Raw genomic sequence first — 71,349 nt, 5'->3', positions numbered from 1 at the left:
CGTTTGTCCGACAATTTCATGACTGCTATAGTTGCTATTGTGGGGTGTTGTTATATATGTATACTGACATTTGATGTATAGATCTCATTTACCTGTTATAAACAAAAGTACGCAAACAATTATTTTTTCTGTACTTTTTATGTTAGAAACGAAAACAATATACTTGTTAATTTTAAATCTGAATTGATTTTCATATCTCATTAATTAAAAATTGAAAATATTAATAAATTACTATAGTTGTAACATACCGATAAAGATTAAAATCTAAGGAACATATGCATTTAAAATTAATTGAGAAGTTAAATATTTCAAGTTTGATGTAAGAATTCCTCAATTGTAGAAAGTTTCGCAAATTCTAGTCTCTTAATGATAATATAGCGCTTGAATTGACGAAGAATTTTGTCCAAACTTTCAGCAACAGGGAATTCAATAGCTTTCCTTTCGAAGGTTGTCTAAGAGCTTAACAGTTATCTCTTCTATCTCACCCCACGTAGCACTAGGTTGAGGCTCTTCATCAACACTATCATTGTTGCGGAGGAAATACGTGATTTTGAAAATTTTCAAGATTAAATCAAATTACTATGAGAAATATCCGTACTTAAAATTTACTATATGCATGACATTAATGATGATTACTATAAATATTTTAATATTTTATTTTTATACATAATATATTTCTTACAAAATATTATTACACAAATATTTGAGTATCTCGTTATAGAGAGGTAATTTTACAAAGAAAGTGTTATAATGAATGTCGTTGTTATAACTACAATGTTGTTATAGAGAAGTAAACTATAACATAAAAAATCGGTTCCGGAGAAAATCAGTCCGCTATAGTGAAATGTTGTTATAACGAATGACAATTATAGAGAGGTTTGACTGTAGAATAATTAGTCATCCACTAATTAATCTGGTTGTTAACAAGAATTGCAAAAAGAAAGGAAAAAAAAAAGGGAATTGTTATAAAATAATAAAGCAGAAGAAATATTGTAGAGAAAGAGAGATGAGAACATTTCTATTTATAGTAGAAAACTGACTTGATCCAAAATTATTAATCCTAATTTCTCTCTTAAAGATAGACATCCATAATAAATGATATTTATCTATAACATGATAGACATCCATAATAAAATAATATTTATCTATAACACTCCCCCTTGGATGTCTATTTGATAGATAATGTGCATCATTAAAAACTTATTAGAAAAAACCCAGTGGGAAAGATTTTAGTGAAGGAAAAAGAGTACACATTTCTAATAATACGCATTTTGGCTACCTCATTAAAACCTTACCAGGAAAATCCAATTGGGACAAAACCTTGGTTAAAGGAAAAAGAGTACAACGCGTATTAACTTCCACTGATGAGAACATCAATCCAATACTTGAATCTTCGCATTCCAATCTTGTGTACCATCTTCTCAAAAGTTGCAGTTGGTAGAGACATGGTGAACAAATCAATCATATTATCACCTGAACTAATCTGTTGGAGATCGTGTGTGAAGAACAACTTTGGTTAAACATGCCTTGTCCTAATGTCCTTTTATGAATCCTTTCTTTAGTTGGGCTATGTATCGATCTTGCATCTTGCCTTTTTGATGAGTCGTACTCAAGATGTAATATTGTTGAAATCACTCCAAGTGCATTTCTGACTTGCTTCATAAACAAATGTTATCTTTATATGATTTGATTGTCATGTAGAACAACATCGTATGACTGTAATCCCTCATAGTCATAGCAAAATATATAAATGCATCAATTAGGTAAAGATATGGCACTTCGTTAGACCAAAGAATTCTGTAAGTTTCTCATTTCAACTTCTTTCAGCAAGTAATCTATTGCTTGTGGAAACTCTTCAAGAGTTCGAATAATATTCAAGTAATCATTTTACACTCATAAAGACATAAGAATGGTAGAGTCATGTGTACCCTTAGTCAATGAATACTCATTATGATAAAATCACATTCACCTTGCTTGATTTAATTCATATAAGAATTATGAAAGATTTTTAGAACTCGTATATGCTTTAGGCATTTAAAATTCTTCAAGAGTTTTCACATAAATTTTGTCAAGTGACAATATCCATTAATATTTAAATGCGTGACATTTTCTGTTGTCTGGATTGCATGTCCAATAAGCTTGAAGCTTATCAAAATGCGTCATTTCACTTGGTAATAATGTCTATGTTAGCATGCTTTATAGATATAGAATTCAGCTCCTCACAATCTTTTACAATATTGTGCTATATTGTACCAAAGATATCGTCAACGATATATCATTTGTAGTTCACAATGTGACATAACTTATTGAGATCTCATCACTTTCATTATTTTAGGTGCCTAAACCTCTCATGAGGTTTCATAAAGTGTTATGTCGTACGTTATTCAAGAGCTCATTGCCTCCTCATTATGACCATTTTGTTCATTTTCTCCTCTCCCTTTCAATGATTATTTCATTTGGAACCGATTGATCTACCATGCTTCATGCATGTTGTATAATTTGTCCTTCAAGGACATTAATATTAATAGGAGCATTTTGGAGCTGAAATATGAAACTAGTTTTGGGTCAGCAAATGCTTCTAGCATTTAACTTGAATTACTTTTAGAATGAGGATCATAAATGATAATTCACACATATTTCCTAGCTACTTATTCTCTCCCCCTTATGTTAGAAAAACTAACATATATCGCATCTTCTTTGGGGGAATTCATCGTTGTGCATCTATATATATTGCACATCAAAAGCTATTAGATGGAAAATATTTGGTTTCTGACCCTAAACCAATTGTTAGGGAAGAATTTATCATAATTTATTGATCTGATGCATACAAGTGATGTTGTATGCAATATATCGTATCTCAGATCAGCACATGAAGCTTTGTTCTCATAAGCAATGGTTTAGCTATTTATTGGAGGCATTCAACGCCAACCCAGCTTGGATATAAACCAGCATATCAAGATGGATTGTCTTGATTACATAATCTGGAAATTGTGTTCTTAACTCAACTATTTTGAGCAAGTTATTTTGTAAATGTTAAATTGCAGGTTGACAATAAGCACACATGTGATCATCTCATTAATGCATCTATTTAAGATATCATATAACAGGTGAACGGGCCCGTATTGACCTTTTATATTTTTCCAAAATTTTGGAAATTCAATCACAACATTAGCTAGTATAATCAACTTATCATGAGAACAAGCAACACAAATAAACTGTTGAAGAATCTTCTAGTTCTTCCATATATGTCGAATACTCAATCTGCACATTTATTTGAATCGAGATGACAAAATTGCTCATGCCAACTGATAAAACTATTTATACAAGTAAACTTCAAGTTTACATGACATGTGCTATTTGATTTAGTAAACTTCTGATTTACTATGACATAAGTTTCTTTTTGTATGAATAAACTTCTGGTTTACTGTGGCATGTGATTCATCATGCTATATTTGTGTAGTACAATTTGGAGAATAAGGCGGGTGATCTTTCAAATATATATTTCTTACCCACTATGATTTTGAAGATATTTAATCCTCCAACCATTTATAGCTTCAATATGATAGCCATTTACTTTAGTAAACTTAGGGTTTACTACAACTTGTGTTTCGATCATAACACCTTCGTATATTACAATCTAGAACGAATGACATAATACTATATAAGCTCTTCAGGAGCCTTTAGTTTATTTTATGTAATCACATATTGTTTGGACACTACTAGGGCCATGATCTTCTAGAGAGATAGTTAGCTCTTCTGGAGCCTTTAATTGATTTTGTACTATCAAATATTACCCTGACGTCGCTAGTGTCATGACAAAAAAAATATATTGCAGCCAAATGAATATTATAAAGACATTCTTAAATTAATAAATGACAAAAAGTAAGCATTAAGCTATATAGTCTTTGATACTTCTATCAACTTTTATGGTAAATATCTCCTTCAGGGGAATACCCATTAATATCCGAATAGTTTGTATCAAAGCCGCAACCACATAATTATTTCTTTCTTCAGGAAATTTTTGTATGAATTGTTATTTCCTTCTGGAAAATCAGCAAGTAAACATAATATATTAATGTGGTTATAGTAGAAAGTATTCTACAAAATTTGTATCCTTTTGTCTTAGAATGATACATAATAAAAATATCCAATATGATTAGACCTACGGCAGGTACGTGCAACAATGACCTTTATACCACAAAATAACATTTATATCCTTTGTTATTTATCTCTTTAGGAACTTGTGGAACGAAACTTGAAGCTTTATACATAATTTTCAATAGCTCATTATTTCTCTTAACTACAAGAAAACACCGTTTTAATATATTCCTCAAACCTTTTTTTGCTTGTCAAAAGTCATACCAATACTTCTAAACAACCAAAATACTTATAGAACCATTCCTTAGTAGTAAGTTACGTAACACCAAGGCATGCTAGTAATTTGCTAATGAAGTTGCTGACAACTTTAAAATCTCGAGTTAACTAATTATATCCACCAACAAACTGCTAACAACTTACTTCCCCTAAACATGCATATAATACCAAATTAATGATCAACAGGAATAAGTTCACATCATATGATTCCTACAAAATCAAACTAGCAAAGGGAAGGGACAAAAGCATATTTCCACTTAATATAGTGAAAGAAGGCAATTTATGAGTTCCAGTGCAAACAAAAATAAGGCTAATCAGATGCCTTTTCCTTTTAACAAATACAGATATTATATCAGTCTCAAAAAATTACACATAAAACCTATAGCCAGTTCCAAATTTAGCATAAATAACGGAAAACATAATTTATACCTTGAATATGAGCATTGGAGAATTACCAATTCAAACTTTCTCCTAAAACGATTTCATCAGACATTGATCTTACCTTTAGCTTTGGATATAACTTTAAAGTTCGTCGAACAATCAATAGCTTTAAGCTTTCAAGTTAATGGCCCAAACAGTTCACAGTAGCAAAACCCATAACTAATATTTAGATCAACTTTACTTCAACACACTAATCTGTTTATTAGAATAATGTAATAGTGTATTTACCAACAAAGTACAAAAATCAACAGTTGCCTATTTTCTTATTAGAAGCTTACAGTGAGAGCCATAAAGTCAATCAATATATGAAGAAAATTGAAAAAGAGTTAAATTAAGATAATCTCGATTTCTATGAAAACAGAAAATCTAATTTCTAATTAAATAATTCTACTTTAATCCAAAACCAACTAGAAATATGTAGTTGAAAATAAATTGATTCAGTTGGTATAATATGTTTTCTGCTACTATAAGACATAGCATTGCCAAGTAGTTGCTAAATAACAGGAAAGAAAACAACTTGAACCACAACACATAAATCCATAATAAACTAACGAAAGCACCGACCAAGTGACTTTGGGAGTAAATTTCAGATTTACGATTTTGGGAGTAAATTTTAAATGTTTTAATGCTTTAGGAGTAATGCACAGAATATTTATAATATTTTTTTCGAATTGGTCTACCTCTTCTAGAGGCGCGTCGTGATAGCTTCACAACCAAGTGCACATTAGTATTTAAAAACTTTACTAAGCATTGTCACATTTACTTCAGGGAATAGATATATATTTGTTACGTCTAGTAAAACTTCTCATTCTTCAGGAATGAAACATAATCATCTGAACGTGTCTTAAGCATACCAAATTATGATAGCTTAAAGCTCGTTTAAGATATTGCTACTTCAGGAGCAAATCGAGGCATATATATAATATAGAGATTTTTTTTTCACTAACATATTTTCCATAATCATAAAAAGCCAGTAAAAATATTATCACTTTTAGTGATTAACAAAGACATGAAATATGTTACCACTTCTGGTGGTTGTACATTTTTTTTTATGAACTCTGCCGAAGTTCAAACCAAAGTAGCGTTAATATCATAATATTTCTCGATGTCTCATCACGTATTGCTCTTCAGGAGCAGTTTTGATGCTTTTGAAATTCTTGTCAGCATGAACCCCAGCGACCAAAATATTGATTACAGTCAGCCAAAATCCCTAAACGAATATAAAATAGATTAGGCTAATATAAATAAGCTTTTTTCCGTAAATTGCATCAAGAAAAATAATAGCATCGTACACATATTAAAATCTGCACTTGTACATAGCTATAAGATTCTTTTTCCTTATAAATTATAAAAAATAGAAATAATTTGTAGTTTGTAGAGCCATATAATAACAAACTTCACTAGCTCTATATAATTTTATCTTATGGAGTTATCTTGTGGTAGATTTTCAAAAACCTCAGCAAAATGGCTTGCTTCCCCCACAATACTTTAAGAATCAAGATAAGAAATTAATAATACAAATCATATATATACCTTTGGAACGAGTAAGTGGAAAATATTCGGCGGCTTTATATTATTGCTCAATTCCTCAATTGGTTAGAGTTTCGTCTTTGATAGCGTTTTTTCTAAAATAATAAAGTAGAAGAAATATTGTAGAGAAAGAAAGAAGAGAGTTCTTATTTCTTTTTGAGGGGTCAAAATACAATGAAGGGAACATCTCTATTTATAGTAGAAAACTGACTTGGTCCAAAGTTACTAATCCTAATTTCTCTCTTAAAGATAGACATCCATAATAAATGATAATTATCTATAACATGATAGACATTCATAATAAATAATATTTGTCTATAACAGGAATCTAATACAACCTTGATTTTACAACCAACTTTATTCTTATTATCCAAAGATCATTCGTGTCATCCTTTAGTTACGTTGTTTTTAATTGGAATTTTTTTTAAAAAAAAATAGCTGGCGCATAACAACCTTCTTTCCATCATATCATATTAATAAAGTTTTCTTTGTTACATGTTTAAGAGTCTCAGTAAGACAGTAACCATTAAAATAGTTGGATATCATACCATTATATTTTTCAGACGTCCACAAGTCCAATTATTAAATCTTCTACGGTTGCTTGCACTTGAGATTTTAAAAGCTAAGTAACTCCACTTTTAGTATCTTGTGTAATTAGTCGCAATTTTTTTAAAAAGTGTTCACTTTTTGAGGTTTCCTACTTCTCCCAACATCTTAATGAATCCTGAGGCTCGGGCTGGGATAGATATAGTGTGATGCCATGATCAAAGGCGGACCGATGAGGACGGCCCAACTTTATTCTTATTATCAAAGATCATTCGTGTCATCCTTTAGAAGAATTGTTTTTAATTGGCTTTTAGGATAAGCAACCTTCTTTCCATCATATTAATAAGTTTTCTTTTTACATATTTTACGAAGAAAGATAACCATTGGATATCATAATATTTACAGACGTTCCACGAGTACGAATAAACAGTTGTTTGCAGGATTTAAGCTAAGCTTTTATAAAGTCGCAAATTTTTTAAAAAAGTATTCACTTTTTGATACAACATCTTAATTTACAGGTACCACACTTTTGATTGGACGAAAAAAATATGTGCCATTTTTTTTGGCTTTGGATTGTAACGCTTTAAACATTTAAATCCTTAGTTATTTCCACCCTGTCTAAATACATTCGAACCATCAAACTAATTACTTGAGATTTGTATTGCACGAAAATATCATCAAGCTACAAGTTTTACCGTAAGAATAAACCGATTATTTTTTCGATGCTTTAATTTGCAAGTTCGCAATTTCTTCTTAATATAGCTAATATAACCATGACGTGGCCAGGCAAGTGTTTTCTTTTTCTTTATTAAGACTAATTATTATGCAGATATTAATATTTCTTGTCAAACTCATGAACTGTTCATTTCATATTTTTTTCTTTTATTTATATTTCTCTCTCTTCAAATTTCTTCTTTATTTTTGCCGTTATCTGATTCTTTAGTATTAGGCTGTTCCAAATCTGCAATAATAAAGAAATCAGCGCATGTTGTAAACAGTTGACTTTTAAGATATAGGTAGGTTTAAAATCAAGAACTGGATGAATAAAATGTGTTATCTTAGCTAAGCTGTTGATTAGATCTGCGCAAATATCGGAAAATTAAATATTTTAAACTTGCCTTAAAAAAAGACTTGAGCAAAGAATAGAGGTGAACACAGAAATAAAGGTCACTATTAATTAATAACAAGTCGTTGTTTGTAATTCATTAGCAAAAACGGTCCATTACAACACGTAAACGATGACACACATAAAAGACACGGTTTGAAGCATGGTTTATTTCTTTTTGTGCTACTTATTCAGTGTTCAAAATTTATTATAGCTTGATTAATTTGAATTTATGTTGTATAAAATTCATTAAAGGTAAAAGCATTGCCGCTAGGAATAACCGTTTCTTCATTCATAGAGCTTGAACCTGCGACCTTTCATTAAGAATGGAGGAATTATATTTATCTAGGGCGGATTTAAAAGAATCTTTATTAAGAATGGAATTATATTTATCTCAGCCGTCACCATATCCTCGGCGGTGTTTAAATCATGATTCACCTTTGATCTTTAGTCTATTTCACCTTTTTTAAATCTTCTACTCTAAGTAATGTATCGTCGGGAATACTGTTGATCCTCTTTTGAATATGGTGAAGAAAATAATATACCATATAAATATCATCTAAAATTTTATATATCTAATTGTTATAGGTTAATTAGAAGTGTAATATAATCATACTGCTATTTTAGTTCTCTAGTTTTTTGTATATTTGACTTCTCATCACATCAGAAGTCTGTTATGTTAATCAAAGGGCAAAACTAATGTGAACCAAACTTCATGATTGAAGATTCGCTAGGATCCCTATGACTTGCCATAATAATTAAATAGTACATAGGGAATGTTTCTTTTCTCTAGGTTGTGCATTATTTGGATTAAATAGAAAAAATAAATTGTATCAAAAGAAATTATTATTTAATTCGGTTTTTTGGTTTAATTTGGATGAAAAATTTAAGAAAAAGATTATTTAGTGGTTTGGTTTGAAATTTTAGATAAACATCGAAAAAACAAATTATTTAACATATCAAATATATGTACATATTCTCTTTCTATAAACCATATTTGATGTTTAGCATATGGTCAGTAAGGGATCTACTACGATTAGTTAACTGCCTACATTTTATTTTGTGTACAAGTATATTCTTGTTCGCTTGCTGCATTTTTTATTTTATAGGAGATTAGGGATGTTTTATTGCTTAACTAAATATGTATTACTATCTTATAGTTATCACTTATCAGCATTGTTCATTAGTTCAGTCATGTGCATTGAATGTAGAAAAAAAAAAAAAGAATTTAAGAAATTTGATATTGCTACTTCTTATCCTTTATAATAATAGTGACTATTTTTTCGTCATCCAAACATAACCATTTGATTATAATGGTCCAATATATATTATCTTTGTATGATACGATATAGTAATCGAAAATCTTAATCGAGCGGCAAAGAGAAAAATTGAACTAAAGTAAAAGCATTTTAATGCAAATTGGATGATTTTTTATTTTTAATTGAAATCTTAAAAATCGAAACCAAATAACGTAGAACCAATCCGAAAAACCAAATCCACATCCCCCGCTTTTCTCTGTAAAATAAATCTTGATTAGCTGGAGCACGCCAGGTAGGTTGGGCTGTCTTTAATTAATTTATTTAAGCCACCAATGATCAGACCAAAAACCTTAATTATCTGTTATAACAACCTTATACATTCAACTGTTGTTCCCGGCAAAGAAAGAGACAAACTATTAACATGACTTTTTAAGTACAAGATCTATAATGTAATTAAGCTATTAATAAGCAAATAATGCATAAGGGATTTCTATCTATTGTAGAGACGAGTAGTCGAGTACACTGATAGAGATTTTTCAAAAGCTAGAACAAAATACCAACAAAAATTAGTAGAGCTCTACAAAATGACCAGCAACGTATTTCATACCTTTCTAATTGCGTCACAGCGTCAGTAAGAACTTATTTGAATATTCACTTGAATTTACAACTTTCAAAATTCAAATTCATTTGAATATTCAAATTTAAGTGTTATACCTTTCTATCAAACAAACATTTCAATGGCAACTTAAATTCTCTTCTGCAATTACTAACATAATAAAAAAATTTAAATTAAATTATGCGTCCAACAAACAATATCATCATATAAAGTGAAACCAATAGTTCTGGCTAATAGAATTTTTCTCTAATCAAACTTTGGCCTCGAGTTCAAAAGAGGTATTATAGGTGAAATAAGCATTTTCACATTATTTCACGTGCTTATTTATCTCGTAATACCTATTTTAAAACTTATAATTTACCATTATTTTTACTAATGATAACTATTTTATAATTTTATCAATCTCTCTCTCATGGTACTCATTTTAACTCCATGAAGAATCACTAGAGTTTGAACCTTTATAAGTTCAAAATCCATGAATCATTTCTGAAGTTTCAAGCTCTACGGACTTTTCAACTCCAACATATTGTAATGGAGTTTCATTTGTCATGGTTTCCAACTCCAACATCGTGCGTTAGAGTTTAAATTGAGTTTATTTTTGCTCAAATATTATTTCTCATTAAAATGGTGGTGCTTTCTAATTACAATTAAAACGATGGCTAACTTTAACTGCCAGCTCAAAAACTGGTAATTCCACATATGTAATTCTGTCAGTATGTAAGAATAAGGTGAAAAAATAATGCTAGTAAAGAATAAGGTGAAAAAATAATGCTAGTAAAGAATAAGGTGAAAAAATAATGCTAGTACTTTTCATTACCCAACTTAGAGTAGGTTAGTCCTACTAAGCTTATATATGTCTTATCGGGAACTTTTCAAATTGATTCGTACATCTTAGATGCATCCGCCCGCTGAATGATTTCATGTTTTTCATGTGTCTACATGAGCTCTATGTTTAGACAGACAAGTGTATTCAGAATCTATCTATCAAATTTATGTATACTTTTAGTTGGGGAAAAAAAAAAAACAATAAGGATACGCGACTCTGTGTAATTATTTTGTTAATATATATAACCCAAAAAAAATTATTCAAAAAGAAAAAGAAGATAGAACCGTAACATACACAAACTTTTTTGGAAGTACATTTGCCGTATGATTTGGGATGGACAAAATATTCCAATATCCCAACTTAATTTAACTTCTCACCCCCACAAAAAGTCCAGGCACAAACCAATAGCAGAGCCAAGGCCATTTTGCTGATGCCATTTGCCCATTTATTTTAGAATTTAAACTTTGAGCACTACTAGTAGTATATATATTTGATAAATAATCTGAAAAATATAATAATAACATGCTATAATATGTATAAATGTTCTTTACAATATCGGTACACTACTCAAAGCATATCTAAAGTGTTGTCTACTAAAAGATAAGTACTTGACTGTAAATTGAAGTATTACATATTAATTTGCAATCGTTATTAAAACCTATTAATTTGAAATTGTTATTAAAACCCATAAACTTAAAGTTTGAATCCACCTCAGACATCACGAAAACCTTTTGTTTTACACATTTCGTAGAATTTTAGTAAAGTAATGATAAGACAAAATATCAATGGCCAAGTTGGATAAATGAATAAACAGATGTAGACGGGGCCTCAACTGTATTTAAAGATAAGGGACCCCTTAGCAAAAGATAAATAATTAATCTACATAAGAACATGTCACCTTGTGTCACATTATCATGTTTAATTGCTTGCACGTCCTTAATAAATTATATTTTTGCCAATCTGTCATTATATGACTCCCCCATATTAAAACCCAAACAAATAACTTCATAAATTTCACTACCTTCCCCCACTTCATACCAACTCTCTCCGGCAACCCCATTTACAAACTTTTCTTTCTTCTCACATTGAATATATATCTCTCTTTTTTATTTCTATATGATAAAATTCTAGTTAGCTCAAAAAGGGGTTTTCTTTTTTCCAAGTTATAAGTTCTTTTTTGGTCATGGAAGATAGGTTATGCAAAAGTCCGTTTTTTCTTAAGCAAGAAGATTCTGGCGGAACTCCACCGGATAATGCTGCTGATTCTTCTTTTTCCGGTGATGAAGCGGCTGAAGTTAGCATGCCATCACCTAGAAAAAGGTTTGTATTTTTTTTAGTAACTGTGGTGTCTGGACCAGTTTGTGCGCACCTCAACGTTGAGGTTTTCTTCTTTAGTTAACTAAATTTTGATTGTGGGGGTGTTGAAGTTTTTAAGAAATGAATTGAAGCTTAAAATAAATCTCAAGAATGATAGTTGTATGTCTTTTTTCTTCTTTATTTTTCGAAATTTGATCACAAATGAAAATTTGGATACTTTTCCTAGTTTTGGTTTAATTGTAAATTTCTAGTAGGAGAGGAGCAAAGAAGAAAGTAATTTCTGGGATGGTGCTTTTTTGAAGAAATCAAACTTAAATTATCAAGAATGATAAGTTTATCTTCTTCTTAGAAATTTGATAAATAATCTAAAATTTTGATGTATTTTCTTATATTTGTTTGGTTTAGATTGTAAATTTCTAGTAGGAGAGGAGCAAATATGAAATCAATTTGTGGGGTAGTGATTTTTTTTGAAGACATGAAGTTTAAAATATCAAGAATGACAATAGTTTTATCTCTTTTTTTTTTCTCTCTCGAAATTTGATCATTTTGGATATTTTTCTTATATACTAATTGTGGTTTAATTGTGTTTATAGTAGGAGAGGAGCAAAAAAGAAAGTAATTTCAGTGCCAATAATTGAAGCTGATGGATCAAGGAGTAAAGGGGAAGTTTATCCTCCACCAGATTCTTGGTCTTGGAGGAAATATGGGCAGAAGCCAATTAAAGGATCACCTTATCCCAGGTAATTAAATTAAATTAAATCTATCTTCACTTCTTTTTAGATTTTTCACAAAGATGAAACTCATATAGTTAATAGTAGTAAAAAATTGTTTATGATGAACTTGGGATATATTAATTAAATTAAAGAGTTGTTTAGTAAGTAATGACAGAAAATTATTCTGGACCACCTTTGTAGTTGCCGCCGGGGGTAGTTGGTAAAGGTTTTGATTCTTATCCGATAGGCTTAGGATTAACTTATTATAGACCAAAACTTTGCATTGATTAATTAATGTAGTAGTTTGAATTCTGCATTTGATAGTAGTACTTCACTCGCCTAATTAAACCTTGCTAATCACGCTCCTTTTCTGGTAATTAGCCACTTTGACAATCAAAGCGCTAGATGTAGAAGTTTTTAACTTAAGTTATACTCCATCCGTCTCAAATTATTTGTTGTTTTTTGTTTTACACGCCCCTTAAGAAATGCTATTAATTAGGAGGGGTAATTGACTAACTTTAAGCTTATTTATGTCTAAAGTATAATTTCTTTCCATTAGATGTGTACTTTATTTATGTGTCATATTGATTAATGACAAAAATTCTACTTGGTAAAATGGAGAAAAAAAATTAATTGTACCTTGAACTTAAAAATGACAAATAATTTGAGGTAACTAATTTTATTAACCACACCAATAATTTGAGACGGAGAAAGTATAAATATTAATCAATTTTCTTTGTCTGTGCTTCGTACCAATTACTATAAAAAGAATGCTGTAAATACAGTTGTAAATTGTATTTACGTGACTCAGAATGTTGAATTCTCGACTAATTACGCCTTTAGCGTATTAGACATTTTAAGGGGCAAATTAAACATAAAAGGATGATCTGTTGTACTTGCTTCTTCTTGTAGAAATAGAGTTTATGCCATTAAGAAAGTGTTCAATTCTACAACATTACTGTGGTTGTCCCTTGGAGCTCAACGTTTTCAACTTTCAAGACATCGTTCCATAATTTAATTTAGCAGACGTTTGGACAAAAATTGGTTAATATTTGAAAAACAATATTATCAATTTTTAAAGTTAAGTTGAAAAAGGGTATTTAAAGTTTGAAGTTATTTTTGACATGAAAACATAGGTGAAATTTGAAAGATCATGAGAACTCTTAAAAACTTCTTTTCAAACTTTAAATTTCATATTTCAAGTTTGAAGTTGAAATAGATTGAAAAATAAAAACTTATTTGAAATAATTTTCACATATTATTTTAAATTTTTTAAAACATATATATGAACAAACCATTGCATTTATTGCTTTATCATATTATGGCCAGACTGATACATTACACATCCGCACCGCGGGAAAGTATACACTAGGGAAAATTAGGGCATAGTGGCCTTTAAGATTTTTATTTTTTAATAACTTTAAATGAACTTCTACACCTTGATCTAACCTCGGGTTCTACAATGTCCAACCATAAATAATGGTGAATGCAAAAGCACTCATGGTTTTAGGTACTTTTATAAATGTAGTTAAACATGTGTTTGCAATTCTATAATACTTGTGTCAAGTTATATACTTTACCTCTTATATTTCACATGACACTTCTTTTTTTTTTTTCTTCATTCCAAAAAGAGTGACGTGTTTTCTTAAGTGAGGGAACCAGAAATTCATACAGAGTAGAATGTCACTCTTAAGATTTGGACGTGTGACGTAAAGCAATTTTAGACCCGCTTTACTACCTAGAATCTTTCCTTGTGTCAGGAGATCCAACAATTCATATACGATCAAGAAAAAAATTCCGAGAGGGAGATTGAATTGAGCCCTCTTACCTCTTTTAAGCTCCACCCCTCTACTACATCTAAAATTACTCATTTCACCGCAAATGATATTATGGCTTGTTCAATAACGCATTCTGAAAAAGAAACTGAATATCTTATTTCATATTCAATCAAATACCGATGGATAAAATGAAACGGAGAAAGTCCCTTTTAATTGGTGCTAAAATACTACTTCCTCCGTTTCAATTTATGTGAGGGTGTTTGATTGGACACGAAGTTTAAGAAAGAAAATAAGATTTTGAATCTTGTGATCTAATACAAGTCAAAGAATTTTTTGTGGCTAGAAATCATTATGGATAAAATGAAAATTTTAAAGTTAAATCGTTATTAAGTATAAAAAGGTGACCGCTTAAAAGAAAAGAATGTCATATAAATTGAGACGAAAAAAATACTGTGTATTCACTTACTCAAGTTACACTTTGTGAAAAGAGCAACTTTTTATGGGTTCCTCAAGTTTTTACAACTACTTTATGTTTGGTGGGCTATTAATAGAACAGTAAGTATTTATTTCAAATTTATTAAAATGCAACATGTGTTTCATGCACACAGGGGATATTATCGATGCAGTAGCTCCAAAGGTTGTCCTGCAAGAAAACAAGTAGAGCGTAGCCGCCTTGACCCCACCACACTCCTCATTACCTATTGCTCTGAACATAACCACCAAATTCCCTCTGCCACCGCCACCAAACACCACCACCACAACAACCACCCCACCACCACCACCACTCCAACCACCAGTTCACCAACCACCTCTACCGCGACCGCCACAGACGCCACATTGCTAGATAATTCGACTACGGAAGAACCTGATGTGTTTGCTTATCAACATGATAATGGATTCTCCGAACTTGCAGGTGAGCAGTTACACTGTTAGCTAGGTCAAAATTTAATTTTATGTATATACACTATATGTTGGACTCTGTTTTTTTTTTTTTTCTCTCTCTCTTCCTCTACGTATTTTTGATATCTTGTAATAAAATTTTTGGCTTCGCCACTGCAGGTGAGTTAGGTTGGTTCTCCCATATGGGAACTACTTCTACTACAATGATGGAGAGCACGTCCACGTCAATGGTGGGGTCCACGTGGAATGATAGTGACGTGGCTTTAATGTTGCCTATACGAGAGGAGGACCAGTCTTTGTTTGGTGATCTTGGTGAATTGCCGGAATGTTCCGTTGTTTTCCGGCGGTATAATGTGGAGACTCCCTGTTGCGGTGGTACAGGATAAGAATCCACGTGTCAAATTTTTACTGAAGTATGTAGATGGATTTGAGGTTGCGATACGACATACAGAAAGTTCTTTTTCTTTTTCATGATTTTTTTTTTTTGGGTTCCACGTTCTTCATGCCCTTTTTTTTTTTTTTTTTTTTTTAAATGTAAAGATCTGGTAGATTCCACAACAACAACCAAAAAAAAAAAAAAAAAAAAAAAAAAAAAAGAAGAAATATACTTTGATTTGATTTTACTTGAAGCATTGAGCTCCTTTTAAGTTCACAATACATGGACGGAGCAAAAATCTAAAATTTATGTGTTTGAGATTCTAATTTTCTAATATGTTATGAGCAAACAAAGTTTTACTAGGGCCTTGGCCTAAAGCGAAAATCCTAATTCGGATAATTTCACATCAAAATTATATGTGGACTGATTTAGCCGAACAATTGGTATAAGAGTTCAGTTCATCGGGATGAGTATGATGAACGCAAATGATGGTGTGAAGCTCCGTTTACTTCCTCTTATGAGCTTAGAGATGCACTAACACAAAAAGAAGCTAGTTATGAGCTTCGGTTGGCATAAATATTCAGACGATCACTACAACATAAAGCATCTATAGCTACAAAATACGTTGTAGCTAAATATGAAATTTTTTTTGTTAAACACTTTAACCACAATTTTTTTTTCCGTAGCATCCGTAGCAAAATGTAGCGTAGCTAAAGGTTAGCTACAAACTTTTGGTGATCCGTGGCTAAGGAGTAATACTTATTGCTACGAATTATTTTGCGTGTAGATCTTTTGAGGAAATGTCTTATACGAAAAATATATTTATAGCAAATAATTTTATTCTTTTGCCACGAGGTTTTTAAATAAAACTTATAGCAATCTTTATATTGTAGCTACAGTGTGTTCTTTGTCAACAGTTTAAGCTATTTGCCATGAAAATACAAATTTGGTGGCTATTTTTATAGTTTAGTCTCGTGGAAATAATAATGTATTTAGCAATGAGTTCAAGTATTTGCCACAAATATATTTGTATGAAACTAAAGAATCCATTATTTTTGTCATGAAATATATAAAATTATAGATAATTTTTTTCTACATTTGCTACGAAAAGTAAGAATGCGTTGTTTTTGGCAATTATATGTATAGTTAGCTACGAATTCAAAATTTTCATCGCTACATATTGAAGAATACGCCACAAGCATTGTTAATTTTGTATTCCATAATAGGTTTCAAGTTACACATAGTTACATATCTAAAATTTCAAACATTCATAATACATCATTTGTCTATGACACAATTACAATAGTAATATCTTTTATACTTGTGATTACACTCGGGATGTTGTTGTTGTTGTTGTCATCTTGCTTGAGACTCAAAAAATATAGACGATCTTTTTCATTTCTCTCCTCCCACGTAAAATAATACCCTCCAACCGCATCTTAGTTTGATCAATATCCGTCTCTCTAATTTGTCACCGTTGTCTTTTTAATAATTCCATGTGCACTCGTTAATTTTGATAAAGTAAATTAACATCAGAAGCATAAACAAATGATTATATAAGTATATTGAATCATATATTATGAGAAATACATTGATTAACTTCTCATGAAAAATCTTCATAGGATAGCAAAGCTCCAAAATTTTCATAATAGATTTGAATCTTTACACCAAAAGTTTCTTCTAACAAATCTCTATTAAGAAACAAACATAATTCTAGATCAATAACGGTGACGCATACAAATATTAACATGAACAACAAAATGCCTAATAAATAACAAGAGAGGTCATTCGACTCAATAAACTGCGAATATGAAATAGAAAAGTCAATACCATCTCCGGAATCACATTTCAAAAGCGATTAATGGCGTCAAAAGCTCTTGTTGATATAGATCTAATAAAAGAGGACATCACTTTTGCCCCTCCATTGTGTGATAAAAAGAATCAATTAGCCATTTATCCAACTGCATTGCATAAAAAACAAAGAACCCCTTATAAACTTTTGATGGAGTAATAAATATTTGTGTTGGTGAAATTGAAAAAGAGTACAGGAAACCGTGGATTGGTGTGGCGGCTAGAGGGAAAAGATGAGGACTGGGTTTTAGATTAGACAAAGGGAACAGGGACCGTGCTTGCTTAGATTCTTGATAACTAGGTCTAGAAGTATCAAGTTATTAAAATAGCATTAAGCCAATAATTGATAACTTTTATTTATTTAAATTGGATATAATAGTAATCAATAAATAAATACAAGAACATAGTTATTTAAATCTAACATAGTTAAATATTCAAATTTAATAAATATTATTAGATATTTCTTTAAATGTATTTAAAAATTAATTCTTCGTTTAATACGAGTTATGATATACTAGTTAGTACATAAATCATATATATATTTTTAAAATTTTAAAATATAATTCTTAATAATTTAGGTATTATAAAATGTCTAAATATAGTCACAAAAGAGAAGAGATCCTACACTATATACGAATCATACTAAGTAAGCGTTTGGTCATAGATTTCAAATGAAGTTGTGTTTGGTCATACTTTTTGCAAAGAATATTTGAAATAATGTTCATGATTGAATGTACTTAAATACAACTTCAAAAGTGAAAAGTGGGTTGGAAAACATGCTATAAGCTGTATTCCAAATTCATAATACAACTTCAAGTTGGATTTTAATTTTTATGGCCAAACATTGATTTTAAATGAAGTAAAAAAATATTACTCCGGAAAAAAGTGAAACGGGTTTGTCATAACTCATATGCTCATATTTTAATGACATCAAATTATTTATTATATTTATAATAATTATTAAGTTTTTTTATGACAAGAAAACCCGCAGCCACTATCCTTCGGGTCCGCATTAGTTATTTAATATTGCAATAAGATCATAAAATCAATAATGCATATTATTTAAACTTAATATAATTAGTGATCAATGTAGTTAGATACAATCATACAAGCACATAGATATTTAAATGTGATATAATTAGATATTCAAAATTAATTAATAAAATTACATAATTATTCATTATATTGAATCTTACAAGTAATACTTTATTAATTATAAATTATTATATAATAGTTTGTTTTGATGTACAATCGTACGTATATCAACAATATTCTTAATTTATTGAAAATAAAATTTAATAGTATGAATAACCAAATTGTTAAAAATATAATACTAGTTTACTACAAATTTATTAAGTTGGATTTTAATATGAATTATGATATACTAGTTAGTATTGTTATGCACTTCTATATCAATCATATATATATCATTGAAATTTTAAAATATAATTCTTAATTATTTAGGTATTATAAAATGTCCAAATATAGTCATAAAAGAGACAAGATGACGTATTGTATGTGAATCATATTAAATTTTTAGTGTACGATAATCAATAAGTTATTAACATAGTACAAGACTATATATCATAACACTTTTATTGTTTAGATTAAATAAATATAATATGTTATACCGCTATTGATACAAGATTATGTTAAATTCTATATATTTAGTTATTCATTCATTAATTAGATAAAACTAATTTTTTAATTATAATCTTGATTTTATCAGTACTGATGTTAACTCAGCTGATGATAATATTGTAGATATAGAATCAGAACCTAAAACCGATGATTATAGCTATTAAGTCAAGTATTGCCACGACTTTTTAGTACTCGAAGCAAAAGTATTTATTTAGATATAATATGTTACTTTGAATATTTTTTTGTGGCTAAAAGATTACTATTGCCAGAACGAGTTTTAACTCGCGGCAAAAAATAACAATTAGCTACAAAGTTTTGTTATAACAAAAAGTTTGTGGCTATATCATTTAACTATTGCCACAATTTTTTATAACTTGAAGAAAAAAATACTCATTTAGCTATATACATGTTGTTTCAAATAATTTATCGTGGCTAAAAGGTGAACTATTGCTGGTAAGTAAGTTTCAACTCGTGGCAAAACTTAATAATTAGCTATGAAATTTCCCGTAGCAAAAAGGTTGTAGCTATTTAGGTAATTATTGCCACGATTCTTAGCAATTATAGCTAAAATGAGGAATTAGCTTTGCCAATATGATTTTCGTGGCTAATAAATCTTACGAATTTGTAGATAGCTACTAATTCAAATTTTTGGGGCTATTACCGGGTACTACCCATGACTTTTAAATTCATAGCTAAGAGTTCGTAGCTATAAATGCCTTATGTTGTAGTGGATGTGGATGACACACACACAAATATCGAAATTGACACGGGTGCTGTGGTAATGAGCCACGTAGAACTTGGTTAAAGGGAAATACGTACCCGTTGATCGTAGTGATGCGCGTACGTACATATGAAAGAATTAGGGTCTACATTACAAGTTTGCTCTCCACATTGATACGTGTGAAAAGATTTCTTTATATATAAGATCTCTTAATCTTTTAGATCTTTTGAGGAAAAATGTGTATGGCCACATCATCAATATTTTTGATTGATTTAGCTTAACAATATTTAAGGTTTTTAAATTAATAATTTATATATACTTAAATGTTTTAATATAAATATACAATTTGAATTAAAATTATTGAATTCAACTGAGAGCCTAGCTTCACCACTAATTCACATTTTGGATTTAACGTGAGGGTTATGAGCCTACCTCTGCTTTACAAATGTGGACAGGTATTTGGGTTTAGGCGGCTTTACAAGAAGATTGTCCTTTTGCTACATTTGTTTCTTTTTCTGACGGGACTTGATTGGACTATTTCTTTTTTCTCTGTGATAAAAAGATCCAAATAATAATTGAACATGTGGTAAACAATGTTATAATGGTAACACACATTTTCTTTGGTTCTAATATCGTGATTAGAGGAAAACAGATCATTAATCACTTATGCCTCTACTACTACAACAACAACAAGTGAAATTCGACAACGCGGGTCTGGAGAAGGTAAAGTATATGGCTATACGCAGAGGCGGACCCACATGTTAATGAGGGAGCGCATGTGCACTCGGTAACTTCGGATTTTTTTTGTATATATATGTGGTATACATTGAAAATTAAGATAGATAGATATAACTGTGCACTCCTATAACCATAAGAGCGTTTTTTGATGCACTAGCTGAAGCCTTTAGTTCCCACAGCACATACCCAAGATTGATTCCTAGGTAGTGCTTTCCATTAGATTTTTTTTGTTAAACAGCATCTTTTGCACTGGATATTGTGCTTTACCCCAAAAAAAATAGTAAGCACAAATGAGATACCTAGGATCGATCCTGCAACGATTCATACGCAGACCTTACCCCTGCCTTGGAAGGTAGAGAGGTTATTACCAGTAGACTCTCGGCACAAGGACAAACAATACAAAGCAGTACGAAAACCGAAATAATGGAAATAAATAAGCCATAGCAAAACACTATAAAAAGCATGATAGAACAGTCTGAAAGAATGTCTCCGTTTATGCCTCTTTTCCACTTTATTTAGTACTATTATTTTCTTATTAATGAAAAGGTTTTAAGCATACAAATGTTAAAAAATGCTTAATAATCACACACACACACACACACAGATATATATATATATATATATATATATATATATATATATATATATATATATATATATTTTATTTTTTTTTAATAATGATGGTGTTTAGACCACTTTGTTCCCTCTTCGACTATTCCACAAGGTGCTATCGGATAACTATACCCACCAAACTTTAGCCAAATCGGGAAAAAAATGTCATATTTTTCGACTGGAATTTAAACTTGAGTGTGGTTCTCAAATTACTTCTTTAACCACTAAGTATAACTCTGTGTCCTATTTTCTTTTTTAAGCTTCGTATGGAGTCAAATTAATTATGTCAAATAAACTGAAATGGGTGAAATAGTGGTTGGTTACTTGGAGACAAAGAAGACAATGATAGAGTACACTTCTGTCTGTTATTGTAAGGGAAAGCTGTTAAATAAGATTCACACATGCTATACCTGCAGATTATCAATTTTTCATCTTGGCTAACACCAACAATTGCAACTCAGTAAATAGACTTTTAACGAAAATAAAAGAAAAACTAAATTCAGACGTTCATTCGACACACAAGAATATATTAGTAACATGTTATAAGATCTTGAAAGTGTCTCCATATTTCAAAGCCATTAATAGAGCTTATATCCCATTACGAAACGATTTAATTCCACAACATTAATGTAGTTGTCTCTTAGAGCTCAACGTTTTCAAGACATCGTTCCATAATTTAGTAGATGTTTGAACACAATATTGATAATTTCATATTTAAAAAAAGGATGAAAAAATTAGTATTTAAAGATAAATTAAAAGAACGTTCCTCTTGACCTTTTTAGGGTGAAAATCATTTTTACCCCCTAACTTTGCTTTAAAAATCAAACTCCCCCCTCAACTATGAACAATAATCATTCTCCACCCTTTATTCTATGCAATGTCTATTCTACCCTTAACATATTCAATCCTCTACCCTTAACATATTCAATCCTCCATCTATGTACTACCTTTTTATATTATATTTTATATATATATATATATATATTTTTTTTTTAACCTAGGTATGTATAGATTTTTATTTAAATTCATATAAATAGAATAATCCTTTTATGAATTTATCACAAAATTTAATGTTACTTTTTATGCTTGATATTTTAATATTACATGGATTAAGTATATATTATGTATGTATATGCATGTGTGTGCGCGTGCGCATTACCTACTATTTTTACATATATATGTGTATGTATATTTAAGTTTCACTTCTCTCTTATTCTCGAATTGTCAATATATAAACGTGTTTTGGTTGTCACTAATGAAATATTCTAAATTATAATTTAAAACTCATTTATTATATAAATAGATAATGTTTTAGGAATTTGTTATAGATATACTTCTATTTTTATTAATTATTTTGTATAACCTGCATTGAAATATATTTATAAAGTTATTATTACCTGTTATTTTTACTTGTATAAATAGTTATTAGAATTTTAATTATTATTAATAAATAAAATTCTTATTCTTCTTGTTAATTTAATTATAGAAAGACATTATGTATACTTGTTGTCTCTCTCTCTCGAAAATAATATTTAATTTTTTAAAGGAAATGTGTTACATAGATTAAAGAGATAAAAAAATCATGGTTTTAAAGAAGAAAAAAAAAAGACAAGTTGATAATGTAAGGGTAGAATAGGAATTGAAAAAAGTCAATTAGGATAAAGGGGGGGGGGGAATGACTATTGTCCAAAGTTGAGGGAGCGTTTGATTTTTAAAGCAAAGTTAGGAAAGAAAAATGATTTTCGCCTGACTTTTTATGTAAAGATCAGGTAGATTAAAACAAATTAAAAAATACTTTGATTTGATTTTATTTGAAGCTATGAGCCTACGTCTGCTTTACAAATGTGGACAGGTATTTGCGTCTACACGGCTAGTTGGCGGCTTTACAAAAAGATTGTCCTTTACTATTTTTAGCCTTTTCTGACGGGACTGATTGGACTATATATAGTTTGTTTCTGTCTAAGATAAAAAGATTCAAAAAAAACAATTGAACGTGTGGTAAATAATTGAAACATAATGGTAACATATATATATTTTTTATTCCTATGTCATGATTAGAGGAAGCTAGAAATTTCAATCATTTACATCGTGTGTTTCATCTAGTCTCATAATCCTAATTTATTTGGCATCATTTAACTTAGCTTAAAATTTAAAAAAGAAGAGAAGAAGTTTTTAAATTTGTCGGTATAAATAAATTTTAGATATTTATGTGTTGAGGCAGATCTACTAAGTGGATAAGGAGTGTCACACCACCCGCACATTTCGATCGAAACTTTGTGTATATATAGGAAATTGTATAAGTACATGAATTGGCACCCAGATAAGCAACTGGTTGTCTGGTGCCACCGGCAAACACACGACTTTTCCATTCACAGTGCATCGAATTGAACCCGGCGTACTACATTTTCTGTAAAAATTACTCTGTTTTCTACAATTGAAAATTACACGATGTTTGCTCTCCTTTTTTTCCTTTTCTCTTTCTATTTTACGTCTTTTCTTTCTTTTCCTTGTTTCTTCGTTTCTTTCTCTTTCTTTTACTTTTTCTTTATTTGATGACTCTTTTTTTGTTTTTTTGAGACTTTTTAAATTTAATTAATTCTTCTTCTATTCTTATAGTTCATGGTGTTTACTAAGTTTCTATTTTGAGTATTTAAATATGCATCTAAAATGAATTCTAGCTCTAGTTTTCATTATCTATTCTTGATTGAGTTAGACGATAGCTCAAATTTATATGACATTCTTTCATTTTTAGTGAGTATCAAAAAGTATGACATCTTTTTATATTTAAGCCAAATGTTAACTCTAAAATTCACAAAGCTCTTTAATGAAATGCTTTCTAGCCACAAAAAAAAAAAAAAAAAAATTGGTTTGTTTTAGACCAGAAGATTCAAAAGTCTTTCTTCCTATCTTAAACATCATGTCTAGTCAAACACCCTCATATAAGTTGCGACAGAGGGAGTAAATTATTTCATTTAGTCGGCTTATCTATATAGATCGAAAATACGAATAACCCGAGCCGAAGCTTAAAAAAAATCAAGTCAAAGCACAAAATGGTGTGGTAATCGGTTTGTTTATATATACCGAAAACATGAATAACCCGAATCAAAGCTCAAACTAGATCAATTCGAAGTCTAAAATAGAGTACTTTCTTGGCAGTTCTTAACATGTGTCAAAATGCTTTGGAATTGGTGTCTGAGTTAGGCTTAGCAGTGCTTTTTACACCCTTGTGTATCTAATAAATCATTTATTAATAGTTAAAGAAATTTTTTAAAGTTAAATCATTCTTAATTATAGAATGGAACTCTCTTTTTGTGATAGACTAAGAAGTATACATGCATGATCCAAAACAATCTGATTTAGAGGTGCTCTGAGAGGAGTAAGGTACATCAAAGCAGCCCCAAGATTGGGACTGTTCGTGCCAGCTTCAGGAGAAAACAAACTTGTACCGTATTGTGACTCAGACTGGGGTGCCCGTATAGAGTCCAAAACATCAGTTACAGGTTATGTTGTGAGGTTGGGTGATGCCTTGATCATTTGGAAATCAAAGAAACAAGGCACTGTTTCTAGAAGTTCTGTTGAAGCAGAATTTAGAAGTATGGTATCCACAGTAGCAAAAACTACATGGTTAGTTGGGTTATTCAAAGAACTTGGTGTTGAGTTAGAGAAAAATATTCAAGGACACATTACAACACATCATATTGGAACAAAGGAGCAACTTGCAGATCTGCTAACAAAGGGGTTGTGCAGGCCTCAACATGTCTACTTGGTTAGCAAGCTTGGAAGAAAAACCTATTTTCTTCCATCAGCTTGAGGGGGAGTGATGATGTGGGACCCAAAGACAGTTAGAAGGTGGTTAGCTTAACTATAATTAGTTAGGTGATTAGTGACTAAGTATGATTAGTTAGCTTAGGTCGGTGGAACGCATTGTATAAATAGTTAGTGGTACTAAGATATTTTCATATCATTGTATACACATTTCTGTATTTTTTCTCTCTCTACATATTAATGAAGTTTTAATCTTCTTCTTCAAGTCTTAGTTTTCTCCATTAATCCCTGATCAATTGCCATGGCTGAGTCATTCAACACTACCACACAACTCTGCCTACCAAAGTTTGGGCATATAGAGGGAAATCATCTAAATTTTTTTTTTGCCCTTCACTAAAATTTGAACATAAAGTGTCATAGTTCTTTCCCCACTTCATTGATCATTACGCAGATCCTAATATATATTTTTGTCTTTTTAAATTTCATGAGGAATCAGACTATGCTGAAACAATGAAAATAGTGGTTAGTTCGACAAGACAAAGAAAGCAATGATGGAGTATCCTTCTGTCTGTCATGGCAAGGAAGTGCTGTTAAATGAGATTCACATGCCGACAGAGTACCCATCAATTATTCCTTCGAAAGAGAACGCGACCCACCCAAAATTAGACATAAGAAAGAAATCATAATAGTTTTGCCTGTGTGCGCTTTGTTGACCACTTGGCACACCCCAATATGTTCTTTTAACTTTAATTTCGTGTCAAACTACACCAAATAAATTGAAATTGATAGGAATTTTGGTGACTTTCTTAAGACAGAGAAAGCAATGATCTGTCTGTAAATGCAAGGAAGGGCTGTAAATGAGATTCACACATGCTGTACCTGCAGACTATCAAATTTTGATCTTGCCCAAGTTATGAACACCAACAATTGCTACTCAGTAAATAGACTTTTAAAGGAAAAAACTAAATTCAGACGTTCATTCGATACAAAAGAAGATATCGATAATATGGTATTGGAAAGATCTTGATAGTGTCTCAATATTTCAAAGCCATCATCTAGAACACCATAAAACTAAGACCTTGTTTGAACATTCAGTAATTAGAAATTAGAAACTAACAGCACCTGCTCCTCCTTTGGAGTTCTGCATGAGAACGTTGCTTCATGTATTCTCATGGCTAGTATAAATCTTATATCCCACAAGCGAGATAACCAGCAAAAAGAAAAAGGGAGGAAATCATTGATTTAATGACAACTTACAACTGATAAAGCTTGAGCTATTGTCTTTGCATAGTTTCCTGCGACCCTAGGTTGAACAGCATCCGAACTTTTTCCAAGTAGATCCTTCATCTTTGATGTTAATTGTCTGTCCTTTAGGTGGAGCAGATGTAGTAGCACCTTCATCGCCTGTCTCGACTGCCTTTTTACTAACTATACCGTATATCTGCGTGAGAACTTCAGTAAATGCATTGTCGACATTAGTTGCTTCTAATGCAGAAGTCTCCATGAAGTATAATGCCTCCCTTTCTGCCAAGGATTTAGCCTCATCAGTTGAAACAGCCACAAGATGTCGGAGATCTGATTTGTTGCCAAGGAGCATGACTACAATGTTAGGGTCAGTATGGTCTCTCAACTCCTTCAACCACCTTGTAACGTTCTCAAAGGTAACATGTCGAGTAACATCATATACGAGCAAAGCACCGACAGCTCCCCGATAGTAAGCACTGGTAATGGCACGATACCTGGTATGGCAGAAGAAAAACTGAAGCACTAGTACAACAACTTAAGATGATCGCATCCAATTGACAAAAGTTCTAAAAGGAACAAGGATACATCCAATTGTTCCCTTTCTATGAAACAGTAGCAACAACACATTCATCATTAGCAAAGAATGTCAATAGTGGGGGGAAAAGGGACACCAAGAGAGAGGGAAGAAGAAAAACGAAAAAAGAAAAAATCTGCAAGTGAGCTTGAATATAATGAATTTGCTAATCAAGAAAAATAATGTTGTAGTTTACCATAAGAGACCCATTTTATTACTAATAAAACTTGAAATTCACAAAGTCAACTTTATGTCAAAGATACAACTAATTCAGCTGTTCTCAAGACAAACAATAAAGCGGAACCAGGATGTAACTTAAATGGGTTCAAAAGACTAACCTAAATACTTCATTCCATTAGTATTTCTCAACATTTCTCCCTAAACATAGAAATAAATCCACAACTCACGGAACAAGATATGATCTAACATGATCTACACAAAATTGGAAAAAACAATACGAGAAGAAACCATAAGATAGAAAATAAAGATCCAGAAGGATGAGGTCTACTCCATCTTTCTTCTGCTACTATCTTTTAGGGCTAAGTTGGAAACTGAGGTTAAAAATATCAGATTAAAAATAGCACCTTACGCGGAATAGTTAGAAAAGAAAATAAATTCTTTTTTCCTCACAAGAGATGAAATTGTGCAGAGATTACCTCTCATGTGGCTATGTTCTCAGGAAAATGGTTTTGCATGCAAACACCAATAGGGAATATAGCAAAACATGGCCATTCAAGCAGGGATAACTGTACTTTATCTTCCTCTTAATCCACTTCTCATGTTTTATCATGCCAGCTACATAACATACTCCAATCACACATCATTTAAACTGCACCATGTTTGCACCCAAATATTATTATTTTCTGTAAGAAACATGAGCATAGAACGTTTGGAAGGATGACAATGATGTAATACCATTGCTAATGGCATGCGAAACACACTTATGATTCATAAGCCCGGTAGCCAATAATGTCAACCACATCCTAAGGTATTTTAGTTCCCCAAAGTTTCTCCCTAAGCTGGAATGTTTTGTTTCCCCAAATTTCTTTTCTTTCATCACGTTCGTCGTTCGCTACCTTTGGGAGAAATGACTTATGCGGGATTTCCTTTTTTTTTTTTTTTTTTCGCTCACACCAAATATCTACTACAATCCTTCTCCTTGAATAACATAATACAATAGAAGTTACGAACACCAAGTGTGATCTAACAGTCAATGAAGTGGATGAAGACAATGGAATTTCTGGGATCAAATCCTAGCAAAGACAAAAAAAATTAGGTGAGTTCTACAATCTGCCCAAGCTTTGGTAGATACTTCCCGGGTAACTATACCAGTGGAGTTAGCACGCAACTGACCATAAAGGGCCCCGGTTTAGTTTCTAGCCATGTTAGAAGTGTTTGCAAAAATTACAACCAAACAAAAAACTGTCTTATTCTGCAAAGAGTAATGGTATCACTCGAAATGGAGTATATTTTACATTGCTCAGTTTAGTAAAGCTATTTCATATTCAGAGTAAGCATTTGTTGGCAAAAAGTATTGCATTCTAGTCTATACATCATTCCAAGCCTGTAATAGATTCAATTCCCTTATCAGGTATAAGGCTAAATTCTCTTCTTCTTTTTCCTTCTTTCTATAATTGGCAAAAGAAAAGATAAGAAATTTCCGTAAAAATCTAACATCAAGGATTTGGTGGAGTGGATGGGATCTCCCGCTGTTAACCAGAGGTCATAGGTTCGAGTCCCGGAGGGGGAACCCCTTGGTAGGGAGCGCTTCCCCATTTACGAATGACAGTGGCGGACCTAGGATTTTAAGTTCGTGGGTGCTCGCCTTTTAACGACGAACTATGATTGTCTAAAAATGTAATGCGACGGGAAAAGAGAAATTATTGTTTCCAGGTAATTAGGACACTGAAGAAAAGGTTGTAAACATTAATGCAAGTGATACTTTTTTTCTCCTTTTTACCACAGTTAAGCAAACTAATTAAAAAGGGGAAATTAGAAGTCCAGAAAAGCAAATAAGCAGTGAGAAAGGAAAAGAAAAACCAGCTGGTAAAACTAAAAGGAAGAATCTGGCCAAAAATTTGAGAAGCAAACGCTCTAAGCAAGGATTGGTCTCGAATCTCACGCAAACAACAACTTTGATTTTCCCTTTTAAATCAAAGCACCCAGCAGCAGCTTTATGCAATGGGTGCTTAAGCATTTTATATATCCGTTTTGTTGATTTTTATATATAAATACGTAAAGCTTGGGATGCAGTCAATGGGTGCTGGAGCACCACTTTGCACTACGTGGGTCCGCCCCTGACGAATATAAACTACCCGGGCTAGTGAGTATCGGATATCATATGGTTACACCCACAAGGAAAAATGCTAAGAAACCAGCCAACCAATAAAATGGTCAAGGATTTCAAATATTATGAGGAAATCGAGAGTTGCTTTGGTCATTGATTTTTCATATTAGAAAATATACCCTCCCAATGTAAGTAGTATGGACTGAATAAGTTAAAATAATCTTATGACAACAAATTTGGAAACTAAAATTTCTAAAACTAGCTTTTAGATTGACACCACAATAGCATCTAAACAATAAGGTATATGTATACACGCTCTGCACAAGTGTTGAATGTATGATCTTCATCAAAAAAAAAGTTTTGAATGTGTGATCATCTCGTCTAAAGGTCTATTAGAGATGACACAATTTTATAAACTTAATTATGTCTTCAAAACTGCCCTCACGATCAACTCTTATATTTTTCATAAACCAAGCACGTAAAAGTTTTATTTTTATAATTGGTGTCAGTAAGACTTCCATGTCCCTCAAATTTCAAATAGGAACACACAACCCCTTAGACAAGAAATCCCCTTCAAGCAACAATACCACATGGTGTACATCTAGAAACTCTTAGACAATACCAATAAACACAACAACATTCAAGAATTCTACAAATAAGAAGATCAAAACAACTAAACCTCAAGCAATTTTGATTCCACTAAAGCAAGACACACTTCAAAACAAGCACTTACTAGTTACTACTACTCTTGAACCCCACAACTTAAATTTTTTGCAGACTTAACTCAATTCTCAAACCATAAATCATAAACAAGAAAGCCCCAGATACAGAAACACAAAAAGGAACACATACATAATATTCATATCAAGAATTTTTCCAAAAAAGATATAAACTTTACCTTTCTTGACCAGCAGTATCCCAAATCTGAGCTTTAATAACTTTACCTTCAATTTTAAGACTTTTTGTTGCAAACTCAACACCAATAGTAGACTTAGATTCCAAATTGAATTCATTCTTGGTAAACCTGGAAAGCAGATTGGATTTGCCTACACCTGAATCACCTATCAACACCAACTTGAATAGGTAATCATACTCTTCTTCACCTCTATAAGCTGCCATAACTATCTTTTTTGCTCTGTAATTTTACTTCTCTTTTTGATTGAGCAAAATAGTAACTCACAAAAAAGCTTCAATTTTTGAAGAAATAAAAAAGTCTTGAAGGCAGAGAAATGGGGTTGCGACTCTTGTCTGAGGTGGGCTATATTCTAGGAACAGCTTGAAATAGCAAGTTTATATGATGAAATGACATAATTACCCTTTCAGGTATTTTATGATTTTTTTGTCCTACTATATCTTATTTGGATAAAAATGAAAAAAATGACGAAAAAAAAAATGGTAAAGATTGAGGTGTTTGACCATGGATATTTTTTACGGAGTTGAATTATGAAAATCATATTTGGCCGTAAGATTTCGGAATAAAACTTGAAACTTCGAGTTGAATTTTGAAATTTGAAAAACATCAAAAAGTTGTTTTCACTTTAAATGCTCACAAAAATTTAAAAACAACACCAATTTATATTTATGGTCAAATACAATTGTAATTTTCAAATATACTATTTTTCACTTTGAGAGCAAAAGATATTTTTTTCAAATACTCATAATTTACACGACCAAACGTGCCCTTAGATAATAGTACATCGATTTTCCAAGGAATTGAAATATGTATATAAGGAAATAGCAGAATTACAGGCAACTTTGGAAAGTTAATTAAAGATTGAAATATTAATGGTCATTCATGGTAACATAATTAGTGATAATATATTGTCATTTAAGAAGAACAATTTTCTATATATTCTTTTTGTTTTTTCTCCCTCTCTTCTTCTTCTTTCCTTCTTTCTGTACAAGTTCAAGTACATATATTTGTATTCAGATTTTAGACAGTACGTTTATCCACTTACTATATAGCTATTATATTCTTACAACATATTTACAACACACCAAATGTCAGTTACAAAATACAATCTCAAAAGGGAAAGGATAAATTAGGAAGAACAATGATTTGATTAATAAATTGTTTAGGCGTATAATTAGAACCACACATATCAATATGTGGGATGTTGCGTTAGGCATGTGGGTTGGGTGGGTCATTGTCCAAGAGCATAACGGATCTTATAATTGTTTATAAATTCTCGTTGTCTAATAATTGGTAGATAAGTGTATTCTAATCGAAAGAGGTACAATTGTACATGTACTCAAGGAAAGTCAGTGGTACAACACGAAACATCAGTGACAAATAGATCATAATGACAGGTTTCGTAGGGTCATCTAGATAATTTTGTTACTACTAGTATTTAATTATTTATCATGTCAACTAGATAATCTTTTTTCAAGAGTAACAAACTCAAGCGAAAATATATATTAAGTGATAAAAGTTTTCATACAAGATATCATTCATTTTGATGTAAACCTTATGTTTGTTTAGTTTCCGGTCAATTGGTTTCCTAATAAGAAAATGGATCATGAGTCTAACTTAACCTCGTGAAATGAGGATTGCACCATGCAGAGAGATCTTTCAATTTTTAAAGAGCCGATGCGGGAATACAACACATTTGCACGCCCAACCAAGCATAGATAATAATACAATATGAGGGGCCAACATCGAATAAACTAAAAATTGGGATTAGTCTGACTCCGATATCATATTAAAAAGATAGACTTCCAGTCTAACTTAATCCCTAAAGCTAATTCATAAAGGGAAAATTGTCCAATAGAACGATACCATATAGAAAGACCATCTAATTCTTTAAGGCGCCAACCTGGGAACTCAATACATCCTAACCACATCAATATTCAATGGTATATCTACACATTCTTTGCGATTTAATATTGAGAAAATATAGAAGGATCCATGATTGAATTTGGCCAGTTGTAAGTTTTCCTATTATTGACACTTAAATTAACTGTAACCCACTTGTTTTTGTTTTGAAAAATGAAAATTGAAAATTGCCATAGCCATTTCATATGAACCAGAATCTTTTTAGGCAATGATGAAACCATTAATGGTCATACTCATACATGATGCGTTATACCCATAATCATAGTAACGTCTATCGAAAGTTTAACTAGCAGATAAGAATACCATATTATAGACATCATCTTTTAGAAACAAGATTACAAACTAAGGAGCCGTTTTGACATTTAAAAAATTCCTTTAAGAAAACAAAATATTATTTGGTTGTAGAATGGTTTAATCTTTTGGTTAGTGTTTGAAGATGAGTTTTCCAAATTTTCAAATGAATTTTTTTGCTCTCCGCTTACAAAACTTCAACTTCAACTTTTCCAAATGATCAAATGCATGAACAACAACAACAACATACCCAGCATAATCCCACCAGGTGAGTTTGGGGAGGGTAGAGGGTACGCAGACCTTACCCTTACCTTTTAATGGGTAGAGAGGTTGTTTCCGATAGACCCTCAGCTCAAGGAGAGATGAGAAAGCATCAGTAATAATATACAGTAATAGCAACAAGATAATAGGACGACGAAGTAAAAAAAATAATCAGATAGTGCTAGAGATAAGAACAAGCAATCCAAAGCTAAAATAAAAATAAGAAATATGCGAATGCTAAAATAAAAATACAAGAAAATGACGAAAATAATACTGGTCAAGCAAGAAAGGAAGGTACTACTAATCCTACGACTAGCCTTCTACCCTAATCCTCAACCTCCACACCTTCCTATCTAGGGTCATGTCCTCGGTAAGCTGAAGACTAGTCATATCCTGCCTGATCACCTCTCTCCAATACTTCTTCGGCCTTCCTCTACCTCTCTTCCAGCCCTCCCTCGCTCGCCAGCCTCTCACACCTCCTCACTGGCGCATATGTGCCTCTCCTCTGGACATGTCCGAACCATCTTAGTCTCACCTCCCGCATCTTGTCTACTACGAAGGCCACCCCTACCTTGTCTTGAATCTTTTCATTTCTGTCTTGAATCTTTTCATTTCTGATCATATCTCTCCTAGTCAGCCCACACATCCATCTCAACATTCTCATTTTCGCAACTTTCATCTTCTGAACATGAGAGTTCTTGACTGGCCAACACTCCGTCTCACATAGCATCATCAATCTCATTACTAAATTAAACAAAAGATATTGTCTTTTCGAATTCTTGCTGCAGATTTTTCCATTTGCTTGGCTTTTCTCTTTAGTTTGGTTGCGTGGTTAAATTTTGTCAATCAATCACATCCTCTTTATTACCCAAAAAAGGTTAAAATTATTGACTACTTTTCATTCATGACAAAGAGGAAAAAGTACTTCTATCCTATCATATTTTTCGTCTGCATGCGACTTTCGCATAAAGAACTAAAGCCAAAAACAAGAATTACACAATACAAAAATGCCAAAGAGGATTTAGGCCAGCTTTAAGGATCAATCAACCAAATTATATGACATTATCTTTTTAATCTGTTTCAAACAAAAACTGATGCTTTTTTAATATTTGAAGCTTTTAATTTTATTTTTATATTACGCATATTTAATTTATTTATGAATATGTTTTTTCTTTTAAATCAAGTATCATATCAGAAAATTAGGATTCACATGCTTCCACAACCAGCCACTAGCAAGTGCCATGTGTTGGGCTCTGAGCTGGCAAGCTAACAAGCACCCACATAAGCACTCACCATAAAATATCCCGTCATAGTCCCACATACTATCATAATATCATTAACAAGTTAAAATAAAAAAAAATTCACATAGTTATATGTAATAAGTTGATAGAAATATTGGGTCCTGATTTTTATATGCGTCTGGAATTTTTGTGTTGTGCCGTACTCAATTAATACTAATTGTATGAGTTTTTTTTTGCCTTATAAGTTAGTGAATCAATAATTTGTGGATTCAAAAATATAAGATTCAGATCCATTAACTTGTGAGAAGAAAATCACATTCAGTTAATTTTAATTATGTGAGACGCATAATAAAGTTTTTTGTGATAGGGTGAAAAAATTTACAAGTATATATCATTTTCGCATACGTAACGTGCTTCGCACGTGGTCCTCCAATGCCCACTTGCACTTGACTCAAGTCAGCTTGATATCCCCTTCTCTTTTTCCGAATCCTTTTTCTTGCAATTAATATTCCTCATATTCTTTGACTAAATGTTTGATAGACCATTTCAATTCTATTATAAAAAAGAACATTTTTTCTTAACTTAATGGTTTCCTATATACTCATCTATTCTTTGTGTTTTAGTTTTCTTTTAAAAATAAGGAAATTTTTGTGTGTACTTCTTTTGTGAGTCTTTGTTGTTTTGTTGATGAAATTTGGAATCATGTTAGTATTCTTTTCTAGCTTCTCATCTGGGGTTCGATATTCGTATTGAAGCTACAATTAATTTGAATTAACGTCGCATAAGGTTCAGTAAAAGGGGAAGCACTCCCTGACAAAACCTTTTATATTTAGGGCTCGAATCTGAAAATTCTGACTAAAGATAAAGGGATCCTATATATCTACTAAAATCTATGATGGTTATATTGTCGGATCTGTAAGATTTATAGTAACAGTTTCGATGCAATTTCTATACTAAAATAAAATGCAAAAAATCTTATTCTTAAATTTCAGTATTTCATTAGAAATACGACGAAAGAAACAAAACATAGTAAAGTTTGAAGTGTTCCAAATAAATAATACTTCTATCACCAAGTGCACGTTGAGACTTATAGTAACATCAAGTGACATCAGTAAAATCCAATTATTAGATGTTACGGCATATCTTTGCTGAAATGGTTGTCAATTACCATTTACTAGTACTTTGTTAAATTTCTTTAGTTTGAACAACTTTTTTCTTTATTCTCAATTTAAATTAAAGTTTAACTCCTTATCTATAATTTATCTTCACCTTTTCACTTTTACGATAAACATAAATTTAACCTTGTGCATTTTGACAACATCAATCACATTCAACAAAGATTTCGTTGCCCCCATTATCTCGTAAACAATTTTGGGTGAGCTGTCAATTTTTAACATTTATAGACATAGCATATATTTATTATTTTTAGGTTTTATCCACAAATGTATGGCCCTCAATATTTAAGTTGTTCAACTAAACATTTTTATTTGGCCAGAAAACATAGATATGATATCTAAGGGCTGGACCAAATGGTCAAATATAGTGGGAAGAGAACTATGAGATTTCAACGGAAGAAAAAATAATAAAGGGCCGTTTGGTTATATGGATTAGGCGGTTATTTCAATATAAAATCCGAAATTTTGATTTGTTCAGCATTTAATTGTGAGTATTAACTACAATCAGGATAAAATTAATATTTGTGTGTATTAACTAAAATTAGGATAAAAATTATATCAAAATCATGAAATTATTGGTCTCGTATAAAAAGTGAGATTATTTATACTGGTTATAATTGCAAGACTATAATCCTTGGATAACCTCGTGTTCGGCCAAATGATCCTTAAATGATTTCTTTTCATTTTTTAAGTCTCGATGAGCAGAACTTTCTATGCTTGTATTGGTGAGAAGTAACTATTTCAAATTGGCTCGAACACCACCATTAATAAAAATAATTGATTCAAGTTGATTCGGACACCATCGTCATTAAAAAAGGGGAAAAGGCTCAAATATGCCATCGAACTATTGAAAATGGCTTATTTATTTATTTCGTCGATAGTTTGAGCTCATTTATGCCATCCCGTTACTAAATGGCTCATCCAATTTTTTATTTTTCATTAACTGCCGGTTTTACAATACTAGATATGACACGTGGCCTCCAATTAGAGGTCTACGTCATTTGATTAAACCAGCACAAATTAAATCCTAAATTATACTAAAACCCGATCCATTAATTTAAGATTTAATTTGTGCTGGTTTAATAAACGACGTGAACCTCTAGTTGGAGGTCACGTATCATATCTGGTATTGTAAAACCGAAGTTAATAAAAAATGGCATGAATGAGCCATTTGGTAACGGCGATAGCATAAATGAACCAAACTATTAACGAGTGGTATAATTGAACTATTTTCGATTGTTCGATAATATATTTTAGCCTTTTCCTTTAATTAAAAAAAAAAAAACCCACATAAATATGTCAATGTATTCAATTATTTTTGTACCTTTATGCAAGACTTTTTCTTTTATCCTTATCCCTTCCCTTTTAGCCTCTTTCGGTGGCCTTAGCTTACAGAAAATAGACATCCTCATTTGGTGATTTTAAACACACACTTTCACGTATGCATTGCACGTTTATATTTTTTTATAATATATCTAGGTCATAGTCAAGGAAAGAATCTTAATTTTTCCCTTGAAGATCAGATACAACTACTCAATTTTAATGTAAAAAAACAAAAAAAAAAAGATTTATTTCTCTGAATATTCATATCCAAGACTTCCTTTGTACCCATTTTGGAAATCACCTTTTTTCACATTCACATAGAAAATAAATCACAACCCTTCTTGTTTATCCCTAACAAACCCTAAAAACTGAATCTTTCACTTAAAAAGATCCAAGATTTGAGGCTTTTTGAATCTTTAAGGTAAAATCTTGGTTACCCATTTAATTTTTTTTGTTTGTTTACTTTATATTAATTCTTGATTTCACTTTGTATGTTTATTTTCATCTGGGTGTGTATAAGATCATATATTTATGTAGTTACTTACATGGGTTTCCCATTTTATTTTGTTTCTGTACTTTGTATGATGTATAATGTGTTTTTGTTATGAAACTAAACTTTTTAAATGCTTGATTCACTTTGTTTGAATTATTTTCATGTGGGTATGATTAAAGATCATATCTTTATCTAGTTACTTACATGGGTTTCAGTTTGATTTATTCTAATCAGCATTTTTTTTGCACTTTTGCTCTGTGATTTGGTTTTAGGTTACCAATTTTGATATTATTGAGCTAGGGTGTGTTTGTTTTGGCTATAACTATGGTTAAACTTGAATTGTATGGTATAATTGCAGAAATTTGAAAATCCCCAATTAGAGGAAAGCAAGAATCTTTGTCAAGATGATGTCGAGATCGTATACGAATCTTTTGGATTTGGCATCTGGGAATTTCCCAGTAATGGGAAGGGAAAGGGATCGGAGACGGATGTCGCGAGTAATGACAGTGCCTGGGAGTATATGTGAGCTGGATGATGACCAGGCTGTTAGTGTGTCTTCTGATAATCAATCTTCACTTGCTGGTGATCGAATGATTGTTGTGGCGAATCTGTTGCCATTGAAAGCGAAAAGGAGACCGGATAATAAAGGTTGGAGCTTTAGTTGGAATGAGGACTCATTGCTTTTGAGACTTAAGGATGGTTTACCTGAAGATATGGAAGTATTATTTGTAGGGTCTTTATCTGTTGACGTTGATCCGATTGAACAGGATGATGTTTCTAGCTATCTGTTAGATAAGTTTAGATGTGTGCCGACGTTTCTTCCACCTAATATTCTGGAAAAGTATTATGAGGGTTTCTGCAAGAGGCATTTGTGGCCACTTTTTCACTACATGTTGCCATTTTCACCCGACCACGGAGGCCGCTTTGATCGTTCTATGTGGGAAGCATATGTTGCTGCCAACAAGATGTTTTCACAGAAAGTGGTTGAGGTGCTTAATCCCGAGGATGATTTTGTTTGGATTCATGATTATCATTTGATGGTGTTGCCGACTTTCTTGAGAAGGCGGTTCAATCGATTGAGAATTGGGTTTTTCCTTCACAGTCCGTTCCCTTCATCTGAGATTTACAGGACTCTTCCTGTTAGAGAGGAAATACTAAAGGCTCTGCTATGTTCCGACCTTGTTGGATTCCACACTTTCGACTATGCTCGACATTTCCTTTCGTGTTGCAGTCGAATGTTGGGGTTAGAGTATCAGTCTAAAAGAGGTTATATAGGACTGGAATACTATGGAAGGACAGTAGGTATCAAGATTATGCCCGTAGGGATACATATGGGTCACATTGAGTCCATGAAGAAAATTGCAGATAAAGAGTTAAAGTTTAAGGAGCTAAAACAACAATTCGAAGGAAAAACTGTTCTGCTTGGAGTTGATGACCTGGATATTTTCAAAGGTATCAACTTGAAGCTTCTAGCAATGGAGCACATGCTCAAACAGCATCCCAAGTGGCAAGGGCAGGCTGTGCTTGTTCAGATTGCTAATCCTATGAGGGGTAAAGGAATAGATTTAGAAGAAATACAGGCTGAGATACAGGAAAGTTGCAAGAGAATTAATAAGCAATTTGGCAAGCCTGGGTATGAACCTATAGTTTATATCGATAAGCCTGTGTCAAGTAGCGAACGGATGGCTTATTATAGTGTTGCTGAATGTGTTGTTGTCACAGCTGTTAGGGATGGGATGAACCTGACTCCTTATGAATACATCGTCTGTCGACATGGTGTATCGGGTGCAGAAACAGATTCAGGTGTAGTGGGTGGGCCCGACAAGAGCATGCTCGTTGTGTCGGAATTCATAGGGTGTTCACCTTCCTTAAGTGGGGCCATCCGTATTAACCCATGGAATGTCGAAGCAACTGCCGAGGCAATGAATGAGGCTGTATCAATGAATGAGGCTGAGAAACAGCTACGACATGAGAAGCATTACCGTTACATAAGCACCCACGATGTTGCTTATTGGTCGAGAAGTTTCTTGCAAGATATGGAGAGAACTTGTGCTGATCACTTTAGGAAAAGATGCTATGGCATTGGTTTGGGCTTTGGGTTTAGAGTTGTTTCCCTAGATCCCAACTTCAGGAAGCTCTCAATTGATGATATTGTGAACGCTTATATTAAGTCTAAGAGCAGGGCCATATTCCTGGACTACGATGGAACTGTGATGCCGCAGAATTCTATCATTAAGTCTCCAAGTGCTGAAGTTATCTCCATCCTGAATAAAATTTCTGGTGATCCAAACAACGCAACCTTCATTGTTAGTGGAAGGGGGAGGGAAAGCCTAACCAAGTGGTTTTCTCCTTGTAAAAAGTTGGGACTTGCAGCAGAACATGGCTACTTTTTGAGGTCTGTTTCTTCTATTTCCCTGTACAATGTATCTACTTTTTGTATGGTCTAAATAAATAGTCTAGTCACTAGTGTGCTGGTAAAAGGTGTAACATAGACTGAGAATTCTTGCAAATGAAGTAAAAGTGATATTGGCCATTTATCTCATCATTTTAGGATGCTCCTAACATTCAATATAGTTGTTAGAACTTAGAAGTATGGTATAGTATTCTACTGAATTCTATGCAGATTTCACATCTTTCAATACTTCCAATTCATTTATTAATTCAATCTTCCCAGTGCCTTCCAAATCTCTTCCAAATCTCTGTTGATACTATTTAGTCACATTTTCTATTATCGTTAATATAGTTTTGTAGTCAACTTAACTCATTTAACTTCATGCCGTGGCAATTGTGCCTTATTGAATGTTGAGATTATGTGCATGAATTAGGGTTTGCTGTTTGCCAGGTCATTCTTTTTCTCTTTTACGTTTGCTAACTTCTAATCTTCTGACAATGCAGATGGGAAGGAGAGCAGGAATGGGAAGTATGCAGTCAGAGCTCTGATTTTGGTTGGATGCATCTTGCTGAACCTGTGATGCAATCCTATACAGACGCAACAGATGGTTCTTGCATAGAAAGAAAAGAAAGTGCTATAGTGTGGCAGTATCGTGATGCGGATTCTGGATTTGGGTTTTCTCAGGCAAAGGAGATGCTTGATCATCTGGAGAGTGTTTTAGCAAATGAACCGGTTGCCGTGAAAAGTGGTCAGCACATTGTGGAAGTGAAGCCTCAGGCACGTATTACTTATCCCAGTTTCCAATATGTTTTCATTCTTATTTGTTGCTTATATTCCAAGAATTACATTTAACAAATGGTACTTAGCTTCCCTTAGTAAATGACCCCTTTTCGTATTGATGACAGTCTCCTCACCCAAAAACAGTACACTGGGATGTGTTTGGTTTCCCGTAAATGATCTCTGGATAATATTTTCTTTTTGTTGCTATGGGGCTTTCTGATGAGAAATATGAATATTCCTGTTGACCATACATGATACAACTTATGCATCATTTTGGTTTTCTGTATACGATAATTGTGCTGATCTCCACATTATGTCTGGCAGTTGCTTTCTGGGTTGCTAGTTGGTTATATTGCTTGTACGGATGGTGTATATTCTTTATATTTTATTTTAAATTAAGTAATAAAATTACATTAATGAGTGGGCAAAAACCCATGTACAAGAGGTATACCAAAAAGAAGAAGCCTACGAAAAGAGATGGTGATATTGCTTAGATGGATGGTGTATATTCTTTTTTCTAGTAAGTGCGGATGGTATGTGTTCAAGCTTATTCACATTTCACTTGATGCTCAGAGGCGAATTGAAAGTTGAAGCAGTGGGAATTCTAAAGATTCCCCAGGGGAAAATAGAGATGTCTATAGAGATGTCTGGATTCCCCGTCTTATTATTATTCAGATAAGAATCCTCATAATCACAAATTGGACTATTACTAGTATTAATATTTTTATAGCCTGTCTCTATAAGTTGAGAGTGGAATTTATCCTTTATTTTGTCCTTTCCATTCACTCGGATTTCTTCCGTTTCATCAATTTTGTCCGGATCCCACCCTTCTTCCGAAAAAAGCGCAGGAGAAGGATAAGGATCTTCTTCAGTGGATCCCTCTTGTTTCTGGGAAGCAGTTGCTATTTCTACATCTCTTTCTTCCTCACTTTTCACCCTTTCTTCTGTTTTTGAGGCTTCTTTCAGTTTCTCAGTAAGAACGGGTGAGGGTATTCTGCCTAAATATTAGACACAGGTGTATATTCTTTTTTCTAGTAAGTGTGGATGGTATGCATTCAAGCTTGCATCGATCTCCATTAGCTATCCCTATTCTGTAATTCGCTATTATCATTCTCCATATTAAATGCATGCCTTTATTTTTATCCATGCGCCATTAATCCATGCGTAGCTTATCTACAAACCAAAGAGCCTTTAGTATTTACTAACATTCATGTAAGTAATTGGTTGAATGCTGCAATTTCCTTGCAACTGACAAGTGACACCCCTGGCATATATTTCCTGTCTAGAAAAAATATTGTTAAAAGTAATAATTTTAACAACAATGTTTCTCTTTTCTGCTTTTCTGATGGCTGTTGTCAAATTCTTGAGTATCTTGAACTTATCTTTTTCTTTAACAATTTTTGACGTGTATTATAAGCATTGGTTGCAGTCAGTAATGTGTCGATCCTAGCATGTGTTCTGAATAACCTTAATTTTCTCTTTTGATTCTAGGGGGTCACCAAAGGTTTAGTTGCAGAAAAAGTCTTTAAATCTTTAGCGGCGAAAGGAAAACAGGCGGATTTTGTGCTTTGCATTGGTGATGATAGATCTGACGAAGATATGTTTGAAATCATTGGCGATGCTTTGTCCAGAAATATTATTTCGTATGATACCAAGGTATTTGCTTGCACAGTTGGACAAAAACCTAGCAAAGCGAAGTATTATTTGGATGACACATCTGAGGTGGTGCTAATGCTAGACTCCCTTGCTGAAGCCACTGATACTCCAGTGACTTCCGATGATGAACCCGAGAACTCCGACTGAATTTAGCTACCAGATGCTTGGTTTGCTTTGGTTACCTTCTCTACTGAATGTATATTCCAGGTCCGAAGATGACACATTGTCCATTTGAGTAGGTTTCGAGGTTTAAGAAAATGGAATCTCAATATCTTGTCCTATCATTCTTTCCTTTCTGGTTGTTCTATTCTTTTTATCACTAGCCTGGATGTAATATAGTTATGAGAAGGGGAGAAGCACAGAAGAGTGCTTCTTGAAAATAAATTGTCTAGTGCTGGAGGGCATTGAGCATTCATGCAGAATCAGAGAACTGCAAGGAGGGTGGAACTGAGCTGAAGATGTTAGACGTGATTTCTGTAAGACCGAATGGGGCAGAGAATTTATTAGGACAGACGAAAGATTTGATCATTCCCGGACTATGCCGGAACTAAATGACGCTGTTCAGGCTGTTTATGTTAATTGTGGTGGCAAAGCTTTAACTGAAGACTGCTTTGTGGCTGCTTGATACTTGAATTGGTAGTATATTGAAGTTGTCTTTTTTAAAGTTGGTCACATGTGGACCTAATTTAGATTAGCAGTGTCAGTGGATATGGCTGTGGCTGGCAATAAGCATCAAACTATGTCGAATGAGTCGATGTTTTGGTAGTCTTCTTGTTGTACAGTATAAGATTAATGATGTGAATTGAGAAGATTTCTCTCCTCTTTTCTGATCCTATCAAAAACATTGTGTGGATACAAGTTAATGCAAGAATATTTCGTTTTACAGAATTAAGATTTTTGTTATCGTGAAGGTCTCTTTGCCATCTATCATAGCAGTAGACCAAGTTTGTCACGATCTAAATTAAGGCTCCGTGACGGGCAATTGGCTACCACTACGTCTGGGCGCACCCTTAACTATCCATAACTATTTTCATCATATCTTTTTTTCTTTTTCTTCTACGTATATGTTTATTCATCTGCCCCTAAATATTTCTTAACTCGTTATGTTGGGAGAATATGTAGGATCATCTGATGAGTTCTTGTGATACCATGCCACTTTTATAGCAATATTCTTTGCATTTCTTCATGGTTTTGTTTTCTGAATCCAAAATCATAATCTGTCTAAATGCAATGCCATAAAATAAATTGTTGTGGTGTTATTCTCAATATGCTTATCCAAGAACGTATTAGTTCCCGTAAACTCACCAATAGACGATTCTTTATGTCACATGTGAAAGAAAATCATCTTATATCCTTGGCTTCCGAGTTTGCTTGCGTGAAAAGAAGCAAGAAGGAAAAAGAAAAAAAAGTAAAAATCTCCAAGCTTGTAGTCAAATCTCTATTTTGCCAAAGTTAGGGCCTAGGGGTTACATACAATGCCACAAAATTTAACAGAGGAAGTTTGAATAAAGTGTATGTAAGTACATTTAGACACATTGTGCTCTGAGATATACTCACTTTTCAATATGAATGAAAAAAACTAAAAGATCTAATCATGAACTAAGTTTGTGAATCTCTTTCAATTTTTTTTAATATTGTTACAACTAATGGAGGAAATAATGGTTCATGAACACTCTCACAGTGAGAAAGGAAATGACTATTACCTACAGCCGGATTACCAAATGCAATCTCACCAATAATCTCCACAAGAACAACTACCATCTTTGAAGTGATGAAACCTACTGGCATCGCGTACAATAATTTCTCGATTCTTCACCTTGGATATGTACTTAATAGCCATATGGCAATCACCACAAATTCGTAAGTTCTTCATTATCCTAATTGGAAAACCCTCCGGGGTGTTCATTAGCGCAAAAGCAATAGCTAATTTTTCACTGTGATGAACCAAATTGTACTCTTGTTCCTCTAATTCCATATCATGCAAAACGGATCCTGTGTCAGGAACATAGCCCTCTAACTTCAGCTCCGCGATCAATTCCTTTAAGTACACATCAACGTCTTCCGACTGTGGATGAGACTTATCACCTATAACGAAATGGTGAACTTGGTTCTTCAACTCCAGCCAACTTATTCCTGGTTCTTTCTTTACTCCCCTTTCCTTCATTGATTTCCTCAGTTCAGAGACATAATTCCATCTTTTAGCAGATGCTTGAATATTAGCAAGGAGCACATATGAAGCTGAATCATCAGGATCAATCCTCAAAACTTCTTCAGCTATACTTCTAGCCATATCTGCATTTTTATGAATTTTACAGGCCGATAGCAACGTCTTCCATATGACACCATCTGGCTTCACAGGCATAGATCTAATAAGATCTTCAGCCTCCTGTAATCGGCCTGCTCTTCCTAGGAGGTCAACCACACATGTATAGTGAACCAGTTGAGGCTCCACATTGTACTTTTCCACCATCATGTTGAAAAATTCAAGCCCTTCATCCTTCATCCCACTATGACTACAAGCATATAGCAAACTCAGAAAAGTTACATTATTAGGTGCTAGTCCTTCCTGCTCCATATGGTGAAACAACTCAATGGCGTTCTTTCCCCTACCATGAAACCCGTAAGCAGAAATCATAGCACTCCACAAAACAATATCAGCTTCATCCCTTTCCACAAAAATCTTCTCGGATTCATCTAAAGACCCACATTTCGAATACATGCTAATCAATGAACTAACAACAGCAACCACAGAAATCGCTCCAGTTTTTATAACCTCAGTATGAATCTGCTGCCCTTGTCCTATCGTAGCCAGCTCTGAACACGAGCTGATAACACTAACAAACGTTATCTTGTCCGGTCTAAAACCCGCGATTTTCATCATATTATACAGCTCCAATGCACCCTCGAAACACCCATTCTGTGCCCTACCAGCAATAAGTGTATTCCAAGCCGCCACAGTTTGAGCTGGCATCGACATGATCACAATTTCTCCTTCTCTCAAACTACCAGACCTCATATACATATGAGCCAACGAACTCGAAACAACCAAATGCCCATCTAATCCCAATTTCACTACACAACCATGAACTTCCTTACCCTTCTTCAAATCTTTCAAACCAGCACAACCTCTTAAAACACTTGCAAGAGTAAATGCATCAGGCAAATAACCCAACTCATACATTCTTGAAAACAAACTCAATGCCCTATCATTAAGCTCAAACTGAGTAAACCCCGTAATCATCGCATTCCAAGAAGCCAAATTTCTCTCACCCATTTCATCAAACAACTTATATGCACTATCCAAATCACCAATCTGGACATACCCACCAATCAAAATGTTAAAAGACATGACATTTCTTTTAGGCAATTTATCAAACAGTTGAAACGCAGTATCTAACTGACCCAATTTAGTGTAAGCATTGAGCAAATGGTTTGAAACAAATTTGTCTTTGAAACAACCAGATGTTATTATAAGTGAATGCAACTGTTTGGTGAGTGAAAAAGAGTTTTTTTGGATGCAAGATTGTAAAAGGAAAGAAAAATGAGATGGGTTGTTCCATATTAGGAAAGAGAACTTGTTGAATGCTTCTTTTATGTAACCTTGAGAACATAGGATTGAAAACTCAGTTGAGGTTGTTGAGAATGGTCGAGAGTTTAGTCTCAGAGGTCTCAAACAAGATTGTCCCATTCATTTGGGATTAGTTTTGTGGGGATTCTTGTATTATAGGATTGGTTAAGCTGGTTGCTGTTTTTACCTAATTTGGCATTACTTTTTAAGTTGGCTGTTGTTGTTTTCATAAGAATTAACCTAAATAGCCGTGTATCCGGTTGTTTAAACAAAAAATTGGAGGGCAGATGTATAATATAGACAATTATAATTTTTTTGATATATTGATAACTACTATGCAACATCTCTTGAATTTGCCAGGAGCAAGAGCTGCATTTGATTGATTGCATCTTCCCATAGTACCAAATCTTGTTTATGTCTATGACCTTCATTCGCCAGAAAATCTATACATTTATTTGCGTCTCTAGTTATGAAAAATAGTCGCCTCGTTGACTTTCACCAAGTATTTGCGATTTCCAATAATATCTCTAAGATGTCTTCCTCTTGGATGAGCTCGACAACAAATATGCAGTCTGTTTCTACCTCTAATGTTGTGTATCCCTTTTGATGAAGTATCAAGCAACGTGTCAAACTAATTATAATATGTATATAATTTATGTATACTTGCTGGAAAAGTAAACAGTGAATCTGGCTGGCTATTTGAGTAAAGATCATTCTTTGACCTTCCATTCCTTCTAAATTTCTATCAACTTTTAATGAAGTAATTCCTCTAGGGTCACTTATCTCTAATGAAAAAAAGTGAAGTTTATTCCTGTTTTCCTCCTTAGATGTATTAAATCAGACAAACCTGAAGTAAGTATCTTGTGAACATTGTTTCACAGTAATAAACAACAGCATTATGCTAAGGGAATCCATGGATAAAATCTTCGTTTGGATGGTCATATTGCTATGTGAGGCTTGAGGGTAAGAACCTATTCGTACCTGATGTTTATACTGACCTAATGAATACATAATACATGTGAGTGGGTTGGGAGTGAGGAGTTTGAGCCTTGAGAAGTGCTAAAACCACAGGAAATGAAACATCTCATAGCATTATGATCAAGAAACCACCAGTTATATTTCAAATGCGAAAATAGCTTACAATGCACATGCATAAAATATTTAACTTTTTGATAATCTATCTTAAGCTATCGTATATACCCTGAACAATTAGGTAGATGATGAGTGTGTATGAATTATACAAGTTGCAGCATATGTTTATTATACAGCTGCTGGGGTAGGTACAGCAGGAGCGACTACGTTTTCAGCAGGAATTTCCACAAACTCTGAGAGAATAGCACGGAATTCATCTCCAGTCATTGTCTCCTTTTCAAGGAGGACTTCAACAATCTTATCAATTGCTTCACGGTTGGCGCGGATTTGGCTCAATGCGATCTCATACGCAGTGTCTGAAAGCTTCTTCACAGCAACATCAATGTCTTCAGCTAGCTTTTCTGACATCGAGTTCCTTGCCATCATTCTCATGATTACATCACCACTTTGGGCTGAAGAATCCATGAGTGACCATGGGCCAAGTTCAGACATCCCAAAAGTTACAACCATCTGCATGGACAGTTTGTCAGATCTTCAGAATGATAAGTTTCAGATTAAAAAAGAAGAAGATAAAAGCTACTCCCTCCGTTCCAATTATGTGACACTATTTTCTTGTTAGTTCCATTCAAAAAGAATGTCACATTTCTATATTTGAAAACAACTTTAATTTATGTCACATTTCTATATTTGAAAACAATTTTAACTTTAGACCTTCCATTTTACCCTTAATGAATATTTTTATAGCCACAGAAATTTCATGGCATGTGTAAGACCACAACTTCCAAAAATCTTTCATTCTCGACTCTGTGTCAAGCCAAACTACACCACATAAATTGAAACAGAGGGAGTAGTTGTATTGCTCATTATTTCTAAAATCTTTGAAGAAAAGGGGGGACTTCAAACCAATCAATCTGCAGAATTTCTTGTCTCTATAGATTGACTCAACATATGTTCCGTTGCAGAATCCTTAAAACACAAAAAAGGCAGTGAATATGTATACCTGTTTTGCCAAACCAGTGATCTGCTGCAAATCACCAGCAGCACCAGTGGTCACTTCAGGTTCACCAAAGATCACTTCCTCTGCAGCTCTTCCGCCAAGTCCACCGACAATTCTAGCAAAGAGTTGCTGCTTGGATATTAAAGTCGGGTCATCTGCAGGAATGAACCAGGTCAAACCTTTTGCCTGACCACGTGGGATTAGAGTGACCTTTTGAACAGCATCATGCCCTGGAGTGAGAGTTCTGCATGGCAAAGAACACAATTTAAATGCTGACACAATAATAAACTCATAATATTGTCATAAAATGCTTATTGATGTGAAGCGGGAGCCAAGAGTAACTGGCTAATAGTGCAGCACTCACCCACAGATGGCATGTCCAACTTCATGATATGCCACCAGACTCTTGCTCTTTCCATCAGTCATGACTGTTCCTTCCATTCCAGCCACTATCCTATCAATTGAGTCATCAATCTCTTTGGATGCAATTGCTGTCTTGCCACGTCGACCTGCGAGAATAGCTGCTTCATTTAAGAGGTTAGCAAGATCTGCTCCACTGAAACCAGGTGTCCTCATGGCTATAACTTCAAGAGACACATCCGAATCGAACTTTTTGTTGCCAGCATGAACCTTTAAGATATCTGTTCTTCCCTTGATGTCTGGAACATCAACGGATACCTGCATAAGAGCTTCAAATTTAGTTTTTATGCAAAATTCACAGTTGAAAACCGGAGGACACAAGGACAGATGCTTACTTGTCTATCAAACCGTCCTGGCCTCAGCAAAGCAGAGTCAAGAATATCTGCACGATTGGTTGCTGCAACAACTATTATACCAGTATTTCCTTCGAAACCATCCATTTCAGTCAATAGTTGATTCAGGGTCTGTTCCCTTTCATCATTCCCTCCTCCGATTCCAGTCCCTCTTTGCCGCCCAACAGCATCAATTTCATCAACAAATACAATGCAGGGAGCATTTTCCTTGGCCTTCTTGAAAAGATCACGGACTCGAGAGGCTCCAACACCAACAAACATCTCGACAAATTCTGAACCTGAAATTGAGAAAAACGGAACACCCGCTTCACCAGCAATTGCCTTTGCTAGCAGGGTCTTCCCAGTACCAGGAGGACCAACAAGAAGAACACCTTTTGGAATACGAGCCCCCACTGCAGTAAACCTTTCAGGTTTCTTCAAAAATTCTACGACCTCCATAAAATCTTGTTTTGCTTCATCTACACCAGCAACATCATCAAATGTCACACCAGTGTTTGGCTCCATTTGGAACTTAGCCTTTGATTGACCAAATGCTAGTGGGTTGCCAGGCCCACCAGGACCTCCCATTCCTCCGCCAGACCGCCTTGATAGCAGGAAAAGACCACCAATCAAAATAAGTGGGAATGCCAGATTTCCAATCAAGTTGAATAGGAAAGAACCTGAGTCCTCTTGAGCATTGTGAGCAGCAAAATCAATGTTCTTTTCACGGAACTTTTGAAGGAGTTCCTGGCTGAGCCCAGGTAGTTGTACCCGAACCCTCTGAATCCGGTTTCCTAATTCTGGAGATACTGCCTCAACAATAGCTATGGTTCCGTTTTCAAACAAATCTACTTTTTGCACCCTATCCTTGTCTAGATACTCCAAAAATCTAGAATAAGACATCCTTGAGTTAGAAACAGCTTGCTGCTCATCAGCAGCATAGGCTTTCCCATTACCTAACAAAGCAGGCACTCCAAGCCCAACATTTCCAAGCAATAATTTGAGAAAGCCTCTTCTTCCTTCAATCGGCCTTTGCGATGCTTTTACAACTACTCTTGATGTTTTACTGGACGATGGAAGATTTGGGGAGTATAAATTTTTCCTGCCGTAGATCTCCTTCCTAGACACTTTCTGTGTTTTATGGGTAGACAAACCATTTCCCGCTATGCATACTGATGAAGTAGCCATATTGATACACTCACAAAAAACAATAACCTGCACAGTTCACTTCTACTAATAAATTTGCAAACAAGACGTGACAAAGTTGATAATTGCAAGTTACAAAGAAATAAATCAATCAGGCAAAGATGGTATCATGCCCATCTAGATTACTTCTAAAATATTGGGAATGGATGGAAACTTTTTCCCTTTTCCGTTCCTCATCTCAAGTTCATACAGACTTAAGATAAATACCATTAATTTCGATGATGACTATTCTGCAACCCACTTAAAGCTTATCAATTTCATCTAACAATGGATATCTCCCAGTTCCCTTTATGGGTGGCATGAATTTTTGACAGTTAAATTATGCAGCAAAAGTTTAGGAGGGTTTACTGCATGTATATGCTTCACATCGGATTTTTGAAGTTTACCCTATATTACATGGATCTTCAATTTACTTTAACATACCTGTATCAAGTGGGTTTAACATAGGTATGGGTAATTCATGCTTATTATTTCAAATGCATGAGAAATTAGTGAGGAACTGCAAGCATCCATACCAATACTTGCGCACACCTGTGCTCTATTGGTTTAGCGTGTATTTAACTGAACATAAGTACTAAACAGAAGTTAGCTTTAAACATGGATCTCCATTATGTTTAAGTTACAAAACAAACAGAATTGGGAACTATAATGTTTAAGCGACATGATTATGAATGCTGCTTTGAGTTTCAATTGTGCCCATATGCAAGAGAGTGAAGGACACCCTAAAGTAAAAATCACTCATTTTAAGACTTCGATTATTTCCAATTTCAACACTTCTAGAAAAATGTTAGCTTGGCACCTGGGTATCACTTCCCTAGTCATGAGGGGTGGATCTACAAGCTTGTATACGGGTTCACAGGAACCCAGTAGTTTTTGCCAGACCATGTATATATTATTGAAAAATCAACTAAATATTTGACTGTGAACCCAATTATTATTATACTACTATTAACCTGAGGTGGATGTAAGAACTCATAAACTTTAAATTCTGGATCCGCCTCTACCAGTCATTAACCAAAATATGAAAGCGAGACAAGTAAAAACAAATTTTGTTATGTCAAAAATTCAAATCCTCCACTTATAACATAGTCAGTAATGTGTGTTTTACCCAGAATAAGATGTTAAAAAAAAAAAAAAAAAAAAAAAAACCTTGAAGTTGAAAACCTTTTTTCCCCAATTCAAATAAAAAAACCAACCTTGAAGTTGAAAACTCTTTTTCCCCAATTCAAATATTAAGCCAAAACTCTATTTTCTTGGTTTCCCACCCAGTGTCTGGTACATACTTAGGGGTCCAACTAATCCAGATTCGTGCCAGGAAGTCCTTTTTTTGGGGCTAAAGGGAAAACTAAGCAAAATCACTAGGGGATGTGTGTGTGTTTTTATATACAAACTACAGCCTAAGCTAAAGGAACAGAGGCATTATAACAAACAAGTTGGAATCACAAAACGAAAGAAAAAAGGGCAGCTACAGAATTGAAGTTAAGAGATAAAAAAGCATTCAAATACTAAGCCCAATTTCTATCCTTCTGTGTGTGTGTGTGTGTGTGTCTTTTTTTATATACAAACAACAGCCTACAGGTAAAGGAATAGTCCCACTGAGGCATTTTAACAAACAGATTGTATCAAACAAAAAAAGGCAGCTAAAAAGTTGAAATCAAGAACTAAAAAGCATTCAAATACAAGTCTAGTAACAGAGTACCTAATAAGTTGAAAACCCTTTTACCCCAATTCAAATACTAATCCAAATCTCTATGTGTGTGCATGTCTTTTCATATACAAGCTACAGCCTACAGATAAAGAAGCAGTCTCACTGAGGCATTTTAACAAACAGATTGTAATCACAAAACAAAAAAAAAACAGTTACAAAATTGAAGTTAAAAGCTAAGTATCAGAGTAAAAGAAAGTACCTGATAAGTTGAAAGAGGAAAGGGGAAGAAGATGGATACAGAAAGAAGATGAGTTGTAAGGTAATTTAGAGGGAAGGGATGTGGTTTCGGATTTGTCTACGTGGCTTTTCCACAATGGATGGTTTCTTAGATTTTATTTCCTCATAAGTTTTTGGATTCTTATGAGAGATTTTCATCAATTTGAATGGCTAGTCTTTAGTCAAATTGCTTCTTAATTCCTTGTCTTGGGTGGTTTCATATTAACCATAGAGATGATACAACTGTAATTTTTGTGTACATCCTTAATTGTTCTTTTATTTTTTTCAATTCTTTTGGGGCATGAACAATTGGACATGAAGAGTTTTGGTCGAATTAGAACCTTTGTACTCAGTTACTCAATTTTTATTTGTTCATGTTTGACTTCGCAACAAATACTCCTCCGCTTCATAATAAGTATTCACTTAGTCTTCTTTTAAAAAAATTGATTCAAAATAAGTGTCCACTTACATAATTCAAGAAGGAATTAATTTTATTTTCAGATTGCCCTTCTTAAGTCTTTAAGTGCCCAGATCCCAATATGGTAGGTTAATAGTAATATGCAAATTTTCATTATTGATAGTTTAATCAAAGTACCTATATTTTTTAAGAGTTGGTATTTTCTTAAGGGTGTGCTAAAGGCTAAGTGCACACTTATTTTAAATCGGAGAAAGCAATTAATAAAATGATAAGTTTACAATATCATTCTTTGAATATAATAAATTCGGGAAATGGATTAAGAAATGATTATAGTTAATAATAAGGACAAATTAGAAACTAAGTGATAAATTCTTGATTTTTCAAACTGAACAAATAAAAATGAACATCTAATTTTAGTATAATAGACAAGTATGGGTGGAGGGAGTGATATCTTTTATTTTGACTTCTTTAATAAAAATCCTACTTGGCCATCCACCAAAATCTGATTGGTTATCCTTTAATTGACTGGCTCTCTCTCTTTTCTTCTCTTTTACACAATTGGGTTAATATTTTGAACCTATCTCAAAGAATTACTTTCCTCACCTAGAGGCGGAGGTAGAGTACAAGGTATAGGTTCGGCAGAATCTAGTAATTTTGGTCCAATCATTGTATTTGTCTAAAAATCTATTTAATATGTGAAAATTATTAATTTAGAATCAATAACTCCAGGGTTAGAATCCAAAATTTATAAACGTAAGATGCTTGATCCGCCTCTGTGGATCCCACCATAAGAGTTTAGTTAAGAGTACAATGAAAATTTGTATTAGTAATCTTTATAATTTAATTGTGATTTAATGAAACAAGTCTAGACTATGTACAAGACCTTTAATTGGTAATTAGTCATTGTTAAAAGGATTAGATTCGTTACTTTTTGATGGACAGCTTGATTTTGTATAAGCAACTGAAGAAATGACTGCAATTTCAATATAGTTGACACTTGACAACACACAATTGCAAAATAACTTGACAAATCTCCTCTTACTAGAATCTAGACCTAGCAAAATATGTACATACGTCAAGTTATAAAATAGAACTTTTTTTATTCAAGTAAATATTTCATTTGTAAGACAGGAACAAAAGCATGATCTCATTGTGTGTTCATACAAGCATTATATAAGCTACAACAGAAAGTGAATAAATGAAAGGCAAGTAGCAATAGCAAGTAGCATTAGCCTAAAAATTAAGCAACCGCATTTAGCCTCTGGTTAATCTCGGTAAGAGAATGGATCTAATTTGATCCAATTCAAAAGTTCCATCAAATGCTCTCATAATGGAAATCAGGTTCCGTTCCACCATCATATCATGTGGTATTGTATTTGTTGCAGTAGTAGGCCTGGCCGATGAGTCCGTTGCCTGTTTCATTCGTTCACATATTGCAAATCGACAAACAGGGCACGAGCCATGGTTCGTTACCCAAGGAACGATGCAGTCTTCATGAAACATGTGACTGCATGGAGTTACTGTCACCGTTTCTTTAGGCACAAAATCTTCCAAACATATGGAACATCTTTTACCATCTTCATCATTGTCTTTTTCCGCTTCGCTAGTAGTATTGTTCATGTTATTATTCAAGCCTCTAAAATAAAGGCCTACTTTTTTTGCAACTTTTGCTTGTACAGGATTGTAGATTTGTTTCTTGAGCTTGTTCAAGGTAGCCTTTTGCTCATTTGGGCTCAATTTGGATTCATCCCTCGACGTTTCCTGGTTCTGCCTAAACCATGGGGGAGGAGAATCAAATGGAAGTTGGCTTGGCCTTGGATATGATGCATGTCTTGGTATATCATCGTTATGCAGTAGAACTCGAACGGGAGGATGTGGTGGCCTAAGTCGTGGTTGGCCTGGATATGGATAACTGCAAGTGGTTCCTGATGATCAGTCTTGGATTTTGACTGGACTATGAAAAAAAGATAGAAGAAAATGTTTACCTGGTTGCACCGGGAGGTACTTGATATGGTCTCTCTGTTACAGGCAACCTTGGATCATGAACGATACGTCTAGGATTCTGTGAAACACAAAACACTTCAAATCAATTCTAAGTATAGGATATCTTTCTGGTGTAGATATGTACAGATGCAGATCCACTAACTAAACTTGATGGTTCAACCTTTAAGGTTTTTAACGTTGAAGTCATAATACTTTTAAAGTTACGGGTTTATAATCTAATATTTTTTGAAATTTTGGTGGTTAATCACATGTATATCTATTTACATGTCGAAAACACTGTCTTCAGCCTCTATGTCATGTATAGGAGAAGAAGAGACTTACCTGAGGGCTTTCTCGGGGAGGCGGAGGACGAGGGAAAACGGGTTGCCATCTGTTCCAGTTGTTGTGCTCAGGTCCATGTGCATTAGGATCATGCCACTGTCCAGGCGAATTCTCATGTGGTGTAAAATCATAAGGCCTGTTGCTGCTCATGTTTCAACTATTTCCTGTGTTCTCTCCTATTTTCTTCTTCAATGGCTTAGGAACCTTTAATTTTGGGAGAATAAATGGCACAATATATTTTGATCTATAGCAGCTTTTGAGTTTCACTTTAGTTTCGATAATACTCTGTGTTGAGGTGAAATATGATTCTTTTTCCCAATCAAAAGGTGCTTCTCTGTGACAGATTAAAGTAATAGAGAAGCAAAGAATCCAGTTCTTGGCTGCGAGTTGTGTAACTGGTACTGGTGACTTGGTTCTGGACATAGATTCTTTCCATAATTTAACTTGGTGACTTTCCAGTTCAGCAAGATCAACGGACCAGGATTCCTGTCTTTCACTATCTTATCATTTTACCGCGTTGGATTAAATCAGAAGCCAAACCGTCATGTATAAGTGAGAAAGGAATCAAATCAGAAAGAATAGGAAGCTAGAGGAGACAGAGTTGCAATAGGTGGACGACAAACGTAAGAATTATAAGGTTGTTTTATGGAGTGGAATGGTCATTGAGGATTCACATTCCAAGCTCAACTATTTTAAGATTTGAGGCGAAATTGATAGATATGATGTTGAATTCATAATTGGGGGTAAATTGTACAAGGTGCAGGTGTATGGCTTGAGATTATGCGTATCAACAATATGATAACAGTCTCCACAAGCAGATATGTTGCACTCTCCATGTTATATAATTCTCAACCAACGATACACATTTTGAAAAGAGAGGTTTTATACAACACTTTTCACTAAAAAATTTGGTATTCCAAAAGAGAGTTCCTCCATGCTCTGTCCAACACATAGGAATTTGACATAACAACTTTGGTCTTGGTATATAAAAGTGCAGCAGAACTTGCTTTTAAATTGTGTACTGCAAAAAATTCCTTTTGCATATATATCATCCGGCTCGAGCCAATACCTAAATGGGAAAAGAGAGCAAAAAAACCAGACAGAGAAAGAAAATTAACGAATTAATTGGTCAAACAAGCCAATCAAATGCCTTTCATGATAGCACTAGAGTCGTAAACAAAAGAAAACTCTATTCCTGGAGAACTTATAGCAATGGCGAAACAAATTCTCTTAACATATCATATGTGGGAACGAGGTCCAGTTGAGACACTGTTGAACGCTAGTGCGAGCCACCTTTGGAAAATCAGAAAGGTCTCAACCACTGCCTCCAGACATCATTTTCTGTCTTGCCAGACTAGTTATATCAATTGTGCGATCCTAAATTAGCAAATTAAAATTAATATATGATATAACATATGCTAAGATCAAATATTGGGCTAGGCTTGCACTAACCTGCTCTCTCCTGCCAATCCCTTGGGCGACAGTTACTTGCTCATAGTTGCTGACAGCCAGAAATTCCAGAATATAGAAGCCATAGACATGAAAGCAACACGAGCTTGAAGAGGAACCGCCCTATGATTTTCCAAACACACAAGTTGTCATATTTCATTATACTAAAGACTGTTCAGTTACTAGTGTAACCACATAATTCATACTAAGAGCTGTTAAATTACTAGTATAACCACATAGTTATAAAATATAATTACTAGTAAAACCACGTAATTCACCTGAAGAACAAAACTTAATAGTAGCAGGTTTTCAGAGACAAATAAATGGAATGAGAGAAACATGTGATTTGCATATGCCTTTTGCTAAGAGTTTATCCAGTGACAAAGATCAATAAAATTTAATAACACCAAACCAGAAATGAAAATACTTTCAGCAGTCTACGAAGAGAATTTACAACTGCCAATGCACAAAATAGACCAGATATCTAAGCAAATGATGTAAAAGTAACATTCATGACCTTAGAAAAACATTTTTACGAGAATGAGAAGACCTCCCATTACAGCTAGGCTAACAGAGATCAGGAAAAGTTTTTATTTTATATTTGTCCATCTTTTGGGATAAGGTTGAGGAAGGGGCTAAGGAGTGTAGTAAAAGACATACCAAAAGTTCAATACACTGACAGGGATCCAGAACCTAAATCCTGCAAGAGAAGGAAGAACGAAACCAATTTTCATTGGGGAGAAGGAATTAAAGCAACCAGCAAAAGGTATGTCATATGAAAGTGCTTACCGAATAATAGAGTTGGAAGGGCATCTTTCTGATACTTGTTTGGAAGATCTGAAAGTTTCCCCAGCCATAAATTATTCCATGCAAAGATAACAGCTATTACAGCAGGACCTAGAACAATTTGGTTTAATACAACCTGAAACAAAGAGTATTAAATGTACTGGTCAAACTCTAAAGGTACTGGTCAAGCTCATAAAAAAGTAGTTCTTTTTTTATTGGTAGGTCAAGCTCATCATGACAGAAGTTCTTCTGAGAAGCATAACTACCTTCATCAATACATTCTCCACACTTTGCTTGGGCATACATCTGTCAAGATATGAGTACCATGCGAAAGTACCAGGACCATATAACAAAAATCCATACGAAGCCATCCGGATGGACCTAAGCCAGTCATGTTCAGATAGGAGAGCACCAATCATATCCTAAAACGACATTTTGGTCAAATACAAAATTCAAATTAGTGTGTAAATGCTCCAACAGTTACCTCATTAATTCAGTGAATCAGATAGGAAAGGGAAGCCATTGTATGAGAGTGCATACGGCTATAAAATGTGTGAATCAATTCAGTGTGCAACTAACATCAACTCCTTGAAGCTGGATATTCTATTTAGGAATAGAAAAGCCAATGATCACTTATTGAGTAGTTCATTAAGAATCTGAAATTTACCAAAGGCGTTGATTGGTCAACAAATATTAACAGAAAGACAAATCTTTTATCAAGTAATTGTGTGTGCGTGAGTGGGTATATATATGCACATATCTTTTGGATAACCGTGATGTCGGGGCCAACTTGCATGCATCTCGACTAATTCCACGGAGTACCTACTACCTCTCACCAGCACGGGTGCCAAGTAACTCTGTCCACCAACGCTTGAACAAATGAAAAGAAATCACTTAGTGTTTTTGCCTCCGTTGGAATTTGAACCTGAGATCTCATAGTTCTCAACTCACTTCAATGACCACTAGGCCACACCCAATATGAAAGAGAGAGAGAGACAGAGAAAGAAGAAACTGAATCGCAAGTCATTCCTTCCCTTTTTCCCAATTGTCTGATGTAGTGTCAACAACGCAAATAAAAGCAAAAAATCTAGAATTTCTTTTCTCTTTATGGAAGCACATGATATTGTGTACCCCTGCATGGATGGTTAATAGACTGTGCCAGGTCAATAATAATGGAACAAGTTAATCACTGGAAGAGTGAAGACTGAAGAGACTATCCGCATGTCGTGCTTAAGAAGACAAAAGCAAATAGAAATAATTGTTTTCAAGCCTGTTATCCTTCTATAGAGGATCAATAGCATTAACCTAATTCCAAATATAAATGTTGTTACTGATAAAGGGGAAAGCAGAAGAGACACATATATAGTACATGTGACTGGTTACAGCACGTGTCAAAGAGATTGACCATAGTAGAGTCCATGTAAACCATTTTATTGTAGAAACAATTAGACAAATAATATCTTCGCTCACTCCCTATCAGGAGAAAATTCTTAGAAGCTAATGTTTAAAACCTTAAAAGAGACTAGTGATAGACAGGATGCTAATCTTCGGAAAAGAGAGATTAAATCAGGTAATGCACCAGCTGGAGGGAGGCTAAGGTTGTCTCAGAAACAATTAGTTTCTTAATCTTTTTAATTTGGCTACTTAAGGCAAAAGTACATACCACGTGAAATTACTCCTTGGCTGCATCATGTATGTCTATAGTTCAATAACGGAGTAAGAGAATGAGGATATGTAACCTATTTAAAGACAGAGACAACTACAATGCGAAGACATTAAGCAAAATTTGGATAAGTACCAATACGGCTCGAGCTAAGAACCATAAGCATATAATAGGGGCGAAAAAAGACAGGCCTAATGAGCCTATCGATTAGGAATAAGTTGTTCCACTGGAACTGCACAGAATATATGGATCAAAATATGTGGAAGTAGGCAGAATTGGGAGATTGTTAACTCCTGCCTCCCACTTTGCTTGGTTGTTCTTGAAAGCACAGGGAGACACCAGCACTCATGCTTTCATAGAAGGACCACATCGAGGCGACACTTCCTCCCTAAAATATGAACTATATTTTGGACAGCAACAAGCATCAATGTGCAATACACATACAGTCGGCAGACAACAAATAACATTCTAATCACATCAGAGACCATAAATTTCGTTGAGACGGCAAACCTCTTTTACCATCATTCCTTACATCATTTTCATTTTGAAGCCCACTAATTATGTCTTAGAACATAAATATTGGTTTCAAACTAATACTACCACTATTGTTTTGGAATACATTTAGTTTTTATGATTATCAAATAACAGGGTCTATGCCAAAAGAACTGCTTCATGTTTAGCATAATCACATTAATATGAATCGCTTCAAAAACTATTATTTTACCACGGAATATCAATCAGCTAATCAAACTTCTCTCAATACATATTTCACCCATCCAAACTTCTTTTTTGCCACTTTCTTCATGCCTTCATTGCCAAGCATTCAATTTTGACACGTCTATCCTACACAAATCCTATTATTAGCAGAGTAGCTGAAACATTGCTACATTGTGTTGAAAATTGCTTTCAGTTACTGCAGTAATTTTATTTTTAGCATAATAAGTTGGTTAGCTTAGGATGAATCTATTTTTGAATTTTAAAATTTTATTGGATAGATTAATCTAGTTGAGATATTTTAGGCTTTCGAAATATCCTATAGGTTAGCCATTTAAAGCCCTCTATGCTTAATAAAAACATTGAGACAATTTCAATCACTACTTTCAACCCCATTTTGCTGCCCCATCTTTTAAAAAACCAACACATAAGCAGTCAAAATTTCACAATATCACAACTACCAAAAATGACCTTCATAAAATGCCAAATTTCCCAACATCCATATAACCCCAAAATGTGTTCAAGAAACCCAAGTGGGGTTTCAAGAAATACCAACATTTCAAACCCCACAACTCAAAAATCCCATAAATTTCATCATACTAGAAAAACAACCTTAACTTTACCAAATTAAAAAAAAAAAAATTAACCTTGGGATGAGGTGGATTAGGAAGAGTATCTTTGTTCTTGATCCAACGGTCACGAAGCTGAGCTATAGTGTCACCAGTAAGTGCAAGAGAACTAGCAGTTATAGCTTGCTTTAAAGGAAACCTATAACCTGTTCCACCAGTTGCATCCACTTGTGAGGATTTTGATGCATTATTATTACTACTACTGTTTTTACCTTCCTTTTTTCCACTTCTTTTTCTTCTTCCAAATTCAGAATTGAAAAATCCCATTCCCCATATACTTCCATTTCCACCACTCAATGAACCCATTCTTGTTTTTTCCTTTCTTTCAGAGAAAAAATAGAGGCGCCGTATAGGGAATTATAAAACTACTATATAGTAAAGGGGAAATGACAAAATGGTCACTTATGTTCAGAGTAGGTTCAAAATGGTTCCATAAATATATTGTTGAGCAATTTTAATCCTTTAAGTTAATTGAAATGTACTAATTCCTCCGTCCCAATTTGTTCGACGCTTTTCACTTTTTGAGAGGTAAACTTTTTAATTTTGACCGTGTGTTTAAACATAAAATCTTTAAAAATTATCGAAATAAAATTTAGATATTTGGAAACTACGTAAAAAGTACTATAAGTTACCATATTTACTAATTTAAAATATTTAATAGACACATGAAAATTACGGTAAAAGAAAAAACCGTTTGACTCTCAAAAAGCAAAAAATGTCAAGCAAATTGGGACGGATAGAGTACAACAACAATATATCCGGTGTGATCTCGCAGAGTGGGGACTAGAGAGGATAGCGTGTACACAACCTTACCCATACTTTATGAAGGTAAAGAGGTTGTTTCTGATAGACCCCCGATTCAAGTAAAGCATATCAAATTCAGGAAGAAAAGAAAATACAATAGTGAAGAAGCCATGTAGAAAATACTTCGTGCGGTTCAAAAAGAATGTCCACTAAGTCATTTGCACACCCCTTAAAAAGATACTAACTCGTAGGCAAAAATAAGTAATTTGACTAAATTATCCCTAATTAAATAGGTATTGTGATTTGATCACTTCACACTTATATAAGGGCAAATCTAGAAAAATAAGCTTATTTTTTTCTTGATTTGGTAAGTGGACACACTTTTTAACCAAAAAACAAAAGCTAAGTGGACACTCTTTTTGAATCGGAGTGTAAAATAGAGAAAATAATAATAGCAACAACAAATAATATGACAACTCAACAAAGAACACCATGTGATAATAAAATCAAAAAATAAGATAATATAAAGATGAATAATAATAATAATATTGATAAAGAAAATTAGGCAACGCTCGACTACCTTCTAACCTTCTACCCTAATTTTAACTGAAATGTACTACTTTCTTTGCCGGTTTATGTGACACTTTTCGCTTTTCGAAATTCAAACAATGTGAACTTTGACCAACATTTAAAATTATATTTTTTTTGTCATATTGACATGAGAAAAATTGCACATAGTTTTTTAATATCAAAATTTTAAATATTAAATTGATCTAATTTAATTTAATTTAATTTTGAGATTGGTCAAATTAACTCTCGATAAAAGAAAAATGTCATATAAATTGAGATTGAGGAAATACAAAATAAAAATGAGAAAAATAGATAAATGGAGCATGTTTATGAGACATTACTGATAGATGTTTATTGACGATGCATGATGTTAGATTGGTGTCTGTATTGTTGTGATTGTTTGATAATTTTTTTTTGAAGGGTACTTTTGTCTTGAAAAAATTAAAAATAACTTTTGCATTTGTTTCTTAGGAGAAACTATTTTTCTTTAGCTTTTAGCCCCGGCAAAATAAATCTCTTACTAATAAGTATTTATATCTTTTTAAATTGTCCAAAATACGTTACTCTTCAAACTAATTATTACCACCTTTTAGGTAACACTTATTACTCCGCTTCAATTTATGTGAACCTATTACTATTTAGGGAGTCTACGAGGTGGTTCTTTGACGACGTTTTCCTTATACTTTTTCAAAATTGTTTGAATTATAAATATCATAACTTATAGTACTTTTTATGTAGTTTCTAAATATATAAATTTTATTTTTACAAACTTGAAAAATCTATGTCAAAATTGATGGTCAAAATTAAATTATAAAGTTTGACCTCCAACTTTTCCTCAGAAAAGGTTTTACATAAATTGAAACGGAGGGAGTATATTTTTCAAAGACTTGACCAATAGCAGTCTATATATTAAAAAAGCAGGAATTTCTAGATTTAAAAATTAAATTATTTATTTACCTTTTTTAGAACCTAATTAAAATTACCTAAATTAAATTAACCTAATAATCCTACTCAATTAGAAAAGGAAAACCAATGCTTTATATGGACTTTTTGCAGGTAACTTTCTCTTAGCGCAAACATAAAAAATCACGCCTGCAACAGCACCTAAGCCAATTCTTCATGCTCCTTCGTCATTTTACGGATATGATGTTCTCTTTTTGGTTGCCACAAATTTTATTCTCGTTAGTCTATACGTGTATTTGCTATCTATATTAGCAATATATAGCACTAGTTTATTTTAGGACGACACTATATAACAATAGTATGACTGTGAATATCCCTGCAGATTCGGTTATTGATCTTTTTTACTTCGAATTGTTTTGGACGACTTGTGTTATTGATTTAATTTATGTACGTACGTAGTCAATTTTGAAAGCTTCTCGTGATATTATGGGCGTGTTGCAACGTTATCATATATATATTGGTTGTCGGTTGATGCAGTATTTTTGGGTTTTGCTTCTTTGTTTTCCTTTTTTTACAAACAAGCTTGAAAATTTTATTTTAGTTGAATGTTAACGTGTGGATATAAATGGATATTTAATTGAATGTTAACGTATGGATACACACGAAGCATGTTTAGGCACACACTATGTGGGTGAACGTTCTTTCTCTATCTCTTTTTGTCTGGTTTAAGAAATTTTAGTCAAACGTTTAATTATTATTTTTTGACAATCTTGAGGTATGGAACTATACAGCACGCACTCGATTAGCAGATTCCATGACACTGCGACCTCCTATCCACCAAGCGCTAATGAAAATGTAAAAAATCACCTAGTTGTCTCTGCTAAGATTTGAACCTGAGATTTTGTTATCTGTGAAAGATTATTGTGTGCCTATTTTGTATGTATTTGTATCCTATGCTACTAGATACTAATGAGTTACTAATGGCAACGGATAACTCCTTCTGTAGATAATTAGATAAATTTTTCTCAGTTGAATGTTTATTTTTTGCTACTATCAACATGTAGATGTTTTTTTAGCATGAGGTACAAATGAAGCACCCACTTTAGTGAAGAAATACACAGTCATAGGGAAGACAAAAAAGCCAAATAAGAACTGATCAATAGAGAGATTTTTTTTACAATATAGGTAGAATATTCATTGTTTAGTGTGAGTATATGAGCAATAAATTGTTTTATAGTGGGATTTTAGCCTTATTCCTTTTGAAGAAACTTGACTCCTTAATACATGTGATAGTTTTACTCGGTAATGGAGTTATTGTTTGGCTTAAGTTAATCTTTTGTTTAAAGAGGTTGTTATTTATTTTTCTTGGACGACCTTTCCAAGTTTAGTGCCTGTTTGGAGCAAACTCCCATTTCAAAATTGACATTCTTTTCCTGATAGATTTACTGTTGTATCTAATGTTAATTTCTTTTGTATTCCTCTAACTGGTTACTTGAATTGCACATAACAATTGGCGATACTTCTTCTTTTTTACTTACTAGAAAGTTGGAACTTTAGGGACGATGGCAATGGCGGGGACGGTAGAATTTCGAGTATTCAATACGAAAACAAAGAAGAAAAAGTGTTCCAATCAAAGGAACCAGGAAAGGTTAAGATGTATGTTTGTGGCATTACACCTTATACTCTGGCGATGCAGTGATTTCCACCAGTGGTTCAAAAATAAAATAAGCACGCTTGTATTGGCAAATGAGCGGGTCGGAAGAATAACTTAAATACATAAAGTAAGCTCACCCAAATCTAATGCCTTTGAATTCTTTTTTTCGAGAATCTCTGAAATTCATCCATACGCTTAAAAGAAGATCCCAATACATTTAAAATATTTGAAACCAACACTACAAGTTTTCCCACTTCAATACATTTTTTCGATACATTTTTTCGAGACCGCAACAAGAGTTAGTTGAAGTTGATGAGCAAAACAATGAATGGAATGGGCCGATCTACTTTCTTGCCTAATCAACATTTTAAGGCCATTGATCTCACCTTGCATATTGCTTGCCCCATCGTAACATTGTCCACGCACATATGATAGACTTAAGGAATGTTGAGCAAGTAAATTAACAATTGCCCTTAGAGATAAAGCACTAGTATGAACATGAACAATGTCAAGAAGCCGCTCCATCACAAATCCATTTCTATCAATATATCGTGTGTGCGTGACACATCAAAAGACTCATCAACTAGTAAAGAAAAGTAGTCACCATTTAATTCCTCAAGAATAGCTTTAATTGTTTCTATCTTACAAGCACTCACAATATCTTTTTAATTAGTCATTTGATCATTTTAAGGGCATGTTCCAATACATAATCACGAATATTATCACACTTTTTCGCATACCATGAGAGAATTTGAAGAAAATTACCCCTACTAAGTGATGATTTAGATTCATCATGACCTCGAAATGCCAACGAGTTATATAAGAAGTCTTACTACATCAACGGAAGCACTTAAGCGACCAAATACGCATGCTTAAATTGACTAAATTGCATCTCAAGTGCAAAATGAATAGATCGTTGTACCCGCAATAAATCTTGACATTTTTTTGACCTGTTATGTGGCGTTCGGTAGACCAATATGTTTTCCAAGATTCTCGCCAACTCTTAAACCCAACAACATTGAAAATATTTCACCCCCACCTTGATTGGTGTTGAGCCTTTAAATAGATAACAATGACCGCATCTTTACTAACACTATACTCCAACCAATCATGATATACATCATCAAACCATTCGGAATTAAAAAGGCGCACGATCCGTAAATATTAGGATAATGATAATCGAGGTTGACAAGGACCATTAATAAGGTATGCTCTTCTAATAACATCACGATGATTTGGATGATAGTCCAAGATTGGAGTTCTTTCACCCGGACATAATTGTACTAAATCAAATGGAAATTGTAACGTATGAATGGTTGGCATTTAGAAGAAGCCACTCTGATCATATTTGGTAAAATAGTTAATTCAGACCGAATCGTAAAAGTAAGAATTTTGTTAGAACTTAAAAAGAAATAAACAGTTCTGTATAATTTTATCATTTAGTTCCTTCTTCCTAGAATAAATTGTTCTTCCTAAAATAAGTAATTTAAACACAAGAAGAAATCTAATCTTACACAAGACACTAATTAATTATACATGAAACTGGTATTATAATACAAATGATTAATTGATTAGTAGAATGATATTTTCAACTATCATATCTCCAAATACAAAAAACACTTCATGGGTATAATCTAAAAGCAAGAGAGCAAAATTTGAAGCAATCGAGCTAAACTTTGCTAGCAACATACAAAATTACAACAACAACAACAATAACATACCCAAAGATTATTTGTTGGGTATGAACTATGAAGAAAGTATAAAGCAAATATATAGAATTTTAGAAAAGATAAAAAAAAATGGAGAGCGAGGGAACTAAGAACTTACCAAGAAGCCATGAATCTGAGACCAAAGAGACGACCGACGTTAAGTACAAGACGACGTTGGCCAAAGAATGGGTTAAATCAACAAAACAAAACTTAGCAAAAAAAAAAAAAAAAAGGATAAAAGTGTGGACACCGCACAGCAATGACGATGAGAAGAGAAAGAAAACCTTTGGTTTGTTTAGTATTTGACTTATTTAGGATTTGAATCCAATTAGACTTGTCCTCACAAAACTACGTCGTTTTGTCCATCTATTTTAAGTGAATATAGCGTTATTAAACTCGCATCGTTTTGCTCAATGAAACAAATTAAATAAAATGTTCGAAAATTTGATATACAGTGGTTCGAACCCGCGTGTGCAATCGAACCCCCCGCCACCGAGCCGCATGGTTCAATACTAAATATATACACATAAAAAAAATTTGGCCTTATATATACAAAAGGTAATTTTTCGACCGAGGGGTTCCCACGAACACCCCGGGGATATACGTATCCGCCCTCGCTATACTTTCAGTCACCTTGGTCATGCCCGTGCCTATGTCGCCTTCGACGTTCTGTACAGGTATCTCAAGTACTTGGGATATGATGTTATGTGTGTGCGCAACTTCACTGATATAGATGACAAGATAATTACTCGGGTTGAAGAGTCGAGAGAAATTGATGATCCAATTGCTCTGAGCACTCGATTCAGCCAAGAGTTTCTAAAAGACATGGATGATCTCCAGTGTCTCACTCCAACTCATCAGCCGTGGGTTACTGAGCATATGGAACAGATTAAGGACATGATTAATAAGATAATCACTAATGGATATGGATACACAATTGATGGAGATGTTTATTTCTCTATCGATAGTCTTCCCGAGTATGATTGTGGATTATCTGCTCGACGGAAATTAAAAGATGATATTTCTGGAAAACGAGTTGAGGTTGATTCAAGGAAGCGAAACTCGCCGATTTTCCTCGTGGAAGGTCGCAAAGCCGGTGAACCTTCACGGGGTCCCTGTGAGACCAAAGTTGGCATACGCACAATGAGTGAGTACTATCTAACACGTTCTTTTGATATACATGGTGATGGAATGGACTTAATTTTTCCTCACCATGAAAACGAGATCGCCCAGAGTTGCGCTGCTTGCGGCCCGGAGAGTCATAGTAGCTACTGGATGCATAACGGTTTTGTTAACAATAATGGTAAGAAGATGTTGAAATCGTTAGGCAACTTTTTCACTATATGTTTTCTACACCCCCCTCGCATTATCACGCACCACCTCTCCCCGTTAATTACGAGATAGAAATTGTCGTTTTCTACATTTATCGCACTACATGAGCTAGTCTTGTTGTCATCAAAAGTAGTAGTCCAAGATGGGGTGACCATTCATGTTAGCCCTGAAGCCCAAAAATTACGTAAAGAGTTGGACACAAAACTTGCTGATGATTTGCATACACCTACAATTTTGAATGTTGCTCTTCCGGATGCCCTTAAAATTATGAACAAGCTTGATAAGACAAAATGCATTGCATTGCACGTTTTGATGATTGTCAAACTATCGTGTAAATACATAGAGAGACCCTGCTCAGATTCCACGTACGTCGTACACAAGAACAATCGTAAAGTCGCATCGCTAACCGCACAACCGTACAACAAGGCTGCTGCCCATGCTTTAAGTCAAACACGGGATTTAGTGATCTCTATCTCACCCACATGTTCCCCAATATATATACAATTTGTTCCAACATATTGTGTATCACTTGAAATCCTAAACCATCTAGTAAATCCTTGCCGCCATAAGTTCTTATGATCTCAAGAACAAAGCCACTTACAAGTCAAGAACCTCGATCCGTACACCAAATTGTGTCTATGTTCTTTAGGTTATTGTGAGTCCTTTTTCATTTGTTTTTTAAAATTTAAACCTGCTCTTCTTTCAAGAAGCTGTTATAGGTAGCTTAAGTTCTCAGTAGTTGTTAGGCAGTTTACCTATTTAATCTATTGAGGGTACCTTGGCTGTAGTTAATCAAGTGTATTAGTCGGTTTGGCTAGAGTTAGTCAAACATGGTCGCGTGCTTGACTATGGCAGTAGTCAAGAGTTGTAGCTATAGTATGTGTATTGTAAGGGTGAGGGATTTACGTGAGTTAAATTCCCAGAGTGCAAGAGGTTGTAATTTGAAGTTGCTCAATGTAGTGAAGTGAAATCTTACATGGTAGGTCGTGGTTTTTAATCCCTTGAGCAAGGAGTTTTCCATAGAAAAATCTTGTGTTATTTACCTATTGCACTGTCTGAGAGGACTGTTAGACAATCAGGTCTCTCCATCTACCGTTGCCAGGACGCACCGCTACCAACAAGTGGTATCGTAGCTGTGTGCTTTCTAAGAAATTAACACCTAGAAAGAATACGTGAAACCAATGTTGGTATTAGGAGCAGCCATCAATAACTTCAGAAGAAGAGAAGTTATTGATGAGCTGGTGAAGCAAGCGCATGCTGCATGGGGAGATTCCTCTAGTGAATCTGAAGATGAAAATGACCAAGGGGACACATCAATGATGGCCATTGAAGATGAAGGAATTGACAATGAGTCAATATTTGCGCTTATGGCCGAGTCCGATACGGACGATGACGATTACGAGGATAAGGAGAGAAACTTTCTTGACATAAAGAAAAAAACTTGAAAGCTTACTCTTAAAGAAAACTGATATAACTATCAAGCATGTTAATTGATGCATATCACGTTCTAGTTGCTGAGAAGGGTAAGTTGAATCTAGTAATTGATGAGATAGAGCAAGAAAGAGGCGACCTGGGTATATCCTCTGGAGAATTGAAGAAATATATCTATGAGACAAACCAACAAAACATCTTGTTGGAAAGTCAAGTGAGAGAAGGCATGAAAGTTGTCTTTCAAGGGAAAAAGGAAGCAAGTGAAACTCTTCTCTAGTGCTTGAAAATTAGTTAAGATAGCAAAACTAAACCTCATTGCCGTGATCGAGAAAAATGAGCTACTAGAAAAGGATTTGAAAAGTGTCAAGTTTGATTTGACAAAGCTCTCAAGTGGACCTAGTCCTTCGATGTGATTACCTCCATATACAAGAGTAAAAAAAAAAAATGGTAAAGAAGGGCTTGGCTTTGAAAAAGGGAAAATGCCCTACAATCCACACAACAAGTATGTCTCCACAACCGAAAATTGGTCGCGCACTCACTATGGGAAAGCAGACACTACAAGGAGGCATGTAAAGCACGACCGAGGCTCTTCGCAGGAACGAGAATTTTATCAAAAAGGGAGTTAAAATAAGGGGGAGCCGATCCCGTGGGTTAAAGGTTCTCGTAAAAAATGGAAGGAAAAGGTCCTCAAAAGAAAGGATCTCAAAAAGGGAGAATAAACGTGCTATCAATGTGGGCTAAAAAGAGCTTGATTCATCATTTTTACAATTATAAGTGGACCCAAACTTGTCCGGGTTCCCAAAACCAATCGTTGATATTGCCTACATGCTAGCGAGAGGAAAGGATGTCGCTAATTTAGTCGATTGGTCGCTATTGCATCCTAGTTCAATTTTTTTCTCTCCCTCGCTTCCCCCGGTATCGCAGTGAGGGTGTGCGCTCGTTAGCGAGAAAAAGGAAGAATCGAATTCCGGAAGTGTCGAAATTAAAGAACCAGTGTATATACGCATGACAAAATTAGGAGAGCGTAAGACAAGCAATGGCGTACACTCTTCAAAGCTTTTGCCTGATACACTCGAGAATTTGTCCAGGGACTTGGTCTTTGTTGTTACACCTCGGAAATTTTTTTCGTTGATGCACAGTGAATAGGCTAACGAAGAGTACGACGTATATGATGTCTCGATAAGTAAGAAGTAGAATTTGATGACCTTAAGTAAGATTTCAAAGGCATTCGATGTTAGACATAGTAGATCACAAATAAGGCAAAGCTTACGACAAGACGTAGTTAATTTACGAGTAAATGAGTAATGGTGGCTTAAAGATAGTTCGAAGAAGAGTTATAACGTCCCTTAGATTGGTATTGAGGTGTTAGAAAGGTGCCAAGAAAGTTCCATAAGGATTGGAGATCGAACCAGTCGACGTGAGAACAAGACGAACCACTGGCATTATACGGCCGTACATACGGTCGTATAAACATATACCAATCGTATGTCCAAATTTCGTAGGTTTAGCCCTGTAATGGCATACCTCAATCTGACCAAATGTACTACCCGTACATATGGCCCGTGAAAATTACGGACCGTATGTTGGTCCGTACATTCTGCCTGGGACAGCATTTGTATTTAACGAGGTTCAAAAGCTTATTTAATTTCATTTCATCTCTCACTCCTTCTCTCTAAAACATCTCTCCACAAGCTTCTCCCACAAGTTTTCAAGAGAATTAGTGATCAACTTCATCAAACCAAGTGAATCAAGTATAAGAAACCCATTAAAGTTCATCCAAAGCAAGAATCCAAGCGAGGGAAAAATTCATGGTCTTGCTCAAGTGAGATATTTGCACCCGAGGTTCAATCCAACGCCATCTAAGGTAAGTTTTATGATGTTTCATGTTGTTTAAGGCATTAGAAAATTGAAACACTTGGATTACATAAGGAACAAGAAACGGGTCTTCGAATGCGTGGATAGTATCACTTTTGAATAGATGATGGAATGAGTTATGATTCTTGATACATTATGAATATGATCATGTTATAAATGCTATTGTCGAGGTATGACTATGATTATGGATAAAGTGAAGAGAATTGTGAAGTAAGAGTAATGTAGATGACTAAAGGCTATTGTGAGGACATCGTGAACGTTATTATTGATGTTTGGGAGTCGATATGTAATATGAGGAAAGTCGCATAAATAAAGTGAGACGCTCGTCCGATTTTCTCTAGAATTAGTCACGAACGTTAGATGCTATCCATCATCTAATATGAGTATGCACTTCAACGGCGTAGAACGTGAGCTTTGGCATAGGTTAACGCACAAGTGATATAATAGTCGCGCGAAAAGTGTACGTAAGGCTAACCCTTCTTTCATAAGGCATGGTTCTTCGTCAAATGTTCATCTTCAGGCGAGTTCGTGATACTCTCTAATGATCCTAGCTCGAGAAGCTATGGAGCTAATGATGCTCAAATGATACAATTGTACTAAGTTCCTTATACGACGAGCGACAACCTCAAGGATAAGTGGGCGTAATGAACGACGTTAATAACAAGACTAAAGATAGATACGAGCTCGTATGTATGTATGCCCACGAGAGGGCTATTGTGAACCCGAGCCTATATGGCCTAAAATATAATGAATATGTATATCTATGTATAACGACGCACGCACACCACCGCAATGGGTACCAATGACACCGAGCTCCCAGAGGCTGCACGAATAAACTCTCGAGCCTCGTGTCAGTACGTGAAACACCGAACCTTCACGGTCGGGTACGCTTATATAAAAGCTATGTATATGACATCTATACGAGTACGAATAAGCTATGTATAAGATATTCGTATTTAGGCACGAATAAGCTATGTATATGACATCTATACCAAATACATTTACTATGTTACGTACGTGACCTCAACGAGGGTACGAACGTGTTAAGGCCACGTAAGTGCCAAGTAAGGGCTATGAAGCGCAATGTGTATGATATGAATATAAGTATGAAAGAGATATGAATACGAACATGAAAATAGATACGAAAGGTAAACGAGCAAGTGATATGAACGTATGTACGCGAATATGAAATAAACGGAACGTCCTCATGGAAAGCAAGTGCTATGATAACGACGTTATTGTCTCCCATCTTATGTTATTTCATATGTTATCCATTATACTTCCATATTAGTATTGATCATGCTTTACATACTCGCACATTCTTTGTACCGACGTCCTTTATTTCAGGGACGCCGCGTCACGCCCGCAGTGGCGCAGACAGATTCGATCCATAGCCGTATTATTCGTGGGACTACATATGCCAGAAGCTCCATTTCATTCGAGCCGCATCTTTTGGTATAGATTCTTTTTGTGTATATATTCGCCGGGCACGCGCGGGTCCTCGTCCCGCCCATATATTATGATATGACGTACCCTCTTAGAGGCTCGTAGACATTGTGTATATGGTTAGATATGTTTCACTGGCTCATTACCATATTTTGGGATATTGTTTTGACGCTTGTCGGCGCATGTACATTTATACGGGCATAGATGCTATCAATGATATAGACATGTCGTTGCTAAAACGAGATTAGAATGATGAATGAAAAGCATGATATAATTACGTGGCTCACCTAGAATGTGATGTATAAAGATACAGGGGGTGCCCAGCGGGCTAGCACCGGGTGCTCGTCGCGGCCCTCAAGTTGGGTCGTGACATCTGTGACTCAGGTTAGTAATCCTTTCAGCGCTCATGTATGTGTTTGAACTGCAGAATGTGCCAATCAAGTCATACGCCTTTTACCAAAACAACTTTCAAAATCACGTCTCCGACGAATCATTACCT

At 34.0% G+C, this 71,349-nt stretch overlaps 7 protein-coding genes and 1 pseudogene across 11 annotated transcripts; 3 read left to right on the top strand and 5 right to left on the bottom strand.

Annotated features, from left to right (window-relative positions):
* Window positions 1–11,699: 11,699 nt before the first annotated feature.
* LOC132036879 (probable WRKY transcription factor 65) lies at window positions 11,700–15,890 on the top strand. 2 transcript variants are annotated; one of them, XM_059427287.1, is made up of 4 exons: window positions 11,700–12,017; window positions 12,611–12,754; window positions 15,114–15,418; window positions 15,565–15,890. In XM_059427287.1, the coding sequence occupies exons 1-4, from the start codon at window positions 11,881–11,883 to the stop codon at window positions 15,789–15,791; spliced, it is 813 nt and encodes a 270-aa protein (XP_059283270.1). In that variant the 5' UTR covers window positions 11,700–11,880; the 3' UTR covers window positions 15,792–15,890. The 2 variants fall into 2 exon arrangements, with proteins under 2 accessions (XP_059283270.1, XP_059283269.1); XM_059427286.1 differs by having other exon boundaries at window positions 11,701–12,017; window positions 12,608–12,754.
* Window positions 15,891–26,088: 10,198 nt separating this feature from the next.
* Window positions 26,089–30,468, bottom strand: LOC132038614 (ras-related protein YPT3). The gene is made up of 2 exons (XM_059429279.1): window positions 30,114–30,468; window positions 26,089–26,848 (listed from the first exon to the last, which is right to left on the bottom strand). The coding sequence occupies exons 1-2, from the start codon at window positions 30,332–30,334 to the stop codon at window positions 26,413–26,415; spliced, it is 657 nt and encodes a 218-aa protein (XP_059285262.1). The 5' UTR covers window positions 30,335–30,468; the 3' UTR covers window positions 26,089–26,412.
* Window positions 30,469–36,413: 5,945 nt separating this feature from the next.
* Window positions 36,414–42,551, top strand: LOC132035836 (probable alpha,alpha-trehalose-phosphate synthase [UDP-forming] 7). 2 transcript variants are annotated; one of them, XR_009409446.1, is made up of 5 exons: window positions 36,414–36,763; window positions 37,194–39,230; window positions 39,731–40,004; window positions 41,499–41,870; window positions 41,987–42,551. XR_009409446.1 is itself a non-coding variant. In XM_059425976.1 (4 exons), exons 2-4 carry the CDS (start codon window positions 37,240–37,242, stop codon window positions 41,808–41,810), a joined length of 2,577 nt encoding a protein of 858 aa, XP_059281959.1. In that variant the 5' UTR covers window positions 36,415–36,763; window positions 37,194–37,239; the 3' UTR covers window positions 41,811–42,551. The 2 variants fall into 2 exon arrangements, 1 of the variants encoding a protein (XP_059281959.1); XM_059425976.1 differs by having other exon boundaries at window positions 36,415–36,763; window positions 41,499–42,551.
* Window positions 42,552–43,257: 706 nt separating this feature from the next.
* LOC132035837 (pentatricopeptide repeat-containing protein At2g41080) lies at window positions 43,258–45,810 on the bottom strand. Its single transcript, XM_059425977.1, has one exon. It carries the CDS (start codon window positions 45,349–45,351, stop codon window positions 43,393–43,395), a length of 1,959 nt encoding a protein of 652 aa, XP_059281960.1. The 5' UTR covers window positions 45,352–45,810; the 3' UTR covers window positions 43,258–43,392.
* A 483-nt stretch (window positions 45,811–46,293) lies between these two features.
* LOC132036994 (ATP-dependent zinc metalloprotease FTSH 2, chloroplastic) lies at window positions 46,294–51,351 on the bottom strand. 2 transcript variants are annotated; one of them, XM_059427416.1, is made up of 5 exons: window positions 51,186–51,351; window positions 48,076–49,287; window positions 47,685–47,998; window positions 47,324–47,564; window positions 46,294–46,833 (listed from the first exon to the last, which is right to left on the bottom strand). In XM_059427416.1, the coding sequence occupies exons 2-5, from the start codon at window positions 49,258–49,260 to the stop codon at window positions 46,492–46,494; spliced, it is 2,082 nt and encodes a 693-aa protein (XP_059283399.1). In that variant the 5' UTR covers window positions 49,261–49,287; window positions 51,186–51,351; the 3' UTR covers window positions 46,294–46,491. The 2 variants fall into 2 exon arrangements, with proteins under 2 accessions (XP_059283399.1, XP_059283400.1); XM_059427417.1 differs by lacking the exon at window positions 51,186–51,351 and adding an exon at window positions 50,978–51,041.
* Window positions 51,352–52,697: 1,346 nt separating this feature from the next.
* On the bottom strand, window positions 52,698–54,784 carry LOC132038004 (early nodule-specific protein 2-like). The gene is made up of 3 exons (XM_059428726.1): window positions 53,946–54,784; window positions 53,606–53,682; window positions 52,698–53,532 (listed from the first exon to the last, which is right to left on the bottom strand). The coding sequence occupies exons 1-3, from the start codon at window positions 54,093–54,095 to the stop codon at window positions 52,875–52,877; spliced, it is 885 nt and encodes a 294-aa protein (XP_059284709.1). The 5' UTR covers window positions 54,096–54,784; the 3' UTR covers window positions 52,698–52,874.
* Window positions 54,785–55,043: 259 nt separating this feature from the next.
* LOC132038006 (protein SYM1) lies at window positions 55,044–59,543 on the bottom strand. 2 transcript variants are annotated; one of them, XM_059428728.1, is made up of 6 exons: window positions 59,205–59,543; window positions 56,447–56,602; window positions 56,184–56,316; window positions 56,055–56,094; window positions 55,398–55,517; window positions 55,044–55,286 (listed from the first exon to the last, which is right to left on the bottom strand). In XM_059428728.1, exons 1-5 carry the CDS (start codon window positions 59,490–59,492, stop codon window positions 55,430–55,432), a joined length of 705 nt encoding a protein of 234 aa, XP_059284711.1. In that variant the 5' UTR covers window positions 59,493–59,543; the 3' UTR covers window positions 55,044–55,286; window positions 55,398–55,429. The 2 variants fall into 2 exon arrangements, with proteins under 2 accessions (XP_059284711.1, XP_059284710.1); XM_059428727.1 differs by having other exon boundaries at window positions 55,044–55,322; window positions 59,205–59,542.
* Window positions 59,544–62,971: 3,428 nt separating this feature from the next.
* LOC132038338 (cysteine--tRNA ligase, chloroplastic/mitochondrial-like) lies at window positions 62,972–67,543 on the top strand (annotated as a pseudogene).
* The last annotated feature ends 3,806 nt before the right edge of the window (window positions 67,544–71,349 follow it).

The sequence above is a fragment of the Lycium ferocissimum genome, chromosome 11 (assembly GCF_029784015.1).
Source record: "Lycium ferocissimum isolate CSIRO_LF1 chromosome 11, AGI_CSIRO_Lferr_CH_V1, whole genome shotgun sequence".
Taxonomy (NCBI): domain Eukaryota; kingdom Viridiplantae; phylum Streptophyta; class Magnoliopsida; order Solanales; family Solanaceae; genus Lycium; species Lycium ferocissimum.
This window is presented reverse-complemented; position numbering and strand designations above follow the sequence as displayed.

Coding starts and splice junctions, on each gene's coding strand:
- LOC132036879 (XM_059427286.1), top strand. CDS start 11,881: ATGGAAGATAGGTTATGCAAAAGTCCGTTTTTTCTTAAGCAAGAAGAT. Junction 12,018..12,607: donor ATGCCATCACCTAGAAAAAG/GTTTGTATTTTT, acceptor TTGTGTTTATAG/TAGGAGAGGAGCAAAAAAGA. Junction 12,755..15,113: donor AAAGGATCACCTTATCCCAG/GTAATTAAATTA, acceptor TCATGCACACAG/GGGATATTATCGATGCAGTA.
- LOC132038006 (XM_059428728.1), bottom strand. CDS start 59,492: ATGGGTTCATTGAGTGGTGGAAATGGAAGTATATGGGGAATGGGATTT. Junction 56,317..56,446: donor TGGAGAATGTATTGATGAAG/GTAGTTATGCTT, acceptor TCTTTGTTTCAG/GTTGTATTAAACCAAATTGT. Junction 55,518..56,054: donor GTCAGTGTATTGAACTTTTG/GTATGTCTTTTA, acceptor GGAAAATCATAG/GGCGGTTCCTCTTCAAGCTC.
- LOC132038614 (XM_059429279.1), bottom strand. CDS start 30,334: ATGGCAGCTTATAGAGGTGAAGAAGAGTATGATTACCTATTCAAGTTG. Junction 26,849..30,113: donor GATACTGCTGGTCAAGAAAG/GTAAAGTTTATA, acceptor CTGCCATACCAG/GTATCGTGCCATTACCAGTG.
- LOC132038004 (XM_059428726.1), bottom strand. CDS start 54,095: ATGAGCAGCAACAGGCCTTATGATTTTACACCACATGAGAATTCGCCT. Junction 53,683..53,945: donor CTCCCCGAGAAAGCCCTCAG/GTAAGTCTCTTC, acceptor TGTGTTTCACAG/AATCCTAGACGTATCGTTCA. Junction 53,533..53,605: donor GTACCTCCCGGTGCAACCAG/GTAAACATTTTC, acceptor AACCACTTGCAG/TTATCCATATCCAGGCCAAC.
- LOC132036994 (XM_059427416.1), bottom strand. CDS start 49,260: ATGGCTACTTCATCAGTATGCATAGCGGGAAATGGTTTGTCTACCCAT. Junction 47,999..48,075: donor CAGGACGGTTTGATAGACAA/GTAAGCATCTGT, acceptor GCTCTTATGCAG/GTATCCGTTGATGTTCCAGA. Junction 46,834..47,323: donor TCACTGGTTTGGCAAAACAG/GTATACATATTC, acceptor CTGTCCATGCAG/ATGGTTGTAACTTTTGGGAT.
- LOC132035837 (XM_059425977.1), bottom strand. CDS start 45,351: ATGGGACAATCTTGTTTGAGACCTCTGAGACTAAACTCTCGACCATTC.
- LOC132035836 (XM_059425976.1), top strand. CDS start 37,240: ATGATGTCGAGATCGTATACGAATCTTTTGGATTTGGCATCTGGGAAT. Junction 39,231..39,730: donor GAACATGGCTACTTTTTGAG/GTCTGTTTCTTC, acceptor CTGACAATGCAG/ATGGGAAGGAGAGCAGGAAT. Junction 40,005..41,498: donor TTGTGGAAGTGAAGCCTCAG/GCACGTATTACT, acceptor TTTTGATTCTAG/GGGGTCACCAAAGGTTTAGT.